This window comes from Vidua macroura, chromosome 15, assembly GCF_024509145.1.
Source record: "Vidua macroura isolate BioBank_ID:100142 chromosome 15, ASM2450914v1, whole genome shotgun sequence".
Taxonomy (NCBI): domain Eukaryota; kingdom Metazoa; phylum Chordata; class Aves; order Passeriformes; family Viduidae; genus Vidua; species Vidua macroura.
Genome location: NC_071585.1, coordinates 10,255,697 through 10,316,644, shown reverse-complemented (window position 1 = coordinate 10,316,644; position 60,948 = coordinate 10,255,697). Strand labels below are relative to the sequence as shown.

At 41.8% G+C, this 60,948-nt stretch overlaps 2 protein-coding genes across 3 annotated transcripts; one reads left to right on the top strand and one right to left on the bottom strand.

Annotated features, from left to right (window-relative positions):
* The first annotated feature begins 3,076 nt into the window (after positions 1-3,076).
* Positions 3,077-5,566, top strand: SMIM32 (small integral membrane protein 32). The gene is made up of 2 exons (XM_053991195.1): positions 3,077-3,296; positions 3,405-5,566. The coding sequence occupies exon 2, from the start codon at positions 3,526-3,528 to the stop codon at positions 3,844-3,846; it is 321 nt and encodes a 106-aa protein (XP_053847170.1). The 5' UTR covers positions 3,077-3,296; positions 3,405-3,525; the 3' UTR covers positions 3,847-5,566.
* Positions 5,567-9,994: 4,428 nt separating this feature from the next.
* Positions 9,995-32,034, bottom strand: SMAD5 (SMAD family member 5). Of its 2 annotated transcripts, none has more exons than XM_053991165.1 (7): positions 31,933-32,034; positions 21,931-22,535; positions 20,461-20,712; positions 19,165-19,284; positions 18,310-18,531; positions 15,735-15,991; positions 9,995-14,813 (listed from the first exon to the last, which is right to left on the bottom strand). In XM_053991165.1, exons 2-7 carry the CDS (start codon positions 22,331-22,333, stop codon positions 14,670-14,672), a joined length of 1,398 nt encoding a protein of 465 aa, XP_053847140.1. In that variant the 5' UTR covers positions 22,334-22,535; positions 31,933-32,034; the 3' UTR covers positions 9,995-14,669. The 2 variants fall into 2 exon arrangements, with proteins under 2 accessions (XP_053847140.1, XP_053847141.1); XM_053991166.1 differs by having other exon boundaries at positions 21,931-22,453.
* Positions 32,035-60,948: the final 28,914 nt, after the last annotated feature.

The following is a 60,948-nucleotide window of genomic DNA, read 5'->3' as shown; positions in this document are numbered from 1 at the left end:
AAAATGTCTTGCTCTTGAATGCAGCTGAGGGCAGACAAACCCAGAGATGGGGGTGACACAGGAGGAGGCAGAAGCCTTTCCAGCCCCAGGATTGTCCCCGTGATGCCACCGGGGCCAGCGATGCTGACCCAGTTTCTAAACGGGACAGGAAGTTGCAACACTCTGAAGTTTATTATCATTAAACTCTAGCCAGGGTCAGAGGCTCTGTGTTTGTCCTTGCAGTGCTACTGCCAGTGCACATAAAAACTAACAAAATCAGCCACTAAATGCTGGCAGCCTTGGGAAAGAATTTTTTTTAAAATCCCAAAAACCAAGAAACAAACCCAGTGAAACTACTAAATAAGGAATAAGTTAATGAGGAAAAATTAAAAGGAACTGAATATACTTTAAATACTCTTCCAAATTAAGGAGAACAAAGAGAAAGGATCAGCTCTTATTTTTGCAATTAAGGTGTTATTTATGGCAATTTGGCTGTTTTAAGATTAAGCTTGGATACAGTGCCATGGAAAATACATCTTATTTACTCCCAAGGTTTCTCATCAGTTTCTAGATGAGCACCAGCCATCCAGTGAAAAAGCAAGAGCAATTCTGAACTCCCTGTGAGCACTGAAAACACCCCAAGGACTGATCCCCACGCTGGGCAGCTGCACTGTGACCACTGGAAACAACCACAGCACTGGCACCAGATCTGAGCTACGGCACCTTCAGGGCAGGAATCTTCCAAGAATGGGAGAGAACTTTGTGTAGGAGCAAAAGGGAAAAAATATTCTGCTTCTGTGTCTATGTGCAACCTGCATGAGAAGAGGGGTGGAAAGAGGGTGCTCAGGGGGGCACCCTGTGTGTGCAGGGCAGGGATGCAGCCCCACAAGGACGTCTGGGGGCATTTACCAGGCAGAGCAAACTGCCCTGTCCCAGCAGTGAGGGAACCATCCCGTCCCGGGACTGTGCCATCCTCCCCAGGGACACAGCCAGGGGAACGCCCCCACGGGCTCAGGGGAGGGAGGGATGGAGGTGAAAGATGCCAAGGAGCCCCTGGCAGAGCCCTTTCTTCTGCACCACACTTGCAGGGAGGAAACACATCAATGACCATGACATCCCTATGCATCTTTTGTTGCATTTTCCTCCTGTTACAGAGTTGGAAACATTTGCAGAGAACTTGTATGTAAAACATTAAGACTGTGCACACTTTGTAGGATTCAGCCCCAACACCTTCTTGTTTTTCCTGCATATTAATAAAAACAATAAAGGAAATAAATAAAAAAGGATGTAAAGCTTTGTTAAACTCAAAAAACAGTTCAGAGAGGAGAGAGCTGAAGATGGGATGATGCTGGGAAGACATTCAGCCTTGCCATGCTGCTGCTCATAGAGTCCCCTCTTTGAAGGAGGCATGAAAGGAGACATTGCAACATGAGAGTTCAAACTCTGTGGCTCTGTTGATTTTTCCAGCCCCCACGGCCGCCTGCCTCGGCATCCTGTTCTTTGAACCGGCAGAGTAAATAGGTGTAGCTCCCGTGGCTCTGCGGGCAGGAGATGTGCTCCCAGGAGGAGCACTGGGGGCAGGCAGGGAAAGCTCCTGCTACCATCCTGGAGAGCAGCATGAGGCACTCAGAGCACTTGGGCTGAAAAGCGGGGGGAAGAGAGAGAGAGGGAGGAACAAAAGAAAACCTTCCATAGAGGGAGACCTCCTTGTGAATGACAGGGTCCCCAGGACTTGTAAGTAAACACACAGCTCTTCTGAGGATGGATGCAGGAGGATGTGAGCAGGAATGTGACAGAGATGTGTCAGCTTTATACCACCCCAGCAGAGCTGCTGGCAGCACAAGGGGTTTAACTGGAGCACCTGGAGATTCCAGGAGATGAGGAACATGCTGACCAGGGCCTCAGAGGGTGTTGATTTGATTTGATTTGATTTGATTCAAATCTAACTGACCAGAAGATTTCTCTTCTCTTCATTCGCCCTCTCTCAGCACAAACATTTACTATGCTAAGTGAAATGTTTAACCACTGGCACTGTTGGCTGCAACAGCTCATCATAAGCAGCTTTAGCATTTGCTGGGATCAGCACCCTGGGGCTGGAGGTGGTGTCTTCCTCTGCCCATTTACTCTTCCTCGCTCCTCTCGTCTCCCCTGCCCATTTTTCAAGTTGCAATGCGTTAAAATAAAAGTATTAACGGCGCTTATCTGATGCATGGGAGATTGTGAGAGCAAGCTGGCGAGCAGCCAGGAGCTAATAGCAGCATAAAGCAATTTGCTGAAAAAAAGAATTAACATGCTAATTGTCAGGCTGGAGAGGGTGCTGCGGATCACAGAGAAGTAAAACAAAAAAAAAAAAAAAAAGGACATTGATTAATCTAGATTTAAACAATAAAGGGCTGAGGAAGAAAGAAGGGTTTTAAGGCAATTTTCTTCTTTTTTGTCCCGTTCTCTGCTACCCTCCCCCAGCTCAAAACCTCCAGCCAGAGCCTCAGGCACTCACGGGAATTTATCCGAAGATCTCTTCCTTTTTAGCATCGTGTCAGTGCCAGCTGCACCGCGGGCTGCGGAGCCGGTGGGCAGCACCGCGCAGCGCTGCCCTTCGCACGGAGCGAGCGGCGCTGCCCCGGGGCTGCGGCTGCTGCCGGGGCACAGCCGGCTCTGGCACAGCCCGCACAGCCCCAGCCCGCAGCGGGGAGCCTGCCAAAGAACTGACCCTCGCCCATTCCCAGGGAAGCTTTTTCGGTGTTTCTTTCTCGGACAAATGGACATCGCTCTCTTTATTTTTTTTTTTAATTTTTATTTTTTAAAGTTATTTCTCTCAAAGCAATGAAAGGAGTGCCTGGAAAGCTGAAGCAGAAAGCTCAGCCGCCTAACTCTGGCTCCACAGAGCGCCGTTAACTGGGATTAAGAAAGTCAACTAATGCTTCCCAGCACCAGGATTTCAGCAGCACGGAGCCTCCCGAGGCGGAGAACCGCGACGGCAAATCCAGCAGGATCTCCAGGCAGCAGCTGCCTCTCCGTGCAGACGCCGTTTAACCCCGGATTTATGTGCATCCCACTTCTGCAAAGCAGCTGGAAGCCCACCGTGCCTGCCCGTGAGGGACGGTGAGCGCTGCCGGCCCGAGCCGCGGCCGCTCCGCGCCCGGCGGCAGCCCCGGCGCCGCGGAGGCTCGGCTCCCCCTCAGCCCATGCGGGTGCAGCCGTGCCACGGGGCTCGCAGCGCGCCCCCAGCGCTCCCCGCACATCCCGGCTGACCAGCGGAGGAGCCAGCGCCTTTCCCCAGACGAGGCGTGCTGGGGGAACAAGGGCCAGGACACGAGGTACCTGTATCATTTTTTATTAATATTTGTGGATAAATGCTGTAAATATGAGCCAAGAAGGTTTAAAAGAAAGTCACTGAGCCATGCAAGTGAATTAATTTGTTTCAGACAACATGCGGCTGGGTTGCATCCTTTTACAAGCAGGAACATTATTTCTTTCCTATGCCAAAGACTGACTGCGTTTGCCCTCCTGTTTTACTTCTGCTGTGGAAGAAATTTAAGCAAGAACATGTATAGTGAATTGCTGAATTCAACCAGTGCCACTGAAGCTCACCTAATGATTCAGACCAACACGCCCTACCTGAGCAGCACTCCGAGACCCGTGAGCTCCTCTGCTCTTTACATGTCGACAGCCAGGGTGTTAAAAGAAGGGGAAATAAATAAGCCAGACTTGGTGACTTACATAATTCTATTTTTCTTTCTGTTCTTGACTGTGACATTCATTGTGTTCTTCATAAACTGCCAGCTGAAAAATTCTTTTTTTGCTACTCTTCCTTACGACAGATCGCTCAGGGAGGCGAGGAACCCGTGGAGGACACAAGCTGTCTGACACTTCTCATTCCAGCAGGAGCAGGCACCACAAACCCTGTGCAATAAGGAGTTAGTGCCATGTGCCAGTGCGTGGATGTGACCCCCTTTAGAGTAGGGGGCAGAAGGAGATTGCTCAAAATTATGCTGTATGCCAATCTGAGTAGCTGTAAATAAAAAGCTCTATTACGAACTGAAGAGAATGCTTTAGCAAATTTATACAGTTTTTGCAAAAAAATCGCCCCATGATTCCAGATTAAGCTCTGTGTGTATGCAAATGTCATCATCCACCCATTCAGTGTCCATACAAGGATAATTGTATTAACAACAGTCTCTGATTTGGGCATCTGGTGGAGCTTGTTCCCCCATGTTTATGAAACCAAACATCAAATGTAAAAAACCAGTGTATTTACCTAACAGCTCCACAGAGATGAGTTTACTTTCCTGACCCGTTTCTCCCAACTGCTGCTGGAACTGCGTGGTGATGCTGTGGGAGGCCTGCCAGGCAGGAGGAGAAAATGAAAAATGTTTATTTAGGCTTTTGATTGTCATTCTGTTAAGAGTGTTTTTGATGTTTGAATGTATCATTGATCAAGTCTTAAGTTACTACTTATGTGAAACACTTACCACCTAAGGAATTTATTTTCACCTTTCATACCCTGCAAAGGAAATTATTTGCCACAGCATGAAACCAAAATAATCAGGATGGGGAGAAGTGGCGAAAGAAAATTAATATATTTAATATTATGCAAACTAATGAAAAGTGTGAGCAGAGTGCTCCAAGTTTCATACACAAAGTGGGAAAAATTCAGAAAGCCATAAAACACAGCTTTATAGGAACAGTAGCTTTACTTTACCACTCCTTGCTCTTCATCTAAACCCAGCCCAATTAGAAGCATGAATTATCAATATGACAACAGCTTGATTCAACACTGGTCACTGGCAACCCCTATCATTTCAAATTACTATCTGATTTAGTTCTATAATGAGAGCAAAAAAAGCTTCTGCTTAACACAGGTAGGTGACAATCTATTTTGTAGATGCTGATTTCTTGTAAACTTGCAGTTACAGCACAATTCCAGATCAAGCTGCATGAACCTGGGAAGAGTGTCCATAATTCCCAACAGTGGGAACACAAACAGCAGGCAAAGCTTTTTTTATTTATTTATTTTTAGTATCAAATGGTTCAACATACAGGAGAAATCAGCTATCCAGAAACATCCAGTCCTAAATCCTGTTTTAGCTGCAGTTTTGGATATTGGATCATCTGAAATGGAGTTCAAAGTGGTGTCAGATGCTGCTCCTAACCCTGTTCTTGACCTGCAGAGTACTCCAGAGGAGCTGTGTGTATATATGTGTAGGTAACTTATTTCATCCAAAGGAGGAGATTTTACAATGCAATTACACACACATACAGGCTTGCACTCAAGAACACAGACAAAATGTGTGTATATGGAAGTCTGTTTGCAAGCTTCTTCTTTTTTAACACAAAAATTGCACAGTTGATAATACTTCCGTGTCACTGTCTTTGTTACCATGTTTTATTTTGCTTCAATAAGCTAAACTACTACATAACAGATTTCAATATTTTATTCCTTGATATGTGGCCAATATTTCCTCTGAACCAAATTGAACTGGTGTAATTCCAATTAATGCAGAAAGCAACAATAAATGAAAGTGTATTTCTCTCAGCTCTTTTTGAATAAATCAAGTTTTATCAAATCAGGTATTTCTTATTTATTTTTAAGTAATGACAGCTTGTTTTCAGCTACCAGCCATAATGAGTTTGGTCTAAGAATTTCTGCTGGCAAAAGCCTCAGAACCTGACAGAGCACACGTTGCTTTGCACTCTTTATTTAAACATTCAAGAATAGCTCCAGAATAATCCTGTTTTTCTCCACAGCCCGGTTGGAATAATACTACAGAAGAACCTGTCATGCTGAGAGCATGAACTGATTTTCTGGGAATGCTTTTATCCCCGCCCTGTGCTGCTCTCATCAATATCCAGGATCATTTCTATTGCAGAAGAAAGTTTCATTAATGATATTCAGAATCATAGAATCCCAGAACAGTCTGAGTTGGAAAGGACCTTAAGGATTATCCAGTACCAATTCTCCTGCCATTTTCCAATGCCAAATTGCTCCAAGCCCCTTCTAATCTGGCTTTGAGCATTTCCAGGGATGGGGCACCACCATAATTTTAGCCAATGCACAAAACATATGTGTAGAAAACATTCTATTTAACCAGGCTCTGGATTCAAGCTGACCAAAAAATCCACTTTCCAAACACAAGCACACCATGGAGGGACTGACAGGCATTGCTTCACTTGCCGGAACTGTTTTATTAGATGTATGACATGTGTGGGGTCCCACATGGATTCTCCATCCCTTTCACCCTCTGCCAGTCACAGTCCTGTCCCTGACACAAACACATCGTTCCCTGTGTCTTTTTTATATCCCATTTTCTCAATGTGCCTTTTAAGAGGCTCTGAACACAGCCCTGCAGCAGCCTCCCCCTCCTGATGGCTTTTCCTCAAGGCAGACTGGAGGTCAATACACTGCAACACGAAAGAGGAGTTCCTCTGGTGTTCCTGGAACACCAGGAATCTGGGCCACGAGGCTGTGAGAAGCAGAGTGCTCCCCATTCAGAGAAATTCTCACTATTACAGGCTTTGCTTTCAAAAGATGAGCAGCCCCTGTAACACTTTGAGGAGCATTCATATACTTCACATCCATGGCTAAGTGCTCTGCTGAGTCAGGACCTGGGAATTAAAGAGGGTTCTAACTCTCCCTCTGGGCCAGGGAAACAACTCATCACTTCCACCTTTGAAGCTGATGCCACCCTTTCAATGGATTATTATTATTATTATTATTATTGTAGTATTTCATTCTGTTGTAATATTTCATCCTGTTTGAATGCACAGGCAGTGCCCATGGGGAGTTTGCCACAGCACTGTCCTGAGTAACCAGGGAGAAACCACCAGCCCTGTGCTCCTCTGGGAGAGCATTCCATAACTCATCCCATTGCTCTGCCTGAACACTGGGTTTGTTAACATTTTGGGGCCCCAGCAGGACCCATCTTTCTTCTCACATTTCCTGCTCCAGGTGGGCTTCCCCATGAGCATTGGTCCTCCTGCACTTTCCCCTAACAAAAGTCAGGAGCTGAGGGTTTTCTTACCCCATGCCACATGGCTATGACAGTTTCTGCTGGAAAGAGCTCACCTGTAGGACTCACAAGTCAGTGAAACTGCACAGGAAGACAAAAGGCAGAGAATAAATCCTAAGAGCTAAATATTCCATGTCTGCCTGGGGTGTCAGCCTGGAACCAAGCCAGTGCTGCACAGCAAGGCTGCGTTGCAGGATCACGCTCTCCAAACCTGTATCAAACCACTGGGGCCACTGCAATTTGTAACTCACTGGCTTTAAGGAGATTCTTCTAGCAGGTTCAAGTCCTGATTTCCTGGGGACAAGCAGCTGCCCCACTGCCACAGAGCAGAGTGTGGCCAGAGCTGACCCCAGCAGATCAAAGGGTGCAGATCAGCTCTGCCAAGGCAGTGTCCCCACTGAACACTGCTCTGTCCAAGGTCCTTGCTCTCCTACACATTTTGAGAGCCAGCAGCTTTACCTATCTGATATTTGAAGCATTTAAAACAATGGAAGATATATCAGACTGAGATGGTGAAAGGAAGACCTGGATTGTGCTCACACACATTTGTATTTAGGAGGTTCTTTCTTCCAGAAACCACATGTATAAGCAGAGAAGTTTGCTCTAAATCCATTAATGCATACAGAAAGTCTCCCAGGCAACAAGGTACACAGTCACATCTTTTCAAATTTTGTTTCCCTCTTCTTGGCCTCCCTTTTGCCCTCCTGGTATCATCAAATCAGTCCCTGCAGGGCTGAGAATCTGCACAGAGCACCACTGGTGAATTCTATTAATGGACACAACCTGGTCACTCCTAAGTTTGTACTTTTAAGTTTAATATACTGGACTTAACCTCAATTTCTTAGAAAAAAACTTAAGAATTCCTTCTATTAAAATCTTTTAGTGACACTGCTCACCAGGGACCTGAAATCTTAGAAAAAATAGTCTCCATTTGGCTCTTACAGAAAAGAGCCCATTTTGTCTGTTTTGTGTCTGAAGTCAAAGTCACACACACAGCTCAAAGCTGTCTCAAGTGGCTCCTCAGTTTGCCATCAGCAGTTTCTCTAAGACTTCAGAAAATCAGGATTTGCAGGAGTGACTGGGTTACACAGCACTTATAACTTAGTCCTGGAAATAAATTCTATTATTGCAAACAGCAAAGTTATTTCGCAAAAAGAGAAAGGGAAGAAAAATTTACAAACAACAAAATAAAACTGGCCTTAGAAAAGAAAAGCTGCTAATTTAAAAGATGTGGAGTTTTTCTTCCAATGCCTTATGGCATGGTCCCTGTCTGTGCAAACCCCGCCTGCAGGGCAGCAGCTCAGTCTCTGCTAACTCAGAGCATCCCTTTGGGGTCAGCCAAACCAGCTCCAGCCTGAGGTGGGGGCTCCAGGGGATGACAGTGACAGAGCTGCCCGTGACACCTCGGGATGTGCTGCCCACTGCTTCTGTCCTGCTGCTCCTCCCTCCAGCAGAGCATGGGCAGAGCACATCCAACAGCAGCAGAGTTCAGCAATTGAATATGAAACTGAGCTGGCAGAAACCTGCTCTGTACCCCAGGACAAGAAAGATCTCTCCTGTCACAGGGTATGGGACACCCAGTGTTTAATTACTTGAAATGACTGTGAAGGATTTGCTTTTCACACAGCAGTGAACAGAAGCAGCCTCTGACATTTAGCACACAGCGTAGGCTGGAAAGGGGGTGGAAGAGGGCTGTTTCACCCAAAACTTTTTTTCCATCTGTAAAAATCCCACGAATAAAGAATTTCAGAGGTTTCTTTGGTTACCTACTCCCAGAGTTGCTACTGTACCTCCAAATTCCCCAGAAAGACCAGTAAGATTAAAAAAAAAAAAAAAAAACAACCTCTTCATTTCTACATTATTTAAAACTTTTAATAATCAAGGTATTTTGTTTGCTTGCTTTTTACTTAAAAAACTATTCATAAGAATCCACATAAAGCTTCTGGAAAGCCAATAAGCCACTGAAACTTCATCTGAGATCTTGCTCAAAAATTAAGCTGTATAAACTGTGTAAGATGACTACAGAATCTTCTGGGGATTTTCATGACAATCATTGTTTTGAAAGCAAACCTATGAAAATAGTACAGTATCAAGAGTTTAATTAAAAAATACATTTTTACCTGAGTGACTGGATTCTCATCCAGAGAAAAAAGCTCTTATTATTGAGAAAATGTCAGAATTTCAGAGTATTACTGCAGGTGGCAGTCTGCTGGTAAAATTAAATCCCAAAGCAGGAAGCCGAGACAAGATAAAGTTGTATCAACATTTTCATTTCAGTTTTATACTAAAAAAATCATCTGTCATTGTGGAATTGGAATTCAGTATTTTTGTACTCATCCTGCCCAAAAAAGATTTAATATATGCACACCACTTTTCACCCTCTATTTCTGCAGTATCTTGGTAAACAAGGGAAGAGTTTTCTTCCACTCAATCTTTAAAAACAAGCTAATATACAGTTCACTAAAGTTCTAAATGTACATTTTATTGCAGCAGTATTTAGTTACAAGAGCTATCTGAGCAGCCTTAATTCACTGAAAGGCTGTGGGTCAGCAGTTCAAAGCTTGACACATTCAGGCAGGGTGAGTTGTTTCAAGCAGGATGAGTTGTTTCAAAATGTTACCGTTGGCCACAGTAGGAAAAAAAAACCCCAACCACCCCCAACAGTCATCAGATTGCTGAGGTCTTACAGAAATACTTCAGTTGGTAGTACAAAAAATAGTTATATAAGTACTATCAAAATTATACCATTTTGGCTGGCTGCATTCTACAAGAGAAAAGAACTCTTTAAAATGAAGTTATGAAATAATTTAAGTCTCTACTTCTGAGAGCACAGCAGCTTTTACATTACCAAAAGCTACAAAAAAGTATTTTTTAAATGACAGGATCACCTTTGTGTGAGGAGGAATATGGACATGGAGAGGCATCAGCAGCAATTTACACATGATAAATTAACCCTTGTAAACAAATACTTGAGACACAGAGTTAAAGGAAATCAGAAGAATATGTGGGGTTTTTGTTTTGTTTATTGAAATATGAGCAGCAGTATGCAAAAAATATCTTTAAAAACATAACATAGCAAAACCTAGTAATTTTAAAATTAACAAAATAAAAAGATGTTTAGAGTTAAATGAAAAAAACCTCATTGCTAGAACTGTGTTTTCTACAATGTAAACAAAAGCATAAAGGTTATGCTTGCAACAAACACAGAAGCAGATTTATGGAGCAGCACAAGAAAGCAACATTATATTGTAATCTGATGGTTTGGTCTATTGATCTGAATTCAGAATGGGAAACCCTCCTCAACAGAAACTTCACAACTCCAGAAGAAAGTTAGTCACATGTTTGTCATTTGAAGCAAAACATTTAGAAAATTGTTTGGTTTTGGTTTTTGTTTCTTTGCCTTTCCAGAAACCATCACCAGCAACACTTTGAGCAAGTAAAATAATATCCTGAAAAAGTTACTATTTCAGACTAGGTGAGGAAGCCTGACACATTTTAATGTCCTCTAGAGTTATACTGCAAGAATACAAGTTAATCTTAGACCCAAGAATTGACAACTTTCACACTGTAATACTGTGGGGAAAAAAAATCATTGCTTCAAGCAAAACTAAAAAAAATTCCAACATTTTAAACAATTCTATCCTGAATCGTAGCACCTGGGCTATTTCATCATTCTTCTGCCTGCTGGGCTGTGCTGTCAGATTTGTCTCTCACTGGTCAGTCGTGCTAGAAGGTTTTATTTTGGTCCTGTAGATTCGATAACCCAGTGTCAGCCCTTCATGCCTAATGCAGTTAGTAAGTGTGATACACAAGGCACTGCCTGACTGCCAGCTAGGCCCAGGTGTGTAAGGAGCAACAGCCAAGCTGCTGTCTTATCTCAGGGACTATAAAAGCACTCCCAGGAAAGCCTCCAGGATAAGCCTGCTCCAGGCTCTCTGCTGGTATTGCCAAAGCTGTCAGTCAGTGCTGGGGCTGGTGCAAAGCAGGAAGATGCCCAGAAAGAAGAAAATACACTACAGGATCCAAATCAGTTTTTACTGAGGAGTAACAATCAGTCTAAGCTGGGCTACACTGGAAAGGCTCCATCTGCCACTACCACACCACTGGCTGAGTCAATCTCCTCATCCTTCTCTCTAAGTCAAGGGGTGATTTCTGCACAATGTGCTGTACCAGGAGCAGCACTTCCTGCTCTCATGACACTTTACACATTGTTGGCACCAAACAACTTTCTATCCAATCTATCCATGCATCCATATCTGAATTTTTTTATCAGCAGCACAGATGAACAAAACAGGCTTAGCAACACCATGAACCAGTAGCACACAAGATCTGCCAACCGGAAAGCTCCCAAAAAGCCCTACCAGGAAGGAACAGAGGAGTAGAACACAGACAAATCTGACTGGGTTGGCTCCTGCAAGCCTGCCCAACCAGCAGTCACAAGCATATCCCAGCACTGCAGCTCTTACAGTTCCAGAATACGTACACAACAGAGAAATGCCAGAGCACTTCAGTACTTAATGACAGCATCAGAAGTGGGTTAACTGGGTATTATTGCAGAAATTATGGTTCAGTGCATGGGTAGCCAATCTAACCACAATACTAGCACTAAACACCAGCTCTGGCTCACAACACCCACTGCAGCACCCATTCTTGAGTCATTCAGTTGGCCACATATAAGCACACAAGTGAACAAACAGAGATGAAGCCAGGTGAAAAACATTTTGGATAAAGTAAAATCTTGTACCTACAACTGCAATCTTTCCTTAATTCAATGTGCCATGTCGTTTATTATATAAGCTAGTCAAGAAATAAAATATTCTGTAGTGTTAAATATACATATTCAGCAACTTGACAAATGTCAGGCCCCAAAAAGAAAATAGAAGCAGGATCCTGTGGCCAACTGACTTGGCATCTTATTCAATCAAAAGAACTGTCTGTGGGTTGCAGCTCCAAAGAATGAAAGGGAAGAAACCAAAGGTAAGTGGCAAATAATGTTACTCCCCTTCTCCTGAAGATGTACTCATCTGTTTTCAAACATACTTGAGAAACTGTTTAAAAAAACAAAACACAAAAAACCAAAACAGTAATACAGAAATTCCTGTACAAGAGAACATTAGGGTTCTGCAGAAGTGTTACAGTTTATTCCTTTAAGGCAATTCATAAAAAACATTTTAATGACATGTAAACAATTTTAATCCTCTAAGGTCATTTGTTACTTAGGTACCATACAATGCATGATTTCCATATTCGAGGAGAAACTGTCATTCAACAGAAGACACAAGAACTTGTTTAAAAAATAATTTTCTCAGGATTGCAGTAATTAACTGCAACACATCTTTTAATAAGTATTTGCATATTAGTTTTCAGCCTCTCCCCCAAACATTGAACCCTTTTTTGAAGAGGTGTTCAGGAAACAGAAAAAGCAAGGCGAGTTTAGAAACTATAACAGGGTCTTTCTGCATGCCAAAATTTTGTATATAGTTCACTTCTAATTCTCTTAACATGTTTCTCTCAGCCTCTTTTTTATGATATAAAGGATGGAAATATGCATATGTTATGTAATTGATTTTAGTGTTCAGTCCAGTGTTTAAATTCTCTACTTTGCCAAATGCAAACATCATTAAGTTCAACCAAGCCAAGTGGAAGGTCCCAGCTCGGTCCCAGCAATCCCAGACACACCTACAGGCTGGACAGAGAAGTGACTGAGAGCAGCCCTGCAGAGAACAACTTGGGGGTGATGGCTGATGAAAAGCTCACCATGAACTGGCACTGAGCACTCACAGCCCAGAAAACCAACAGAATCCTGGACTGCATCCCAAGGAATGTGGGCAGCAAGGTGAGGGAGGGCACTGCCCCCTCTGCTCTGCCCTTGTGAGAGCCCACCTGCAGTGCTGAGCACAGCTCTGGGGCCCCCAGCATAAGGACATGGAACTGCTGGAGCAAGTCCCAAGGTCACAATTCTGGTAAGAGGACTGGAGCACCTCCCCTGCAAAGAGGCTGAAAAAGTTGACGCTGTTCAGCCTGGAGAAGGAAGGCTGAGTGGAGACCTCATGAGAACCTTCCATGATCTGAAGGGGCTACAGGGAAGCTGGAGAGGGAGTCTTTGTCTGGAACTGTAGTGACAGGACAAGGAGTTAACAGGTCCCAACTGAAAGAGGGCAAATTTAGCTTAGACATACAGAAGAAATTCTTTACTGTGAGGCTGGTAAGGCACTGGCACAGGCTGCCCAGAGAGGCTGTGGATGCCCCAATCCTGGTAGTGTTCAAAGCCAGGTTGGAGAAGGGCTGGAGCAACCTGGTCTGGGGGGAGGTGTCCCTGCCCATGGAAAGCGGGGTTGGCACTGGGAGACCTTTACGGTCCCTTCCAACCCTTAACATTCTGTGATTCTTTAGATGTGAGACAGAAATTCCATTGTCATATTAACACAGTCCTTCAATACCATAACAACGCCAACCACAGCTACAAGTCTTCTGATTGAAGCCTGGCCATCAGGGGCAGGATCAAGAGCACTGTTTCATGCAGGCTACAAAGAAGTGATTACTTTTGGTCATTACCAACAGGTCTGAATTAAATTACATGATCTGGAAGTAAAAGCTTCTGCATTCAGTTACTCATTTGCTAAGCCACTCACAGTCTTCAAAGAGACTCAAACTCATACTTGAAAGTGAATTAAATACAGTGTAATCACTAATACTGCATAATGTCTACTGAGAGACTAAAAAGGCCTAACACAGATCAATTCCAGACAGGTAAAATAAACAGCTAGAACACCAAAAAGAAAACAAAAAACTTATTCCTTCCAAAAAGTATTAAGCACTGCCATTTACAAATAGTAGTGTTTATGTTAAAATAGAGACAGGTACCTAAAAAGAAATAGCCTTGGCAACCAAATCCAAATGGCATGAGTGTAAATCAAAGCAAAACAAGAATCACTACTCCAGAACCGTGCAGGATGTTTACCTTGGATCAATTACTACTTTAAATGGTGGTTAAAAGAGATATTACAAAACCGAAGTGGGAAAAGGATAAGAACTGCTATTCTGCATTAATATACAATGTGTTTATGACAGCATTTTCCAATAGAAAATACAAGTGTTTTTACACCACTCCAATATTTGTAAAAAGTATATTTCATGTGTACATTAAAAAAAAAAATCACATTGTTCAATCTGAGGCAAATTAGCCATAATAAAGTCTAATTTTGCTTATAACAGATGTCAACCTTAAGATATTAAAACACTAAGCTAAAAATACAGCTTGCAAGCTGGAGCTGCACATGTTCAAACAGTTTCATTAAAACACATTAAAAAATCCCAAATTATGATATGTATTTATTTTCTGAAGTCAGTCTTCATTAATTCTTGTCCCTACAGGACAAAAAGGTTTTCCAGTTAAGACATTTGTCTGTTTAAGTTTTAAGGGGAAGAAGGGGAAAAGTGTTCTGAATTTTTCAATAGACTATTTTTTCCCTTAGGGCTCAACTGTCACTTAAGCATCACAAGAACAATTTGAAATGTAAAACTGATTAGCTATACACAATGGAATTGGTCACAAAGGGATCTAAAAAAAAAAGTTAAATCATAAGATCCATTCTCCATATAGCTCACAGTATCCACTGGAAGTTTCTCTAGAATTAGAATAAGTTCACTAAAAATAAGGCTGAAGATGGAATTTCAGCACTATGAAACAGATGAGATGGGATTAAGAGGAGAACCCATTTGTGTAAGTACTTTATCCAGCCACTGGAGGGGCCCATGAAGATGAATTTCTATCCAGCACGGGGTGCTCGTGACGTCCTGCCGGTGATATTCAGCTCCCCAGCCCTAGAAAATGAACAAAATGGTACTGATCAATTTGAGGACATGCTTGTCTTTTAAAATAACTACTAACAAGAAACAAGAAATGATGTTCTCCAGATACTTATCTGAAGGTAATTTACAATCTAGTCACACTGACCTACAGGAACAAACCCGAGGCTGGGAAGGAGCAGGAGGGAAGCTGCACCTGGAAGCGTGAATGAAGTCTTGCGTGCCACAGCCTCCTGTGGAGCTCACTGCTGCCTTGAGGATGACTCCTGGCCATGGCCACATCTCTCTTCCCTTTCAACCTCCTGCTCCCTCTCCTCCACACCTTCCAACTGAGCAGTATTTGTCATAACTGACAAAACCAATGAGACATCTTTTGGACAAGATGCAAACAAAACCCCTGGAAAGCCCAAGTTTGGACTCTACACTAAACTTGAGACAGACAACATCTTGATTAAATAATGCTCAGGAAACACTCCTGTGAGAATAACAGCACAGCTTGACTTCAGAAACTTAAATCACTTCTTTTTTCCATAACCAGGGATTTTTTTAAACTAATAATCAATTTGAAGAAGCTGAAAATTTTCTTCAATAATTATGCTCCTTTCTACTCAAATTCTTTTAGTGGACTTGTTATTCACTTTAATCCTTGAAATTCAGACCATGTACTTAAATCTCCTTTAATAAAATTACACCAACCATAATGAATAAATTCCTGTCCTGAATACTAAAGTAACTGAATACACAGCCAACATTCAATATAGAATCTGTGCTTTTCCTTTCTTGCATTGATTTCCTTCTCCCTCAGTTAACCACTTTAAATATACTTATAATTGAAAAGAGCCACATCAGGCCAGAACAGCTTTGCTATAGTGCTAATGGAATTACTGCTAAATACCCAAATCCAGAATAAACTTAAATACTCTCAGAATAATTTACCTTTACAAAACTCATTCGAATGGTGCACATTTTGGTGAGCTCATATACTGCTTCAAATCCATGATTGACAGACTGAGCTAAAAGCTGAGCAAACTCCTGATTGTTAAAAATTTTCAGACTGCATCCACTGGGAATCTTGCATACAGTTGTTGGATGAAAGCCATGGTGGTAGTTGCAGTTCCTGCTCTGTACAAATATGCTGCTATCACTTAAACACTCGGCATAGACTTCTCCACCAACATAGTAGAGATGAACTCCTTGAAAACAAAGATAGGAACATTTCAAATTACTTTGTTGTCTCTGATTTTGAGATAGTTATCATAAACTCTATTTTATTGGGAAGAAAAAGGTAAATTTCTGCCTGAGGGGCTTTTCATAAAAGCTTCTGCTTGCACTGCAACACAGTGTTTCATTTCAACACATCAGGCTCATGATACACCAGCCACTAGATGTCCTTCTCTGACCAATTACAGAATAGAATGAAAAAATTACTGCCACATTTCAACTGTTACTTCAAGCTATTTTTCTAGAGAATTTATGTGGATTTTAAAACCTCAGTTTTATACACCTGGCAGCTTCTGCCTATGCCAAGTAGAACAGAAATAGGTGTGTCATGGGAGAAGGGTCAGTGATGGACATGAATGAGAAAGAATATCCACAGTCTGCTCTGATTTTCAGTACATTTTATCAAGCTGAAGGACAGGTAAGTCCAAATAGTTGCTCCACTTAATTACCAAAAGGGTTTACAAACCTTAACATCAACAAAGCCCCCAGATTTATCACATCTGTCTGAATTCAGCTATGCACATATTTTCAAGTACATACAACATTATTACTGGCTAAAAATTAATATACAAAAGCTGCCCATCCCTTCAGCACTCAAACTCAGGTGTTCCCTGCTGCTTCACTGAAACACCTGCTTTCCCTCCCCTACCCCAGTTTTACATGGTTGGGATCTGGCTCCGTTTAAGTCGTCCCTGCAATACCCTGAGAACCCACCATGGACCATCCCGTGATGTGCCAGAGGAGGCTGCAGCAAGTCAATGGATGCAAGTTAATCTCTCAGACAGCAGCCACTGTTGTGAACATTGCTAGACCCACTTGGGACTAAGGTAGGATGCAGATTACAGAGGAACTGCTGGCTTCAACAACTACAAGCAGCTGTCAGAGAATCTGGGCAAGACTGAATTTTCACAACACAACCCTATTAATTTAAAAAAGCAGTGACCACTACTTGCCAGTTAGAGTAAAAAAACCTTAGCACATAGGATTGGGTGGTTCTAAGGAGGCAAAACCTCAAGACCTTTCAAGCAAAAGCCATAAATAAACAATATTTTATCTCTAAACAACCTTAATTGTTGTCAGAACAGTTACCATAAAGCAAAGTTTAAGTTCAATAATTACTATTAGAGATGCAGACATTTTAAAGCTCATCACTATTCTACAATATGATGATGGGTCCTGGTTACACTTTTGACCTTAGGCAGATGCACAAGATTTCCCTGCCAATACCACTAAAAGGGGTGAGACAAAACAAAAGAGCCTGACAAACCACCCACGCCCCACAAATTACTTGTTCCCATTTATAATGTTATTTTATTTATAAATTTTTTTGGACAACTGCATTGCAGAGCCAAGTATCTAACAGACACAAATAGAATTTCTGGTCTCCAAATTATCTGCAAAATTTTGTCAGATTTATAGTAGTTTCTAATTAAAAGAATGTTATGGGACAGGGTGAATTTTCATCAACCAAAACTCAAGACCAACTTTACCAAATGCTAGGTGGTAAAAAGACTTCTAAACATGTGCAAGAGAAACAAGGTTCTCATCTCAGGACTGAGATAATCACAAAAAAAAATATTCAGAAAAAGTGTCCTACAATTTAAGATAATCCAGGCAACATTCCATCAAGGATGAAAACTGTGCATCTCTATGTACTATCAGCCAAAACAGTACAGGAAAACTAGAAGATCTTGCAAAACCTGCTGTCTCCAGGAATCCCTCCCACACACATCCACGCCCCATGGATTCACTCAGACAAATGAGCCCTTGCAGTTTTGCATTAGCACTTCAAAGTCCTGCTGCCAACTCACCAAGATATTTGAACATACTGTAGACAGAAGGTAATACCTTAAAACAACAAAACAAAAAAAAATCTCTGCCATACTGCAAAGGTGTATGCAGAATTTAAGTAGCTACAATGTGGAGTATCATGGCATATCCTTTAATGTTTCTTGGTGCTAAAGCACAGACCACTACATTTAGCCTAACAAGCAAGCTTCAATGGCAATCTATTTTGGTGAGGAAGGGGTAATATTTATCAATATTAGGGGTAATATTTAGGGGTAATATTTAATATATAGTAATTTTTAATTAATGACAAAGAAAAATGCATTAAATTCCTGACTAATTAGAATCAAACCATGCCTAACTAAGTTGTTTTCTGATACTGGAGACGTAGATAATGTATCATATCTCAGATCACCTCTAGCATTCTCATCTGAGAATTATCACTGCTGCAGTATAGAGCAATAAAACCAAGGACTTGGTTCGTGAGACAACTCAGTTTTACCTTTGCCAATGTGCCGTCGAGTGTTCTCGATCGTTGAGTTGCGATTGACGTTGGAGAGCAAACCTAAGCAGAACCTGTTCTTGTTATTGGAGGGATCTGTAAACCCATCTACTAAGACACTTGTGGAAGATGCATGGAAAGCCTCCCCAACACGGTTATTTAACTCATAATACACAATGGAGCACCAGTGTTTGGGTTCTTCATAGGCAACGGGCTGAACATCTGAAAAGCAAATGGAAGTAACAGTTTAGGTAAGAGTTAAAAAACTAAAGCTACAACTGTCAAGCAGACCTTCCAAAACACCAACAGCTAAGTAAAATCTGAGTAAACAATTATGATGGGCAAAAAGTGTCTCGATTATAACCTTGAAGATTTTGACCTTTGTGCATTTTAGCTGGCCTGTTCATTTGGCTGTTTTTGCCAATTTTAAGCTTGATATTAAACAAAAATAACATTACACACACAAAAAAGATTATGTGATAGCAGGTGAAACATAACTTTTCTGATCACTTCAAAAAAAATCTCTTATAACTGGTATTTTGGGACTCAATTTTCAGAGCCTTCATGCAAATGTTATTCCAGCAACAGACAAAGGTAGCAGAAAAGAAATAAAAAAAGTTCAACTCACTGGAAGCCACATTTTGCACCTGAGGCTTTGAAAAGAAAAGATGAAAATAAAAATAAGCAAGGTAAGTTTTATTTCTCAATTATGTCTCTTACAGCCTCAGTTTGCCTAGGAGGATTGCTTCCACCAACCAGCAAGATTTACTGGCCTATTTAAAGTTATTCATTCAGTTTGGTCATGAGATGCAAGACACCAAACTATGTAATTTTACACCAGACTACACAACTTACCTCTGGTAGATATATTTGGCATGATCTGAGGGATCATAGTATTGCTTGTGTCCATAGACTGTGAATTATCCTGTCCCATTTGTTCATCAGGGGGCATATATGCAGGAGGTGGAGTATCAGCTACAAACATGAAAAAAATAAGAATAAATTTCAACAATTTAGAGTATTTATTTATACATTCTACAGTTGTAAAAACACAAAAATATTCCCCAACAAGATGTTAAAAAATTTGGCTTCATTTTCAAAGAAATCTGAACACAGCCAGCTGTCTTTACAGAAAACTCCTTCAGCAGCTGAAATTTTACCTATGGAACCAATAACAAGATTGGAAGCTTGAAAAAAATAAGAGATGCACTTTTTTCTTTCTGCATTTTTTTTCTTTAATACCTGTACTCTTGCATTTGGGCTTGATGACTCTGCTTCCCCCTTTCTGTCACACAAACATGAGCTTTCTTGCCTACCCTCTTCTCGGTGTTCAAAAACAAAGCAGTAGAAGAAATAACTATTTGCTTAGTATAAAAAAGACCTAGAAAAGTTTGGGGGTTTTTGCTGTTCCTGCAGGCTGAGTTAATTACAGAAGTGTGGATCTGTTTTCTTCCATCAGCACAGCACTCAGTGTGGTAACACCCCATAAATGTGTGCCCCATAAATGCATCCACCCCAGTGATCCCAGTACTTGGCCAACACAGATACCCACTGACTGGGACACTTCTGGGGAACTGAGCAACCAGACTACAAAGATTAGGCCACTGAGCTAGTGGAAAAATAAAATCCTTACTCTACAGAATTCCTGGCTTTATAAACCACACCAATAATCAGAATCAATAAAACTTCTTTCCTTTGTCCCTATCAATTGTTTTTCCTGTGTTTTACTGCTCAGTTAAACAAAATCAGTTTACTCCAATCTGTTCCCAAAAAAAATGTTACTTTTTTTCCAGTTAAACACTATATTTTAAGTGTTTTTATTCAGTGAAAGACATCAATAAACTTCCTGTTCAGCATCCTGCATTTGCTTTCTTTTCATTGGTATTTCTTCTTCTAAAGTATGGATTAGTCATTCTGTAGTGAAGCTGTGCAAAAACAACACACTAGTATTACAGCCATGACAAAAAACAGTTGGAAAAATAAAACTCCAACAATTAACTCCAACCAGTGACAAAACTAGGAAGAAATTCCCATGAAATGCAAAAGAAAAAGCCATTTATGGCAAACATCATGAATTCCTGGGGTCACGGGTCACAACAACATGCGACATTTCAGTGATTTTTATGAAACTGCCATTCAGGCTGTACTCACCTGGCAGCTGAAAGGGACTGGATGGCCCAGAGCTGGCTGGGGAGCTCGGGTAAGTGCTGCTGGCTGGAGAAGGGGGGTAGGGGCTGTTTGGCGAGATGGAGAATGGAGTGCTGTTGGGCTGCTGGAAGGAGTCCGGAAACGTCGCGTTGTGTGGCATGTGGGGCTCGTTGTGGCTGAGGTTCCTGAACTGAACTAGCAGACTGTGCTGGGGGTTGAATTCACTATGTCTAGGCACTAACACTGGAGGTAGAACTGCAAAAAACAAACAAATCCCAGATACATTTAGATTAAAACCTGAGATATAAGATAAGAGATACAAATAATGTGCTATTCTGCTCATTGTGATCATTTCAACTCTATCTGGGGTGGAAAGAGGAGCAGGGGATTAATCTGGCATGCCTTTACCCCATCCTCTCCTTCACTTTTTACATCATTCTTAATGGAAGATTCAAACTTTACTCTTGCAAGAATCACAAAAACATACACATATCTCACACAACCCGAAGATGATCTTTTTTTAAATAAAATAAACCAAACCAGGCTGTATGTGGCACATACTGAAATACTGATGCAGAAGTGCAAAACTTATGTCTGTGTACATTATCAAATCAGAAAAAATGGGAACACAGTCTCTATTACTGCAGTCAAACTATATAGTTACATATTGTCCTTTCCACTGAAAAGAAACAAAATCTGTACTGCCATACATTTTAACTTCAGGACTGCTGCAGTCTCGAATTCCAGTGCTGCAGCAGTGCACTTGAGCACTACAGTCAATGCAGTAGAGTTACAACCACTTTGGGGAGCAAGGGAAGCAACTTCTCACCACACTGTCCAGAGCAACATTCTTCATCTCTCCCACTGCAACCCCAATCCTCCTCACCTTTCCCACAGCACCTTTTAACAGCAGGCTCCTTACCTGACACACACCTTCCTCTAACTGATCACATCTCTGAGTTCTATTCATCTCTGCTGTCTCCTAACTGGAAGTCATGTGGGGAACTCTACCACCCTAGAATTTTATTAATTTTATTTTTCATCTTCTCAGTTCATGTCACACATTGATTAAATCGCAAGCACCTGAAAGGCAGCCACCAGCCTCCTTCCAAGGACTAAGATTTTGAAACAAGTTTCTCAAAGAAACTGAACCTGAAAGAACACATCACTGTTTTCTATTTCACGACAAAGGAGAACTTTGCTACTAACTTTAAGGGCAGCAGGCTTAAGAAGTCTGTGGGAAAAAGGTGATTAATCCCAAAGAAAACAGCTCAGACCATTAGTACAGAATGGACCACACATCTCTCCAAAACCCCACCAGTAATGTACACTTTGAACATTCCTCTCCCAAACTGCCTCATACACCACTTTCAATTGGTTGTACAGTACCAGAGGAGGAGGAAGATGGAGTGAATAGTTAAGTGGTTACCAAAGATTCAGTTCAGTTTTTAGGACAATAACTTTCAAACATACCTGGGCTCTCCACCCTCTTGTAGTGGTATGGATTGATGCAGACTTCCTTTTGTTTGGATCCAAAAGGAAATTCACAAATATCCAATGGCTTCAGCTCGTGATGGCTCTGTAGATCCGGCCAGCGCCACACACGACAGTAGATCACGTGGGGAAGGCCTTTTCTGTGAGAAACCTGCAGCCGTCCATCTAAAGAGCGGGGAATGGTAACACACTTGCTGGGCTGCCCTGGACTGCTCAAGGCTTTCTCCAGTTCTTCCATAGCACCCTTTTTCTTTTTCAGCTTTTTTACCAAAGCATCAACAGCTTTTTCTGCCCATTTTTCCTCTTCATCTCCTTGTTTCCAGCCCAACAGACGCTTTACAGCTGGGCTAGTAAAGGAGAACAAACTGGCCATTGACGTCATTTGACACAAGTCTTCAAAAAGTTTGTTGGGTTTTGTCTGTTGGGTTTTTTATTTTTTTTTTCAAATAAATGTCAGTGAACACCCAAAGCAATTATTGCAACTGATGAGCCGTATTATTTCCTGGAGGACGAGAAATGAACATAGAGATGTCAATGATGAAGCCTTCACATCAAAAATGATGATCGATTCCTCCAATTTAGTTCTAGTAAAAAGATAATTTAACAAGGAATTAGCAAACAAGTAAAAGCTGTGGTAAAACAAAAAGGCAGATACAAAAAGACTTCCTGTTTCAACCCTAGCATTGTACCTGATTTTGTTTGAAAACAATATCCCAGAAGTACTACGACCCCACTCCAAAAAAGTGATCAGTCCCCAAAGCTTGCCCTACTGATTAGTGGGAAAAAGGACCATCAAGAGATGATGGTCAGTAGGGACAGCACAGTTCCATTAACACTCCTTAAATTGATTACTTTCTCTCAGAAGATAGGCTTGAGGAACATGCTTTAAAACTAGTAATATATCCCCGTCATGGTGCTGCATTAGAAGACTAAACTTGCTATGAAGAAACAGGGAAGAGGCAGGGTGGAACCACCAGTACCAAGGCCAATACTTCACAGAAATACTCAGCTTCTCAAATGGATCTTTATTTCCAAAAAGGAAAAAAATCCTAAAGCATCTGCTTTTTCTTGAGCTCTAACTGGCTACCCCATGTTTTTGAGAGTACTAAAAGAAATTAGGAAGAAACTGTAGATGAAGAAAACAAAGCACAATTAAAAGAAAAACCCAATAAAAAGCACAAACCAAACCTTCTTCAGCCACCCAGAAAGGTGGTCAACCTTTTTTTAGCTACAGCTAATTTTATGCTGCACTTCCTTATATCTTTTAAGAAGAGTATTTGAAGAGCTGGATATTTTTAGCCTTGGCAAAAAAAAATTGTTTTCTCCTCCTCAAAAAAAAAGAAGGGGGGAAAAAGACATGGTGGAGTAAGCATTAGAAATGTGACCTTTACTACAAAGTGCCTCGGAAAGGAGAAGAGCAGAACAACTGGCTCATGAATGGTGTTTTACCACTCACCAGCCCTAATGCAAATCCTCCCCCCAGCAATTTAAGGAGTACCGATGACAAGAGGAAATGATGTGCTGTGGCAACGAACTGATAAGAACTTGTAAAATCCCTTGTGAATACTAAATAAGCAAGTATAGACAATGAGCAGCTGGCAAAAAGCAAGAGCAGAGCTAAGAGAAAGGATGTCAATAACAAAAGATGCTTCCTCTCTTGCTACAGAGACTGCCAAACAACATTGTCTCTCCACTTTTGATAAACCAGGGTGAATTAGAACATCTACCCCAGCCCGAGACACCAAATCTGCACATAAGAGAAAAAAGGGGTGGGGGGGAGCTAAATGTTAAATATGTCTGTGCTGGTTCTCTTAGACTGCTACCTTTAATCAAGAAGATCTTTTTTTCCTCCCATCTTTGATAAACTAAAACTCATCTGATAAGGCTTTTTAAGTGTCTGGTTACATTTACAGGCTCACTCAGGCACTTGGACAGATCCTTCTATATAACAAAACCGTGTACTAAGCACCAGCAGCCAAAGCTACAGCAAACATCCCTAGGGAAGGCATTTATGTCCCAAGTGTAACCATCCTGTATTTTCTATTATGGAGTTAGAGGGTGAGGAAAACAGGGAACAAACCCAAGGACACTTGGTGTTCCTTTACAGGAAAAAAATCCATTTATTTCATGCAGTAGCTTAATCCCATTGGTACTTCTTTGATTATTCAACTTTGTTTCAGTAATATGGAAAAAAAAATCGGAAAAGCGAAACAAACAGAAAAACTGTTTGAAGGTCTTTCTTCCTAGAGCTTTCATAAAAAAAAAACAAAATGAAAAAAAAAAAAAAAAGAGAGAATAGAAGTCTCTCACTACTTCAGTAACTCCCTAGAAGAAGGTATTGAGAAAAAACTAAAGGAAAAAACTCAAATAAATACATCACCTGTTTTCTTCAGAAATATCACTATGTCTGCACTTTCAGACTGATTTAGTTCCCTCAGACTATTACACATGAGAATCTTTGCACCCTTCAAAGTAACAGGAAATACATAAAGGGAAATAAACTTGGCCAGGAACTCAGACTGAATTTTTTATTTTTCTGAGGATAAAAGTTTACTGTTTCAAAAAGTAAAAGCTGTTTACAGTTGCAACTAACTTACTTTTAAGTCTAGCATACATTCAATAGCTGCAAGATCAGCAACTGCTCACACCCCTAGAAAAGGAAATGAACCCACCTAGAATCTCAGACCAGAAGACAATTAAAATGTTCTATTTTTGCTTTCAGCTATGCTTTCAAAGAATCTTAAGCATCATCAAGGCAGAATATGCACTGGAAATTCCTCTAGTTAAGTTTAGCTCAAAGGAGATTTTAACAAACATCCCCTGATCTATCCCATCTGTATTAAGAAACCTAATTTAAAGATCTACAGTTCTATGCTGTGATCATGTAAAATTCTGGTTTTTATTATTTTGAACATAATAGATCAACCAGGAAAGATATTTTATTTGTTTTATATAATTTCAACATCATTTACCCACAAGTATGCTCATGGAATAAACAAGCTCACTAAAAGGAAAGGAAGTTGGAACAGTTCTACTAAGATGATATTTGCAGTAATTAGTATTTGTAGGGCAAGTGGCAAGGGAATTATGATAAATGACTGTCCTACAAACTATCACTTTAGAAATAATCTGCTTGCAGTAAGTAACATAATTAACTCTAAAAAGTTTACATTCGAGGGCCCATCAACAAAAGCAAAGCCTGGTAAAAGAAGTATTTCAGAAGCATCAGAAAAGATTTGATCAAAACTGCTTCAACTTCTTCAAAAAAAGTTTCCACATACATGCTTGTAACTCTAACCACTGAAAAATGAGACTGTTGAGGTCCTTAATACCATTCACTGTAACTCCATTCTGGCCACTTACGAGGCTTTCAAGACTTTTCTGTAGAAGTGTATTTGAACCTGTTGAAGAAAATCAAGGCCAAGAAAGAAAATGCAACAAAATACTAATAGGGTTTGAGAAGTAAAAAACGACACTGAATTTATCCCATTGCACACCTGCCCGAAGTTCATTTTGGATGGCAAAACACTGAAGGCTTACAGCTTTTGCCTTTCTTAAGAAAACAAAGCAGAATTAAAAAGGTTCATGAATCATGAGCTGGCTTCATGAGCTATTTAAGGCCACAAAGCCGTAGGTTCAGGTATTTATGTAGAAACCAAACATTTCCATGTAGAAACTGCAATTCATGTAGGGTTTTTAGACTTCTGAATGTGTGGCATAAACCACATTTGGAACATTTACTTGCATTTGCTGTAATTTCAGCATCTAATTTGTGAAAGGTTTCTAAGTAATCCTGACATCTGCCAGGAACAGCTTCCCCAGATCATTGTACTTACAATCAATTTCTTCTGAAGCTTAAAAGCAAAGTTATGAGCTGTGATTGCAGTACCACAGAGCATCACTGAGCTCTGAATACAGAAACAAATGCCTTAAAGAGTCACATTTTCATTCAGTGGTGCACAAATTACTCCTATTGCTGCACCTCTAGAAACAGCTGGTAACAACTTTTATGGGGAAAAAAGCTGGCTTAAATTTCCTTAAGAGGCAGAGGGTCTATTAGGCATTAACTCCTTTTATTAAATAACTTTTCAGCTGAACTATAAGAGAACATCAACTGAAAACCACACTATTACATTAAAAAAAAAAAAGCTACAAACACTCTTTAAGGAGCAAGGGTAATGAATTACATGGAGTAGCATGAGGGGGCTTTTAAAGGGCAAGTATAAAAGGAAGTAATCGTTGTATCAAAATTAGACTTTGGGGCATGCATTATTTATACTTTAAAAGTTCTTGTTAATGACCACAGCAAATGGAAGGAAACTAGTTGGGTGAACAGGTCCATTGTTTGAACCCCCTCCTTAATACTTCATCCAGCCAGACAGATATAAACAAAGCTGGCCAAGAACAGAACTTATATTTCATTTATGCAGATGGGAGAACTCTACCACCTTCCATCTGCCATCACAAATACTGAGCAACTTGACTTCCCTTTAGCAGTTCTTGTGAAATTTTCTTAGCCTACTCCATTAAACTGGCAAGTTCAGTAGGTTCACTTGATGTCATACCAAGGAATCTCCTTCTGGCTAAAAGGACCTGAGCAAGAGTCACTGCAGAACAGAAAATGTAACATTACGTATGGTGTACCTATTTTCATGAGATGCATTTTGTATGTAACGTGTTCTCCCATTGATTCCAAACTAATTTCCCACCTGCAAAATCTAGGTTTGAAGTACCATTAACCAAACAAACCATCATCCCAAGCAGCAGGACAATGAATGATGCTTTCACAAGCACAAGAATAAAATGGGTAAAACCATTTTAAAATGTGTAAAGTCAGTGACCCTCATCCCTACCTACTGCCAGTACTAAGGCCATGTTCAAATGTACAAGGACTACTCTCTTCCCATTAATTTACTTGTTTGCAAATTCAGGAAGCCTCCTGTAGCATCATACCCAATCTGAAACAAGGAACTTCACTGCTGATGATTAGAAGCTGTTTTGAGACTCAACTTCATACAATAAACAAAGTACCACTTATAACCAGCAGCACAACTGGGAGTTCATTAGAGCTGCTGCAGATCTGCAGTTAAAGCTGTTCTGCAGTCAGCTCTTGTGCTTAACTTTATTGCCCTTCAAACTCAGAAATGCTCAAGTATTTTGACTCCATACACACTAACATACATATTCATACAGAAAGCTGAGAAACTCAACTGCAGTATATTATAGTGTGTTATGCTATATACACAGATCAATACTTTCTTTAAAACTACAACCTCACACTTCATTTCACTTGGTGTTATTAAAATCCTTCTTTCCTTATAAATTTCCTGACAGGAACTGTGCAGGATTGTGCTTGGGTTTTATTATCATTTTCCCAAGCTTACATTGTAGCCCAGCACACAGTCCCATGCAAAGGCACATATTAGTGCCTTTTCTTGAAAACAAACACAGGAGAAATGTTAGCATACACATCAAGCGTAGAACAAATCCTAAGATGACACTGTGGTTAAAAAACTTGTTCAATGAACTTGAAGGGCCTGCATCCTTCAAACCACTGCCACAGCCTCTCCACAGAAAAGATTTCTCTTCAATTACCCTGTGCAATATCTCAGCCACAAGGAATACCAGCAATGAAAAAACTTCTTTTGCCTCTTATCCCCATAAGTTTAAGTAAAAGATGAAAGAGATTTTAAAAATTATATCAAAAAGGAACTTGTGGTATTTTCATGTAAAGTGGCATCCAGCTGACCAAAATCTATGGTAAGTGCTTTTACCCTAGCACTAGATTTCTTGCTTCAAACATGCCTTGTAAGGCAATATAATCTAACCGATAATATATGTAAACAAGAAGAGAAAAGAACTGTCTGGTATCTTCAAAACTTTTACTAACCGTGACTGCCCTGCAAACAGAAAAGTCTACTGACAATTGCTGACAGGGCTTTCTCACACAATACTTTTGCTTTTAATTTCCACATCTGTACACCATCTAACACAGCATAAAAAAAAAATGCTGAAGCATTTAGCTCTGTCAGCTGAGAAGTATTTAACCAGCACTCTCTTATAAAAAACCTAACAAATTCTGAGGCCAAGCACAAGCAGCAAGTAAAACAATGTACATGGAAGATATAACTCAGATAGCAAAGTGATGCTTCTGTTTCTTCTTAATAGTTTTCTCAAAAACGATTGTAAAAAAATAGTACCACTGATAATGATTTATACCACAAAAGAGGTCTGGGCAAAGAGATCACTAAGAGAGTTCCACTGCATTTCCAAAGCATCTTCACTTCCATCTGATGTCAATAAAAGCTCAGAAAAATTATAACAGTTTTGAATTTGTTCTGCATCATGGCAAGACTTGAGTTTAACTCTGATACAGGGGAAGGGAGAGGGAGGGAGAAAACACCAAGACCTGCTATGCCTAAAATGTTCTATTTCTTAAAGCATCCACACTTACCAAAAAAAAAAAAAAAATCCAATGCTCCCATGGCCCTGGTGTCTGCAGCTGCTCTAATTACTGAGCAATTAGCTTTTGTAGAAATTGTCAGAACTATAATTTCCATCTTAGAACCAAAACCTGTCTTCCTTAAGTGTTTTATCTGAACTGTACATTTTCTCACTTTTCTATTTCAGCTAACTGGCAGTTTCCAGCAGAAGCATTATGCTGGAAAATGCCATCATCAACAGTAGACAGCCCTGAAACTGCCTCATGTTTTTAAGGTTATTTAAGATCTACTCTAACCAAAACAGATAACTACAACTTAGAATCCATGTCTTAATTAAAATTCCAGAGAAAAGCACTGCTACATTTCACTAAACATGGAAACAAAGGCCTATGCCTCCATTGGTAGGTTGGACATGGACAAGCAAGTGGGTGATTAGGAATGACCTCAGTACTACACTTGGAGACAAAAATGGGAAAATAAAGGGCATCTTGTACTTTTCACAAACCCTGAAGTATGCTAAAAAATTAACAAGCTGGACAAAGCCTTCTGAAATCGTAGATGGTAATGTGCAAGACCTTCATTAAAGTCCAAGATTCTAAATACTATGAGTTGGCTATAAAAAGTATAACGTGGGAAATGGGACAGCCAAAAAGCTTTAAAAGAAGAAAAATAAAGATGTATATGTGTCTGTGTGTTTGTATACACTTCACTCCAACTGAATTGCGTTAAGCCTGTGACAAGTTTACAAAAGCTACAGGATTGGAGGGAACACTGACAATAGTAATTCAGCAAGTTGTTTTTTTTTTTCCCCTTGCACAGAATGAATGAATGGCAAAGTATTCTAAATTTGTCAGTTTGTGACATCCACTGACCCAGAATTCAGAGACACTACTTCATAGTTGGTGTATCAGTAGCAGGACTCTGACAAAGATCCTCTGTCAAGGATGACAGTGCTGGCAGGCTCAACCTTGGTGGTAGGTCAGTGGGGATACGGACTTGGCAGGCAGCATCCTGCACCTTGCCAACCCACGCTGGTCAAGCGCGCTCCAGTGCCAGCCAAACTTTTCTACGTGGTCACAGGAACACGGCTAAAAAGGCTTCCAGAAAACAGTGCAGGAACTTGCACTGTGACTAATGATAAAGGCAAAAGTGTTAGATTACTGCTCAACTTGCTTTTAATGAGCTGTTTATCGTTAGCCATGAAGATATCTCAAGTGCGCTCAGCTCACACAAGAACAAATCTCATTTTGAATACGAGCTCCTTACCTGCTATTAAAAAAAAAATCAGTAAAGATCTTTAAAGAAACATTGACAGATTAAAATAAAATTAATTCCACCAAATCTAAGAGAGACATTTGAAAAAACTCATACTTTTAATTAAAAAAAACCAAACAAACATGAATATAACCAGCAAGGCCTTAACGGGAAGGAAGGGAAGACACAGGGACTTGCACAGAATTGCCACAGGAGTATTTCTGCAGGTCTGTAATTCAGCCAAGAGCAATTAAAAGAGTTCCTAGCACTTTCCTTAGACATCTATAAAGAAAACAGAAGACAGTTTTCTGCAATTAAATATGTCCTCCAAAGCATTAAAGATCACAACATAATTTACAAAGAACATTCAAATAAGCCCAAAAAGTTCCTTAACTGAGCATGAGCACTCCATCTTGGGAGTCATTTTTTTCCAGCTCAAATAATATTCTGTGACCATAAAAACTGCACAGATCACCCACTCCAGGTGCAAGATTAAAAATCTGACTTCCTGAAAAGTACAAAATATTACAGGGTCAACAATTACAGTTGTTCCTTCAAGTTCCATTACAGGTTAAAACTACAAACCTCAAAAAAACCCAAAAAAACCACCCACCACAGCTGTACACAGCAGCACACCCTGTTGTGATCTTTTGTCATCAATAAAAGAAATGCAGAGGAAGCCTCTCTTCCTTCTTTTCCATTTGTCAGCCCCATCTTGATTGTCCATCTGGGCTTCCACCAGGAAAGTCCTCTTCAGAAAAAGAGAAAATTCCTATCTCAAATGTACGTCTTCCACATTTGAAAGGAAAAGAAAGGTTTGAAAAAGGTAGGTATCTCAGTAAGCACATGGTTTGTTGGGGTTTTATTTTGCAGAAATAAGTGGCATTAGTCACTAAGCAGCAATTTCAAGGCCAAGTGAACAAAATTTTAATATCAGAGGTAAGAGTAAACCACTATCAAACGGCAGGGATTAAGACATTAAATCCAACACAGACAGGGCACTCTCAAAAGTTACAACACACTAATTATGAAACATCTTCAATTAAGTTATTTGCTGCTTCTATTAACTTCCACTACCACTAGCTGCCAACTTCATAAAGCATTACAGGTTTTGATGAGCACAGGCACATGCCTGCAAGTGTTTGCACCTTTTTCTTTACTCCAGTCAAACTGTGATTCCTCAAAATACCAGGAAGATATTCTGTGCAGAACTTCTGTAACTGACACATGCAATGAACTATGCTCATTTCAGTTTTCGTTATTTTAAAGCCACCCGTGGAAGGCTAATTATCTGAAATTAACGAAGGAATGAAAACAGCATGAGATTCCATCTAAACCCATCATATACTGACAATCTAATTTCCCATGACAGACAAAACTTTGCTGATGCAAATTCTGACAGTTATTCCTTGGAGGTTTTGTTAAAGCAGCAAGTCCAAGTGATTCACTGCATGGAATTTCTAAATCCCTACCTATTCTACCATGAGACTCAACAACTATTACCGAACCTATTCAATAATACATTGAACACTACTGCTGAATCAGTTCTTCCCTGTCTCATTTTCCTGCGAAATATCACTCAATTACCTTAAGGTCACATCAGAAACCCCACAACTGGAACAAAGCACAGATCATTTGATTTCCAGTCTTGTGCTTTTAACCGCAAGAGCCTATTTCCTCTATTAAATTTACAACCCGCAGAAGACAAAAATTGCCATTCTAAATCACCGAAGCTGTGCATCTGTTGTCAGGCAGCTGTCAGGGCTGGACGCACCGAGAAAGGCCAAGGTGGACAAGTGTGTGTTTGTGAGAGCTGTGTGTGTGTGTGAGCCCGCACATCGCCTCCCGCCTCTTTACCAGCGGCTGCAAACGTGTTTGTTCCTCTCCCCTCGCTCGGTCAGGCCTGACTCCAGTTAAGAGAGTCCTCGTCTTATAAAAGAAACCCGAAAAATCACAAACAGCAAAAAACAAGAGACAACCCTCTCGAGCCTCCGCCGAGCACGGCGATGTCCGCTCCTGTACCGGCACCACGCGTGTCCGAGCAGCCCCGCGGGCGGCCCCGCGCTCTCCCCTCCCTCCCCGGGCTGCTCCTTCCCCTCCAGGCCTCTCCCCGTCCCCTCCCGCCCCGCCGGGACCCCCGTGTCACCGCGGGCCCGCTCGAGGCCTCGGCCCCGTCTCCCCCCGCACCCCCACCGCCGCCCGGAACCCGACTCGCAGCGCCGCGACCCCGCGGCCCGTAACCCCCCCCCCCCCATCCCACAACCATCCCGCCGCCCCGACCCACCCGGCGCGGAGCAGGCGGCCTCCCCGGGGCGGGTGTCCGTGAGGCGCCGGCTGGGCCGCGGCCGCCGCTGCTGCTGCTGCGGCGAAACTTTGCCGGGGGAGGCGGCGGGACGGGAGCGGCGGCGGCGGCGGCGGGGCCGGCGGGGCCAGCGCCGGGACCCGGATGTGCGCGAGGGGCGGGGCCGCGCGCGCGCCACGGCGGCGGCGGGAGGAAGCGGGAAAAGGGCCGGGCCGGGCCCGGGTGCCGTGTGGGAAGGGGCCCTGCGGGGAATCGGCCGCCTCTGTGAAAGGGAGCGAAATAAATGCAAATAATGAATTAGTAAATAAGCGTGCGGGGTTCCGTCACCACAAAGTAGCGTACCGCATAACGGAGCAATACAAGAGGCCCCGAAGGTCCCGCTGCGATGGCGGGCGCTGCTGGGGCCGAGGGCCGGGGCTTTCCCGCAGCGCCGTGTGCTGCTGCCCTGCAGCGGCTGAGAGCGGCCCCGGGCACGGCCGCTGCTCTCACAGACTCACAGGCTCACCTGGGCTGGAAAAGAGCTGGACATCACTGAGCCCGACCTCTGACCAACACCAGCGGGTCAACCAGACCATGGCACTGAGGGACAGGTTCAGTCTTTCCTGAAACACTTCCAGGAACAGTGACTCCGCCACCTCCCTGGGCAGCCCCTCCCAATGTCTGAGCACCGTTTCTGCTCAGGAAGAAATTCCTCCTGATGCCCAACCTGAACCTCTCCTGGTGTAGCTTATGACTGTGTCCTCTTGTCTTGTCACTTACTGCCCAGGAGCAGAGTCCAACTCCTACCTGGCTACAACCTCCTTCCAAGGAGTTGCAGAGCGTGGGATGCTTCCCCCGAGCGGCGTCTCTTGTGGGACTGGCTGTTATCCACAATGTCTTGGGGCACTTGAGGTCCTTCGGGGGGCTGCGTCTTTGAATAAATTACTAAAATAGCAAGTAAAGCTTCATGAAAATGTGTCAGCTGTGTTAAGGATGGCTCTAGAAAGGATTGCACATATTAAGACTTTTCAACTGTGTATAATGCCACTACGGGACAGACTCATCCTGTCCTCCTTGTGTGACATGGAAGTGAGCACTGTTGCCTCAAAGCTGCTTTTGGACTGCACAGAAGAAAATTTCAGAGAGGTATTGGGCCAAAAACATGTCCAGTGTGGCACAACAATGTCTGACCTTGGTTAAGCATACTGCAGGCACAAGTGTTTCTTGTCATTTTTAACTGAGTGAATTTTTAGATGTGAGGGTATATTAAAGAAGAATTGCATTCCATGCCATGACTTGATGTCAGAAGATTTTAATTTTTTGAATTGCTCTCAATACACTACTGACTTTTGGAACTCCAAACACCTCAATTTCCACTAAAGCTAAAGAATGTGCTTTCTTCCACTGAAATCAGTTATAAAAATCAGCTGTCCATGAGAAGCCTCTCATGGCAGGGAAGGACTGGCAGCTCTTGTTTGCCTTACAAGAGATGAGGTGCTGTAGAGCAACGTGTGCAAGGCTGACCCACGCTCAGCTCTGCTCTTCAGGACCGGGTGGAACCATTCACCACAAACTATTGTTGAGGTCTGAACTCCAATGGCTTTGAAAAATTTAACTTTATATGGGCAACAGGAATGTCCACAATTAGAGGAAAGTATTTCACACTTCAGCTCACAAAGTGATTTTAAGAGGAAACTTTTGCTATGGGATAATTGCTTCATAATCCACAGGCTGCTTTCCTGAGAGGAGGCTGATCATGGCCAGCTTCAAACACACTACTGAACTAAGCTAAATCCTAGCCTGATAACTACAGAAATTCCTACAGAAGAGTTTCTTCCTCTGGTCAAAAAAAAAAATTGTGTAGGAACAGATATATGTGGCAAACCCATAATTTGTACATAAATTTGTGTCTCTGATGTAGAATATGTAACTACAGTTAGAAATCTGGCATGCCAATTGTATCTGGCATGCCAACTGAATCTTGCTATCAGATTCTTTTTGGAAAAAAAAAAACAGAAGCATGCAAATGTAATTGAAAGTGATTCTACATACATAAAAAATACATATATAATTAAGTTACAAAGAAGCCACATGGAACCCTGTGTTTTATTTGTGTAACTTAAAGGTAAAATATCTACCAAAAAGAATAAAAAATCAAGAAAAAGCAATGTAAATTTCATAGAAATAGGGAAAAATATCAAATGAGCCAAGCTGAAATTTCGATTTCAAGTATATTTGAGCTTTAAAGAAATTTTCTTTTGGTTCAAAACTGCATGGCTCTTGATTATTTTGGATGTAAACAGAAGTTCTTAAGAAGTCAATTAATAGCCCAACAGGATATCTCTACTAAAGTTCACGGCAGCAGTGAAGGAGCAAGGCTTTGGTGTAATTTAGTCCCAGAACAGAGCTAACCTTTGGGGACTCCTCTGTATCTCTGCAACAGCAATTGTTCTGCTTTGGCCAGGCAGTCCAAAATATGGGACAAAAAATAAAACAATAACTGTTGGCCTTTTTCCAAAGCTTTTGTGTAACTTAATTAATAAACCAAGTAACAAACAACAAATTGGCAGCAGGCATTTTAGGTGTTGTTCATGTGCCAACCATCATGTCTCTAGAAAACAATATGTTCTCCTCTGCTGAGGAGTTACAAAACAGTTGTATACTGCTGGGTGAATCTACATCACAGAGCTCCAATGCACTTCCTGCTGCAGAGGTCTCAGGGTTCCAGTGATGAGGGAAGCTGAAGGTGTGCATGCAAGAGTACGGGAAGACAAGGAAAACCAAGATTTCCAAAATTACGTTTTCCTAAAAATTCTCAATTTAAAACTACAGGCAATGGAGACATGTCTGCTTGCAGCACACCCTCCTCAGAAAACAGTGATTTTTAAGCACAATGCAGAGGTTGTTTTGGAGTGTGGTAGCAAGGAATATGATAATCAGTCTAAAAAGTAGGTTTCTTTTTTTCATTTGTCATGGACTAATGTTGAGTGGGCAAACCCCAAATGTCTGAATATCTCTTTGTAGTCAACAAGACCAATAAATAAAAACAAGTGACATTGGCTATCTGATGATTCAGGTCTGTGTGCCCTTAAGGCCACAGGAAAATTAACACCACTTTCACCACTGCCTATTCATACATGGTCTCCAACATTTGGATCTCTAGTGCCACATTCCAGTGGGTCCATTCTAATAACATATCAAGTTCAATAAAAGGACAACAAGGAGACTCAAAGCACCCTGAACACATTTTCCAGAAATCGTGTGATTTCACAAATTCCTGAATTTCACAACTCATGGAGCCATCGATCCTATTTTATCACTGTCAAACCCAGATTTTCCAGCACACAGACATGCAGCTGTGTTAATCCAAGGAAAAACAACTACCTAAGCTCTCCCTTACCTGAATGTTTTAATAATGAAATTATGTTAGATTCTGCAGACAACCGCACATGTTTATACTTTGGGGCCTGCCTTGTAAAGTCAGCTGAAGTCCAAGTACCTGTCTGATTCCTTTGTGCACAGGCTAATGGCAATGAGGGCAGAAAAACACCTTCCCATAAAGCTGAGTACAGCAGGTGTTTATGTCAGAGTGAGAGATAACCTCAAATTCTGATCAAAGTACAAAACAAGCAACAAAGAACTACCTACAGCTATCAGGCCTTCCGTGGTTGAGAAGTGTGAAGTTTAAGAACTACCTTAAATTCCATTATTTTCCTTTTACTCTCCAGATTTTGAATACAATTCCTATATTTCTTAATGAAATTTTTATTTGGTTAGAAGGGAATTAGTATGAAAATCAAATTGATTGTTTGAATTATAAGGAAATAGTCTTGAAAAAAAGTTGCTTTATTACAAAACTTTGGCCTTCCTGTAATTTCTTAAATGACTGTATTGTTCAATTTCATTCTCTATCAACTTTCGAAATTTCTGGGGAAAGAAGGTGGAATGTTGTTTAGAAAAGAAAAATAAATATATGTAAACAGTTGCCATGTCTCTACCCACGTTAAGCATTTGCAAATCCACTTTATGTTGAAAAAATCCCGTAGTGTGAAAGATGGCTTGGAACCAAATCTAGCTTAAAAACAGAATTGGGGAAAATGGATAGGATAGCTCAAGAAAGTTCCATTCTCACAGCTGTCAGCTGAGAAGAAATGGGGGAAGGGGGAAATACTGAGAAAGGAATTTATTTTTTCTTTTTTGGCAGTGAAGAGAGGAACATGCCATCCCTGTTTGAAAAGTTTCAGGGTGGGAAAGGCTAAGGAGGGGCTAACATACTATACATACCTTTATGTATATTTTTGAGGCAGAAAAACAGTGTTGTGTTTAAGCAGAGTTCAGCAAGTGGAGAGGGAGGTGACATTCACTCTGTCCATTTGGTTCTCTTAAATAAGCCTACAATTGACAGCAGGCTGAGAACAGACACAGGAGGTGGGAAGAGGCTGCCTCCCAAGAAGACAATACAAATGCTGTGTACCTTGCATCACATATGTAAGAAAATGGAAATAACCTTTAGTGTCTGGAGGAAAGATAGTAAAGTGTTTATCTACAAGGGCCTCAGAGGTGTAGGCTCCTGCAAAGTTACTCACTGGCTCACGGCCTTTGAATCCCCAGAGCTAATTCTCAAATTAAATACCCTGTTATTGTTACAGCCACACTTCAGGGTACCTTGCATGACAACTCACAGAGAGAAAGGGAGAGAAGAATTAGTATTGTTTCCCGAAGCTACAGAGAGAAGACATTAACATGAAATTGTAGACCAGGGGAGAGAGGGAAGGCAAGCCAAAAGTATTCTTCCAAACAAGTTTAAAGCTGCAAACTTTTCTGCCTAGACTCAAAGAAGAAATGGGCTGAGACATGTAGCTATGGGACATCTTGTAAGTTCAACTCCACTCCATAGAATAAAATTGTGAATATACTGAGATGGTATATCCAGTTCAACAGACCTGAGAGTCACTTAGGATGTAAAACTGAACACATAATTAAAGAAAAAAAAGTCTGAAAAACATATTAAAAAGGCAAAATCCTAAGAAAAGAAAAAGGACACTGCAGGAAGAGTAAGATGTGTATGAAGGCATGAAAAAAAGCATATGCTTGAGAACTGTCACAAAGTCCACATCAGAGTGGGAACATCTGTGGATAGAGTCTGGTCAGGGCAGAGTACTCCTAAATCAGATCTTCTTCTTGGAATGGGGTGAAAACCTTTCCAGAGAAATGGAAAAAATGTCCCAGCTGATGAACACAAAGTATTATAGTGCTCTCAGAGAGGAAATGATAAAGTTTGAAACAGCTTGATTCCTTTGAATATTCCTCTGGTGTTATTTTTCTGGACCATCCCCAGCTTGCCCTCACCATCACATCAGCAGCACAGAAACATGCAGTGCTCTCATTCTTCTAAATCAGTGATTTTCAACTATTTCCAGAATATGACCTCACATTACAAGAACACTTTCTGGCGTCTGACACCTGCTACTAAGCTCAGAAAAAAGTTGGCCCTTGCGTCCTCAAAGCTGTCTGCAACAACCAGACCAATTTCCTATGGACAACACAGAAGTTGGACCATGGAATGGGACAGAATATGTAGTTCAAGAATAGGATGAATCTGACATCACAGTGAACTCCTTACATGTACCATAATCCTGTGATCACTATGAGCTTTTTTCTTTGATGAAAACTTGCTTCAAATTAGCCATGAAGAAAATTGTGTCTTCCTTTCCTAAAGGTTTACTCCCTTTTCCTCCATTTGTTTTATATCCCATACCATTAGTCAAATATGGAGATTTCTGGGTGAATTCCTCAACGTTATCTCCTGCATGGTCCCAGTTTCTCATAGGGTTTTTTCATAGGGTTTTTCAGTGCAAAGCCCAAGAACTGCCTTCCAAGCATGGTCCCTTCCTTTTGGTGGTCTCTGGCATTTGGGTGGGACACATGCTCACTTCAGGACAGTGAGGAGATCTGACATGCAGCCTCACATGATCATCTCACTCAACATAATCATCTGCTGACACAGTCATGAGCTGTGTCATCCAGCAATAGAAGGACCCAACATCCACAATAACTGTGCAGTGAAAACTTGCATTTGTGGCTCCATGGCCAAAACCACAGGAAAACTATTTTTAGCACAACGGAGCTCTAAATAGTGGAAGCACTGAAAATTTAGCTCACATCATGGGCCAAATTCTTCTCCTGGTTACACCCACTCTATGGAGAAGCTTGAGTATAGTAAACAGAGACACTCTGAAACAGAATTTTTTTTTTTTTTCGAAGTGAAGTTTTGCTTCTGAGCAAAATAAGTATTTTAAACTTTAAATGAAGAAGGGTATGCATCCTCCAGCATTTCCTCTGGAAATAAATGAAAGGAGAAAGGAACGGTTTGAAATAGAAGCTCTCTATTACAGTAACTGTATCTGTTGTGATAAAGGTAATTCTTCCCACCTGTATATGTGTAAACCATACCCAGAGCTGACATCTCTCCATTCATTACACAGCCACTTTTGGCCTAGACCAGTGAAAAGAACAACGAGTTTATCTGTACCTTGAAAGAAGGCAACACAGATGAGTGTAACCTATGAGTAACAAATCAGGTTTTAATAGCTAGACCTACACTTAATTACTCACAAGCCAACTTTCTAACAGCCGTTTTATCACCTCAGGATTTCCCAACACAAAACAATTAGTGATGGCAGTGCAGAGCACTCAGGCTTTCTCATGTAGGAACTGACAGGACCTGACTTTCTCCTTCTGGGTGTAATTCCAACGGAGTCACCAAGTTACAGGGTGCTGAGCCTTTATAACTTGCATTTAAATTTTGTGGCACACTTAAGGACACAATTTTGTTTTCCAGCCTCATGACCAAATTGTTTGGTTTAATAATTTCCTCTACCATATCAAGATCTGCATATACAAGGACAATAATGTCTATTGTAAATTAAAGTGCTTTTGGGCATAGTGTAGTACAGGTTTTAGACAGTGTGTTGCAAGCTATTTGCTTTCTCTTACCAAAATTTCCACTGATTTTTTTTCCTTTTTTCTTTTTTTTTTTTTTTCTTTTTTTTTCTTTTTTTTTTGTTAGGAGAAGAGGGAGAACTGGACCATCTTCTAAACCCAAAAGTTCTTGGAAAAGCCAGTAAGATGAGAAAATCATAAAAATCATAAAAAAGTAATATAGTAATAATAATGTTATTTCTCACTCACTATCTTATTCTTGATAAGTCTTCTTGCACTCTTTAAGCACTGCCCTATGACATATGTTTTAAAAGGAAGTAGAGGAAGGAAAATCAAAAGGCAAACAACACATTTTCAAATTCGTTACATTTCTTTCTAATCCAATACAAATTAGTATTGTTGTTGTCTAAATATCTTCATATGTAATACTGTAAAGGACAAAAAATAAATTCATAAATGCTCCGGCTGCTTAGCCAGGCCCCATGTAAGGCACTGCCACTAAAATAGTTCACAACTGTAATTACAATTCGCCACATCTTGGGAATGACATTTAGGATTCTCAAGGCGCTTTTAGATAATTTTTAGACTCCGCGTAGAAGTTCAGCTGTCACAAAGTCAGTTTTATTTTGTAACAGATTTTATCCTTTGGAATGTTATGTTTGGAGTGAGCTGAAGATATGGAAAATTACATGCAATGTAGTTTGCTTACCCGACTGAAATATAACTCCTAAAACAAAGCTGAAACTTTTTTTCCCCTGAATGTTCATATTCCAGCCTGTGCTTGTCCACAGCTATTTAGATTTGGAAATGGGGGCGATAGGGGGGGCGCAGGAGAAACAACTCCCCTACTGCACTATTCCAACTCCATTAGTGGAGGCAACGAGAATTCCTGCTCTCTCTCCAGTAATTAAATAAATATTTAACATTGTGGGATTTAATTGGAATCCCAAAAGTTAACAATAGCCTGAGCTATCAGTGTCGCTATCTCAGGCGTTCTGCTTTCACAAGGGTATTTTTAGATCTCGGCCACATTGCCCACTTGCATTACGAATAGTACAACCCCTTCTCAAAAAAAAAAAAAAAAAAAAAAAAACAAACCCAAGAAGTTCGGTAAAATCTGGAAACTTTTATAAAGTGACGCCATCGCCGCGGATCTCCTTCCCTGCTGCACAACGTACTTCAAAGCGGAACAAATGCAGTGGCCGGCAGGCTCGCGAAAAAAGCCCCAAAAGAAACAAAAACGAAAACCGACCAAAAAACAAAAAAACAAAACAAAACAAAACAAAACAAAACAAGCCGTAAGGAATGAACACAGCATTACCTTGCAGCTCCATTTCCTCAGCCTGCATTTGGTCACTCCCTCCCTTGCAGGGACCCCCGTTCCCCCTCTCCCGGGGCGGCAGCGTTCGGGGCAGAGCCTGCCGAGGGTCCCGGCGCGGCGGAGCAGGGACGGCCGGTGACACCCCCGAGCTGCCGCTTTAGAAACTTTCTGCAAAACTCGTGTGTCAGGTCTTTTTTTGCTTCCTTCTTTCATCCTGCAATACCGCCCTTCGCTCCGATGCAACGCAGCCATGTTTTGTGCTGTGCCTTTCCTACAATCCCTGGATTTTGCCGGTGCAAATCCTGGCTTTGCCCCAGAGCACTCTGATCCCTTTTGGTGATTAATTTATCAAGTTTGCAAAACGGGAACTACAATCACGGTGTATTAATTCTTTGCATTAAGTCTCTCTGCACAAAAAGAATAGGCACAATCTGAGTTTTTAATGGATATAAATGTGTACATGCAGGTATAATACATACACATACATATGTATACACATATTTAAGGTATTCACATGCTATGCAACTGCTCACATCAACACACACACCTCAAAATTGGAAAGTTTAATTAGGATATTGGTGCTTTTCATGTTAAAATTATAAAGACTCTTTATACCAGGCCTATATTTGCATTTTGCTACTCTGTATGTATAAACAAGATGGCAGAAATGGAGAGTAACATTTGTAAATGAGAATACAGGTCTCCAAAAGACAGATTGTTCTCTGTGTATCTCCTGAGCTAAACACCATAAAAACTGATTAATCTTATTGACAACAGAGCTCACAGAGGTTCCAAAGTCCAGTTAACAGGAACAGTTTAACAGCTGCACCCCTTAGAAGAACCACTTAAAACAGAACATCAAATTTATGCAATTAGATGCTTGCAGAATCAAAACATTTATTATTAAAATAATGAAATTATTCTGATTATGGCTAATCATTATCCCTTGCTCTTCATGAAGATGACTAGAGCTGTGAATGACCAGCTCAACCCTCTCATACCCCAGTTTGGGAGAAACTTTGTGTCTCTCTCACACTGCAAGCTTGAGTTCCCTTGCCAGAACATCAGTGTTCTGACAAGATTTGAGCCAGCAGTGGAAAGGAAGGTTAAAACCCTCTGTGAGGTGTTGGTTTGTCAAAGTCAGACCAGATTACTGCTGGTTTTCTTTGAAGGATTCAGCCAGAGTGTGAGGAAGATAATATTCTTCTTGATCTAGTCAACCTGGATTTCTAAAAGGCTCTTGGTAACATCTCCCACTTGTCTCAGAGAAGGTTATCTGATAGGAAAGAGGGGGTAATGGTCTCCTAAAGGGTATAACCACTCAAAAGAAAGGCAGCAAAGAGTGGTGGTTTCTGGTTCCTTTCCACAGTGAAGGAAGTGGAACTTGGCAGGGAAGAGTGCCCATTGGTGCTGCTCAGTGTGTCACTGGGTGAGCTGGAGAAGGCACTGAGGTGAGCTGTGGATAACAAAGTCATGTATGAAAGTGAAGATGAGGACTTGGTGTGAAGAACTGAAGGACGAGTTTCCCATACTGAGTGGGAAATAAAAGGTAGATGAAATTCAGTCTAGATATAAATGCAAAGTAGCACATGTGGAGGTGAAGTAACATCCAAGATTACATGATCTAACATATTATCACCCACTAGCTATGTTTTATAATAGTTCAGTGCAGGTATTGGATGAATTTTTGATCATCAAGGAACGCACTGAACATCAGGAATTGCTACAAAAGCAATAGCAAAAAAGAAAAGATTGATTCCATGCTGGGAATTCCAGTGCACCTGCATCAGAGATTCCAGACAGAGGGCCAGTTCTCCATCTCAAGGAAGGAATGCTACATCTGGTAGAGGCAAGGCCAAAAGACAAGGCCAAAAGGAGTGGTCTGAAGATCAGATGGGTCCCATGCAGAGCATGCCTAAATATTCTCTTCCATCTGGAAAATAAACAGCTGAAAAGGGGTATTAAATACATCTGCACAAAGCCCAAATTGAAAAGGTGAAAGAAAAGCCTTTGTCTTCAAGTTCTGGAGAAAGAAAGCTTAGCTGCAGGCTTTTGAGGAAAAAAAGGTGGTTCTTCACTCAAAGTATAATGACAAGTTCAAATTTCTGCCACCAAACATTGTGGATACTAAAAGTTTACATGAATTCAAAAATCAAAACTGGTGACAGAGCAAATTCACAAAAGAAAAGCCCGTTAAGAGGCATTAAATACATGACAATGGTCTCTGGCTCTGGAAGTCCCGTGGTTGCAAACTGGACTCCATGGGGAGGATTCCATGCTGTTTTCCCAGCACTTACATTTTTCCTCTAGGTATCCCTGTTGTGGACAGCACACTGAGCTGGACAGGCCTTTGATCCCACCTGCAAGGGTCATACTCACGTTCTTCACATGTCAGGAGAACTGTTTTTCATTCTGGAGCTCATCTCTCACTGCAGTCATATTTTATTGTCTATAATATCACAAATTCTGGTCTGCATTTTTGTAAGTTGTGTGATACCCCAGTTCTGCCTCTTCACCATTCTACAAATATTTTACATCTACCTAAATTACACATATAAGCACACCTGTTAATAGGAATAAAAGTCTTCTATTCAAAAACTGTGAAATTGTTTTCATTTATGTACCACTCTGGCTTTCTCAATAGACTCAGAAGCAAAGATTCCAAAAAGTCAGTAATGAGTTTGCACTCTGAATTTTGAGTTTACAACTCCAAAATGCATCAATTATTCTAATCTACATTAAGAAGCTATTATTAAGAATTCCACATTAAAGGTAATTTAAATAGAAACCTCAAATTAGTGAAGCTTCAGTATGGTAGAGCATGACTATGAGGGCTCATAGCCCAGTGCAGATACTGAGTGAGTGAACCCTGATGCATCTTTGCATCCACATTTTTGTATCACTATGTACAACAATGAAAGTTTTGTTTTGAAACAGGCATCTGGTCTCTTCCAGTGATACCAGGGCTGTGTAATAATGAGAAACTTCCCTTCATACCAAACAAGAAAAAAAAAGGGATTTCTTCATTTTCTCTGAGGAGAAAATGGTAGCAGGCAGAACAATCATTTGGCATTTGAAAAATGTTGTTTGATGGAAGAAAAATCCTTTAGGAACAGTAGTGCCAGTGAGGAACATCTAATGGAAAAAGCAACTTCCAAAACTTGAGTTTTGACAATGATGAGATGGGATTGCAGCTGAACTTCTCCTTTTGTCCATTCTCCTCCTTCTCTAAACTAGCAGTAAAATACAATGTATTTCATGAGGTACTTTGACAGATTTGCATAGACCAGTGGAAGAGATGTAGGGCAGAGATCCTTTGGCCCAACTCAAAAGGATGGCAACCTACTTGAGGAATATTTGATTATTACACTTTCTAAGAGGAAAGCATTTGCATTGCTATTAGAAATACAAAGAAAATGAGGTTCAGCTAGAAAATGCCACATGTCCAAAATCAGTCAGATATATCAGTGGCAATTTCAGGGCTCAAGATTTTAATTCAGGCCCCAATATTGATTCCAAAGACTGCTCTGATGCAGAGGATTTGGGTGTATAAACACAGAACAATTATAGTTGCTCTGCAGTTTCCACTACCCCTAAATACTGACATTTTGGGGTTTTGTAGAGCAAGGAGGTTTTTCCATTCTAGATTGCCAAAGAGCTGTTTCTGAGAAAGCCACACAATTCAACTTGAAATAAGCTCTTTCCTGCCTTTCTTATACACAGCTCATCACACCCAGATTTTAATATTTCTGTTCTTGTTTCAAACCTACTCTTCTAATTTATTGTATGAGCAATGTCTTGATTTTCGTGCTGTTGAACTGATTTCTTGGAAAAATTATGGTTTTAGTGCCAGGTATTATTAGTGGGATAGTTGGAACTGCTGATAGAAGGCTATAAACTTTAGTTTTAGGAAAATACTGATTAGTGCTTACATTTAAGCATAAGAATAATCTCCCATTTATTCAGTGAAGTATTTATGGCTATGCTTTACTTTAAGCCCACGTTTAAATTCAATTAACTTCATTTTAATAATGGACTTAAGTGCTCTGCTCTCTCAGGATAATAAGACCATTGGCATTTCATTTAGCTGGCTGAGCTTGTTTTTAAGTAAATTTTGTACTCTCAAGCACAAACTGACAAACATGCAAATAAGAGTTACCTTTTTGCCTAAAGACAGAAAATGATAAACCAAGTAGTTTTCCAGTCCAAGAGGGGAAACACCTAGGCAAGGAATAGATTTTCATTTCCCTGATACTATCATATTAATTGTCTGGAAGTGAAACATTGCCTTGCAAAGAGGCTTTGTGCCATCTTTGATCTCCTTCTGTACTTGAGCAAAGAGAGACATAAGTGTTGTTTTCCATTGAAATGAAGAATGTTTGTTTGCTTGTTTTCTAGACAAAAGCAAATGTCTTTGAGACATTGTGGGCCATACCTCCGCTTGATATAAATTGGCACATCTCTTTCATTCCAGGGGAATTACACTAATTTTACACCTCAGAGTACATCTCAGAGACTTTCCACGTCATGTATAAACTTGAATAGAGAGATTCTGTATCATGAGGTGAGATCATAATATGCAAGTGTTTCACAGACATAAAACTATGAGGTCTGGGAATGCTTGACAGTAGCTAGTAAATACAGTATGGTCTAGTCATTAAGTGGGACCAATTGTTTATAAGCAGAATAAACCAGTTGGTAGGCAGAGCCAAAAAGCAGTTTTCTTTACCATGGCACTCCTAATTAACAGCTTTTCCCCACTGAAGCAATAAAATGAAAAATTATGGTTTTATTAAGTCTTATGTGGCTCAAAAAAAAAGCCCTTTCAAATGCCATTAACACTTGATCCATTCACCAGAGAAGTAACTATTTTAAAAAGAAGTAAAAGAATAATTGAAAATTTTGAGCATAAAACAGCTTACAGAACTGGTAAGGCTATTTCTGATGCAAATTGTGAACTGGCCTAAAACAATGCCAATTTTACCACCATTCAATGTTAAAGGAAATAAATTGTGTTATGTTGTCATAGTTTCTTCAATTAATGTGAAATAAAAGACTTTCAGTATTTTCTAATGCTGTTAGTGTTTATGGAACCAGACCAAAAAAGCCCAGCAAAATTGGAATTTCTGGTGTTCATACAATTACTTCTATGAATAATATTAGCAAAGGCTCAGTATGAAAAATACCTTGAACACATGTAGCACACTTCCATTTTTATATTGTGAACATTACTGCAATTATTTTTGCATACAGGAAAATGTATTCCTGGCTGAAGAGTAATACTGAACAGGTATTGGGAGAACGTCGGGCAGGAAACTTGTTACTTTCAAAACCAAGAATTTTGAGCGATTCACAGCAGTTTAGAGCAGCTCACCTCTGCAAGAACTGGCAGGTGGTTGAGGGTACAACCAGCACCTGAGCTGCCACAAACACTTGAGCATATCCATCATGTACCCCAGGGAGATGGTCCAGCCCAGAGAGGTGGAAGGAGAGTGGGCTTTCCCTCCTCCAGGCCAGTATTGCTGCAGGAAGTCCATTTGCATAAGAATGAAGTGAGACTTGGAGAAGTTGGCAGGAGCACTTAGGGGTTTTCTCTCAAATTACAGCATATTGGTGCTGCTGGTGGCTCAAAAATTTACAGACAGCCTAATGCTAGTTAGGATGGCTTCCCCATGTCCTGCCCTTCATCTGACTAATAAACACCCTTTTCTAAGTTGAAGAAATACTGGGTTTGGTTTGAAGAGGTGCCTCTGGCTGACTGCTCCCCATTGCCTGCCTTTTGTCCTTTCCACTTACTTCCACAGGCTTTGCATAATCTGCATATAAACCCTAAAGATATTGTTTAGCACTTTCTTCTAAAAGGTAAAAAAGTCTGAGGACAGAATGATTTCAGGCTCTTCAAATTCCTGACATGGAAAACCCTGTGGTTAGTCAAAAGTAATCCTGTTATTTCCACCAGTTTTACAACACTATAACCATCACTTCCCTTTGGGTGGTTTTGAAGCTACATCAATGCAAAGGGAGAACAAAGTTAAACCATCCCATCTTCTGAGTACAGAAGGGCTTTGGAACCTCCATAAAACTTCACTTCCTTGTTTTAAATGATAATAATTCAGGACAATTCTTCATAGGTTCTTTGCATTTAAACATCAAATGACACGCAGAGCTTTAGAAGCACTCACAATCTGTGCTGCGAATCAGAGGAAAAGAAAGCAGTAAGAGTTAATAACTTCTTTGGAGCAAATCATCCTTTACAGCTGGTTCACCATTGATGTGTACCTGAGCAACCACTCTGAGTTCATAAAGTTCAGTGGATTCAGTAAATTTAAATGAATTATTGTATATTAAAGGCCAAGTCATATGTGTTTTTATGCAAGCAAAAGCTTTGCTGTTTCTTTCTGAATAGGGCCTGATTAACAACAGCAGAATTCAGCTCTATGTTAATGCACCATTTAGTGCCCCACTTTTGCACACTGCAATGCTGCATCTGTGCCCATTTCATGTTCTCAGCTAAGTTAAAAGCCAAAAAGAGTAGATTGAAATGGTGCATTACAAATATCTCACGTACAGTCTTGCTTATAAGCTGAATGGCTTTTTTTGCAACCAAAAAATGGCCTCCTTTCCTGACTGGAGGCCTTTTCTAAATCTGAATCTGGCTTTTAAAATTCTTTATGCTAGCAGGGAGAAAAACCCCATAATCTGCATTGGTGTTGTGCTTACAGATTGTCCTCCTTGCATGGGGCACAAAGAGCTGCCTGACCTGTGCGTGGTTCTTCAGAATTATCCATTTTTATCACTTTCAGTTATTGTTTCCTTCCCTTGCCACAAATATTTCCCACAGTGCCACTGTTTTCCCCTGGCCTCCTTGCTCATCCAAGCTAATAGTTAGGGGCACACTGGGCATTTTGTTATGCTATTTTTTTTATGTTCTGGTAAGCATGAAAACACTCAGTAGGGATTCCATTATGCTTTAGCACTTGTGTTGAAGGGTGAAATAACTTCACAGTCTGTCAGAGGAGTGATGCATCATGAATAGTTCCTTCCTTTATTCTACATATTTTTATTTAAACATTCCTAGCCATGTTTTGTAACAAGCTGCTTTCACTGTACTAGACTGTCCGGAGGAGGAGGATCTGTTTTTACTTTCAAATGACCATGAAAGATTGGAGAGAAGAAATAAACAAGAACATCTCTGTGTTAAGTTATTAAACTTTTTGCAGGCATCTGAGGCTGGAGAGCCAAACGTTAGCAAAGAATTTTTACCTTTGTTCAAGGTTTTGCTACCCTTGTTTTCAAAAATTTGCATTGTTTTCACGTGGGTATTGATTTATTCCCAAACTGTGACAATTTTATCTCTTTTGTAATTTCTTTGAAGGCTTAATGTGTCAGAATTTAGGTGGAGAGAGCAATGGACAAACAAGTGTCAGAATCCCATTGGGCACCCTTTTTACTGGAAATCTTCAAATTTTTGTCACAAAATTATGTTTCCAACACAAGAAAATGTCAGCTTTGACATTTTTACTCTGTTGCAAGAATTCACCTCATTATCACATCCAGCTAAATAACTGCACCAAGCCTTTTATTAATGGACATCTCTGATGAGTGAAATACCCAAACCTCCTTTTGGGATATCAAATGGGTGAAGGCCATTTAGCCTCAGCGAGTGGCCCTGCCTGGAAGGGACAGTGGCACAGGTCAGGAAGAAGAGGACATTTTCCTCCCCTCAAAGGTTTTCACAGTACAGTTCAAGCCTGAAGTTAGTGAGTATTTCTGACTCCTCCTCATCTCTTTAAAACAAGTACATCAACAATGAAAGGGTTTTGTATATACACAAGTTGAAGTCAAGTCACAGAAAGGTTGCATAGTCTTCTCCACCTGAGAAATTTCCTTCTAGCTTACCCAGCTCCCTTTTGCATTTGCTTTTGGAAGTTCTCAGGGGTTGGCCAAAGCCACCAACTCTGATGGTGCATCAAACTAGGACAACACATGATCAGCACTACAGCCTTCATTATCTTGCCTTATGCACTGACCTGTGCTTGCTGTTAACATTGCTTAGTTAAGCCAAAACATTATATATTCCTCCAGATGTTCACCTTTAAAAACAGTTTCGATATAAATTATTGAATTCTAAGTTGAAAACCTAAGAGCAATATCTTCACAATACTTGAATCTGGAACATCTGTTGTCACTGTGCCCTAAACCCCACTCATGCTGAGCATGACACATGCTGCCCAGAGGCAGGCTGAGACTTAGGTCATGACTCAGAGTGCTGTTCATCTTCCTTCCTTAGGGTTTCCTTCCTCCCTGTGTCCAGGAAGTGGGTTCTACACCAGCTTTCTGCCTGGAACAAAGCATGGCCCCACGGCTGCATCTCGAGCTAACCTCTGGCAAAGGAGTTACTGCACACACAGCCCCATCAGTTCCTGTGACATCCAGGGGAGGGACAGAGCTGCCCTGCTGAGACTGCTCACTCTGGTGCCACCCCTGGTGTTAGTATCAGGAGCATCAAGAGCATGGAGCTTGTCCAGGGATGTGCTTAGCAGATCCAGACCTGGCCAGGTTTGAGCACGCTGTGTGAGTTCCTTTGTTTCACTCAGCATCCACAGGCCCAGGATGCTGGTAGCCAGCAGCTGTGAAAAGCAGGGTCATGACATGCAGAGACTGCAGACTGTGCTGGCTGTGCCTTGCTCAAAGTCACAGGGACACAGTGATGGACCTCCAGAAATCAGTGGTCTCATATCAACCCCCACACTGAAACCAGAGCTCTGTTTCCCAGCTGGTGCACGGCAGTCTGGCTGGGATAGTGGACCCCAGGGTACCTACATGCAACAACAAGCTTCCCATCTCATCTTCTGCTTCAGAAGCAAAAAAACTAGGGGGAAGGGGGGATGGCACAGTTTTTCAATCTGTCCATTACTCTTTGGAAAAAATGGCAGTGAACTTGACTTAGGCATCCTGCACAGGAACAGGAGACTGAGAAACCTCTTCCTAAATCTGTGTAGTTCTGTGCTGATTTATAAGTCCTAAAGACAAAGTTTATTAACAATATTCCACTTATGACCTGAACTGGGAAATTTCTTTTTCACCCTTGGCTAGGAATATAACCTAAGCATGGTAACACAATATTATCCTAGTGATGCAGTAGAAAAAGATTGAGAACTGATTAAAATAGATGGCTGTGTGGATTCAGTGGCACAGATGTGAAAACTAAAGGGTAGCACCAAAATAATACCAGAAAGCTTTAGAAAAACAGTTTTGGATCTATCCTCAAGCTGCATTGACATTGATTTACTATAAATGCGAAGAGTTGAAAGGAAGCTTTAGCCTCAAAACCCAAAGGAAGTAATAACGAGGTCCCTAAAATTGAATGGCAAATTTACATAAAATAAGGAGAAATTCTGGGGAAGTTCTTCACCATGAAGCCAGGCTGCTCTTTTATGAAGCCTACATAGTGGCTGGGGTTTGCAAAAGCTATTCAGTGAATTTAGCAGCATGAAGGTAAGAGTAACTTGGGGATTTTTTTAGTTCCCCAATGTTAATAACAAATCCCTTTTCTTTTTTTCAGTTTTCTGAGAATATTGAGAAAAACCTTTTTTTCCATTTTTTCAAAATAAAATCAGCTTTTCTTTTCTGATCCATTTGTTATGAGTGTAACTGTGAACAGCAGGATAAAATTGCTGGCTGCATGCAGTGTGTGCTTAAAGGACACAGACCAGACTCCAGGCTCCCTCCTGCCTCACAGACGTTTTATCAGTTGGAAGTAAATTAATAAAAACCCAGAACTGATTTGCATTTGCAAGCTCAATAAAAGAGAGGGGATGCAGAAAAAGTAATCACACAGGAATGTACAGAACATTAAAACCAGCAGCAAAAGATAGTGTATAGTCAAAGCACAGGTGCTTCATCACCATATTTTCACTCAAGTACCCCTATCCTCAAATACCCTCCACAAAAATCCCTGTAAGACTCTGGAAGATGAAGGAAACAGTCTGAGGAGAGCATGGAGCTGGCACTGAAGGATCACAGACAGCAAAAACTTTTTGAGTTAAACTTCTTCACATCAATACAAAGCTGCCCAGTCACAGGCTGGGCTCTCAGCTGGGTGACCTGCTTTCATCTTCCCAGAAGAGCAGATAGGACCTAATAAAGGAAATGGACCTTTAAGGTTTTCTTCATTGTAAATTTTACAGTTAAGTCCACATCAGGTTGAGAAGCAAACTCTTGCTGAAGAAGCGGAGTGGAGAGGGCAGGGTTGGACACCCCAGAGCTCAGCAGACATCCCACAGCTCAGCTGCCATAGCAAGTGGCATTCTTCATGCTGAGTGTGCTGAAACTAAATGACAATGCTGAAACGAAGCAGGTGCCCTAAGTGTAGAAGTGTCTGCATCGTGTCACTCTGGTCACACGCTCCTCTCATCAGGGCAAGAGCGGTGCTTGGACAGCCAGAGCCATTGAAGAGATTGCCTTGTGCACACTTTTGCCATCTCTGGGCAGAAGGAGCCCAGTTACAAACCAGGGGCCTGATCCACATCTATTGAAGTCCATTGAAAGGTTTCCATTGATGTCAGCAAGCGCTGGAGCTTCAGTGCATGCTCACAACATCGTGACTGATGTCAGCTGGAGCTTCGCTGGGTGAATGTCAGGACTGGCTCAGATGCCCCAGTTTCCTCTCCTGTCGTGATGGGTAAATGGCCAGCCTGCAAGGACAGGGCTGCAGGTTTTTAGGCTGGTTCTAAACAAGCACCAAACTTCTGCATATTGTGCAGCAGCCTTTGGCTGTGCTAAATTAATGCCATCTGCTCCTGGCCTTCCTCCCCTGGCCTCCTCCCACCTCCTCCCTCAGGGGGCTTCTGACAGTAGAGAATAGCTGGAGTACAGTCACAAGCATCACGCCTCTTCCTGTCCCTAACACACCCTTTACACCCTTTGTTTCTCTCTAAGTGTCATGGGTGGAGTAGGATCCCAGTACGCTGGCTCCAAACCAGCTGGCAGCATCTGGCCAGGCTCAGCCCCATTTCTCCCAGACTTGGAGGACCTGAAGCCGGCAGAGCCTCAGCTCTACGATCTCCAGGGGTTAATGAGGGTTGTTTTTTTTTTTTTTTTTTTCACACAGGAGAGGAGTTATTTCCAGTGACATCACTCCCAGCTGAAAGCTTATAAACTTTCCAAATTCAGAGGAGAATTGCAAATACCGTGTGAAATCTTTTCTCACCCGAGGGTGAAACCTTTGCCAAGAGCCCTGTCAAGGCAAGGATCCCACCACTAGTCTGAAAGTTCAAAAGGTAGGAGCCATTTCTCACTATCAGTGTTTGTGAAACCCAACTGAAAGGAAAGATCCTAATTACATTTGGCATTTCTAATAGTCAGTCTCCCGCTAAACAAATGACATCATTTGTGGCATTGGCAGTAAAAGAGCCCACTGTAAGGGACTGTAAACAACAGTCCATCCAATCTCATTCTACTTTAACAAAGGAAAGTGAAAGGGGGGGAATCCCGCTAAATGACTGTGATGTCCACCTTTTTTTTTTTTTTTTCTCAAGTATGTCCTGATACCTCTGCAAAATGGTTTTGAAACGGTGGATGAAGCACGTCCAGAAACTGGGACTTCTGGCAGCCCCGGGAAATCCCTGCACTCTGCAATGTGCAGCAGCTCAGGCTGGGGGCTTTCTGGGTCTGAATTTTGTGGGTCTTACAGATCTGTGAGGTTGGTTTGAACCTACCTCTGACCATGGAATGCTGTATTTGGTCTTTCCGTGGGATGCATTTACCAAAAGAGTACTTACATTCTCAATTCCTCTTGGAAAAATATGTGCTCCTTTCTCTTCACCTGCGGGGGTCACAGCTCACCCCTGTGTTCAGGGGGGAAGGGATGGTTGTGTGTAAGCCTAGAAGGAGCTCCCTCTAGAGAGGAGCTAATTAGCTCTTTTGGGGATGAACTCTGCAGGATTTTGGTGTAGAAATGAATCAGCCTGGCCTTACCAAGGAAATACCATGATGCAGGGGCTGTGCACCAAATCATAATTAAGGGAACAGACAGAAATCTCTATATATAACATGTAAGACTGCTGAATTTCAGTCTCAGGGTGTGTATTTTCTGGTTTTTCTGTGCAGCAGCCTGTCACAGGGCTGTGCATGGAATCAGGACCACGCCAGCTCAGAGTGACCCGTGCTGCCAACGCAGGAGGATTCTTCGGAGCTCTTCTTTCCTTGTAATGATCCTGCTTGACTCTGCTTAGTTTGTGATATTTGAGGGCATTGCAGCATGAGGTGGTAGGAACACAGCCCATTAATTGTAACAGGATGCGGGTAGGGGAGGTTTGATATCTACATGCCCGTAACTGTAACCCGCATCCAGCTATTTTCAGCCCTTCATGAAAATAAAAGAAACATTTGCATTCAGATTGCCCTTAGTGCATAGATGTGATGGATGATAAATTAAAAGTGCAGTGCAAGGACAATACTCATCTGTTCCATAGCAAAGAGATACTTTTTTTTTTTCCTTGCCAGGTTCTGTAGATGGATGCCTTTTGCCATATTTTTTTTAAGGCAATTGCACTTACCACCAAAAAACAACTGTTCATTTGGGCTGGGAGCTGGAGTGTTATCTTAATACTTTCCCACTACTCAGTTTTTGAAACCTTCTTCCTAGCTGCACTTCAGATAGCTTCCTTATCCTAAGGAAAAGGCTTCACTTTGGTCTTTTTTTTCATTTGCAAAAATATGGGATACATTCTTGATCCAAGCCTATGGGAAAATCCCCTCACTTATGAAAGGGGATGTGTTCATAATGTTCCTTTCTCTTATTAATTTAGTTACAAGGCGCTCTCTGAATCCTGTGCAGTATCACCATGCAAACCATGCAAACCCTTTCACGCTAGTTAGGCTTCATTCATAGGAGCACTCGCCTTGCAGAGTGTGAAAGAGGCCATTTATGCTTAATAATGATAATAACCAGCAGTTGGAGACTGGAAAAGAAAGGAAAATAAAACCCTGCAGAACTTTACAGGAAAGGACATTTAGTGTTGCCAGGAGGGTGAGGAGGTCAGACATCTGGTGGTTAGTCTCGCCCTGGATTACAGGCAGGAATGCCTGGCTGTGGAGGTGGGGCTGGGCTGGCCACCGTGGCACAGGCTCGTGGCCGATGGGGCATCGGGGTGCCCCAGTGTGCCCCCCTTTGCACCAGACCTCTGTTGTTTGGGGGTGCAGAGCACATAGAGCATATTCTGCATAGCCAAACTCCCAGGGAATTATCAGCAAGGAGAAGTTAATGTCCTGGAAAACTTTAGGAGATTAAGTTGGGGTAAATACTACCAAGGAAATACTTAGGAAATCCCACAGAAATCAAGTCATATTCATTCTTGTTAACCATGAAAATGCCCAAGATCACAGAGACCTGTGTGCCCTCACTGGGTGGTCCCAAGCTTTCTGGGCACAGAAGCCAGTGACAAACCATCCTCCCAGTTGTAGGTCTTCCCATAAGGAGCCCCAGGCATTGCTGCTTCATTCCACTCGTGTAAGGAAGAAACTCTTTGAGGGTGCTGCACCTGAGAGTATCAAACCCCTGCAGAGTGCTCCTGAGGGGACTGTGGGATGGAGAACTCCTAAGGTAGCTCTAATTTGGCCAAGGTCACCAAAATGTAAAGAGTAAAGCCTAGAATAATGCTGAGCCCACAAGTTGTATCTTAGTATCAAAGTGTAAAATCTCACTATGTTTTTCCTTTGGTGCTGCAATTTCAACCCCCCCCCCAGCATTTCATTGTAAGTTATCTCAGACATTCACTGTGTTTATGTTCATCTCCATCTATTTTTAACAAAAAATAAACTCAAATGCACATTAGAGCAAGACAGTATTTCTCTGGAGTATCATGAGACTGCTTGATCACATCTTTTCCTGGCACTTAGTCCATCAGTTTATGAATTATTTTGTTACACTGAGTACATAGTTGATAGTTTAATGGCCGGGAGTGATTGTTCTCAAAATATGGATGGAGTTGTCATGAAAATACATAGCTAGGGTTGCTAAGGCATGGTTAAATTAAGGCATGCATTGAATTCTCTGTTGTTTTAGCTGTTCTTTCCTTGCCATGTTTGGAGAACATCCTATCTAGTGCAATCCTCCAGGACATCTTACTGGATTCCCCATCAGGCTGTGACTAACCCAAATTTTGAGTCACCAATTTGCCATCCCTGGGCTCTGGCCAGGCCCGTGCAGCAGTGGAGGGGCTGTGATTGGCCTCCAGCACTGCCTGTTTTGCAATACCAGGAATTCCTTCCAGCCCCTTTGAACTAAATTCTGAACAGACTTGCACTTCAACAGAGCATTTGGCTCCATGATACACAGGAAGGTTTTCAAGAGCATGGAAAAGTTCAGACAAAAATAAGAACTGGTTTCCTAGAATTTGATTTTAAAGGGTTTTAAAAGCACTGATAGCAACAGATGGGGTCCAAGGAGATTTTCAGAAACACATATTGAAAGTGTCACCCTGGGTTTGCCTCCCACAGGCCCATGCAGCAATTTGTTCAGAGAAGGCCACCACAGCAATTCCAGTTAGAAACTCAGAAAGAAGATTTTCATTGAGTATCTCTGTACTTCTGATAGACCACAGCATTTCTGGCTTCTCTTGAGAGAGCTCAGCTGACACCATTTACATCTCTGGTCATGTGTGACCTGTCACTGGGAATATTTTAATGCAGCCTTACTGACAGACATCATGTGTGTGGGTGGGGTATGGGAAGCATAATTACCCTAAAAGTGGCTCCCCATAACCAGCCCACTTCAGCATTCTCATTAGATTTAGTCTGTGCCTCCCCATCGCAGTCTGTACATCCCCCACACACAGTGAAAAAGAATATGTACCAAATCCTCACTTTTGAGCAAATATCTGTGGGAAAAGAACATTATTGGCAATTTCATGCAAGGTCTTGAATCCATGCAGGTATTTGAAACATGAGTAAAGGGAAACCTTCAGACTGAAACTTAAGGAGAAAAAAAAAACCAAAACAACCAAAAACAACAAAAAACACAACCCAAAAGAAAATCAAAGGCCAGTCTATAAACATGTGGAAATAAAATTTTTAGATTTGCTAAGTGAAACAGAAACAGAAGCCCTATATTTATCTTGGAACATCCTATTGCTCTGGCCGAAGGAAATTCACAGCAATAAGAGCTAGCAAAGAAAATAGTTTATCATCAAATCTAGTGACACAGACTAATAACTAATCATTGCAACTGCAGTCAATACCTTTCTTGTAAATTCAGCAAATAAATATTCAATGCCCTGTAAGTGATCTTCAGCCTGCAGTGAAGATGACCCCAAGTACATCCCAAGCACATGGGAAAAGGATCAAAACAAAAAGCACATGATGGTTCTTAACAGAAGTGACATTATCCGTGGAAGGGACAAACACACATGGCCTTCAGATTGATGTAAAACAATACCAGGGCCGCAGCAGGGCTGGGACTGGGAAAAGCAGATGCTGCCCAAAGCAGGATCTGCTTGCAAAGTTTAATGTGCACAACACACATCAGGAAATCAGAGCCCTTTCATGAGAGTCAGAAGAGCTCATGGAAAGTGCATTTCCAGCAAGCATCAATGAACCAAGTGACAGAGTCAAGAGGCAGAACTCAGCCCAGGAGCCCTAGGTTCTTTTGGCCTGGTTGAGTTTGCCTGCACGTTCAGCTTCTTGGTTAAAAAGGAGCCAGCTACAGAAACAAGACCTGGCATAAGGTCAGGAGCTACTGAAAAATGTAGGAACAATTCTGCAGCATTTCCTCTTAGAGATGCTGTTATCCACAGCAAGGAGCAGAACATTTCAGCTGGTGCTCTTTCATGTAAAATTAAAAACTCACACAAAGCACAAGGGTCCATGAGACACATGGAGAGGGGGGAAATCCCCCCCAAGCCACATGTTTTTGACTCCTCCAAAGACAAATTCAGTTTAACCCTCAAATCTAGAGCTGTTTATGCAAATGTAAGAAAACCTCCAGATTTTAATATGTGCCAAATCCATTGCTTTGGCTAGAGACTCAGATTAACTTTGGGCCAGTGAAACAGACTAAATGATTTACTGAAGTCACCTTCACAGTGCCTGCCATAATTTTATAAACCAAATCCAAGATGCAAAGAGTTTTAACAGCATCCACAAGCAATATTGCCCTCCTCATACAGTGCAAAACTGTGCAGACCACATGGAAGTTACCAGCATTGTTTCTGACAACTAAAACATCTTAATTATTTTAGCATTACAGGGAGTTAGCAAAAACATCTTCATTCGTCTGCATTCAGAGTAACAGACGTGGAAAATTTAAGCCATGTTTACAACTGAGTTAGAGCTAAGACACAGTTCAACCATGAAAAAAAGACAGATAAATCTCACTAGATAAAATAGACAAATATTGGTGGTGTTTACGTTCAGGGTGTTCATGAGTATCTCCAGAAGAATTATCTCCATGAATGGTCCTGATGGAAGGCATGGAGCTTCCTCTGTGTGTGCAGTTGGGAATTCATTGTTTTCTGTGCACACAGCTTACAGATGGGAGAGAAAGAAACCTCCACACACAGCTACAGCTGCCTGTAGGAATAGGAAAAGTCCAGTCATGACATTTCAGGTCCTCCATTCCTCTCCTACACCAAGGTATTTGCAGTGACATTTTGGAGCTCTAAGGAGGCGGCAAAGCTTTTCCTCACCTGTCAAAGAGGTGATGCTCAGAGTCCCAGCAGGGAGCTGCAGACATCTGCATCCTCAGTCCTCACCACTGCAGCACTCCCAGCCTCCATGGATCTCCTGTGGGATCTTGTGCAGCCACTGCTGTGCCTTGTGAGTGGGGTCAGGTGAACGGCAAAGCTCAGGCCAGAAGTGACCTGGGAAACAGCTGGGTCCTGTGCAGGGAGGTGGCCACAGCCCCGGTGTTGCTGTTGGCTGCCCGCCTTGCCCAGGGCATTCAAAGGGCTGGGGCATCCAAAGGGCGTGCAGGGAGTGCAGGGGCTGCAGCTGCCCAAGGTTTAGGATGTGAATGAGTCTGTCAGGGCAAAGGAAAAGCAGCTTGTGTCCTAAAGCTGTTCTTTCCCTTCCTTTCTAAACAAAAAAACATCTTATTCCAAGGCCCAGAAGATTATTAAGAGCACAGGGGTGACACCTTCACTAAAAGGATTTTTAAAAGAATCTTGTGCTTTTTCAGAGTGTTATCTTAGGGAGTGTTATCCCATGAGCATCACGTGAGGCTAAAACTCCCCTCCACAGCCGGAGCGACAGCCCTCGCTCTCAGTGAGCCCAGCCCTGGCACTGGCACACGAGCTGCCAGCCAGGGAAACATGCAAAGCAGCCACTTGAAAAACAAAATTCCCCACTTTCTTGTGCATGTGGAATGAGCATGATTTATCTGGGAAGGAATTTGCCCTCAGTGTTGATCTCCTTAAAAGAGACTGTAACTAAAATAGCTACAGGCCACTTGAAAATTAACCAGTTGTTGTGTGCAGTGGCCTTCCCATTATTTCCCCTCATGCTAAACCCAAACTCTCATACCAGTATCCATGTCAGTATGTCCTTAGCCCCTCTTCCCAGCAGACAGAGCAGAGATGGGTGTCCCTGCAGGGTGATTGCTAATTTCACAGAGGAGCTGGAGCACCACTGTCACTGGCAGCTGGAGCAGAAGAGTGGTTCCCAGCCTGCCTGGGCAGAGGGCTTCCCAACAGTGGGAGAGTTATTTGGGAGGCAAGGAAGAAGCCAACTGACACAAATTGCTCACCCAGACAAACAGTCAGGATTGCAATTAGCAGGAAGCAGGATTAGAATCACAATTCGTTGGCACGGACATTATTGGCTTAATATTGTTTGTGAAACCTAAAATGAATTGACTGGGGGGAAGGAGGGGAATCAACCACTCACCAAAAAAACCTCGCAAACAAAACAGTCTGTCCTTTGTAGGTTCGTATACAAACTCTCCCACACACCCTGGGACCAAGTTTTGGATCAAGGCCTCAGCTTGGCTTTCATTTACTGGCCAAAAACAACGGAGTGGATTTACGGGGGGCAGGGCTGGCGATGCGAGGGAGGTTGTCATCTCCTTGTGTTGGCTGGGCTGGCTCATGTTTCTCTGTCTGCATCCCAGCTGTAGCAGCCTTTGCAAGGAGGAGGGAGAGGATTCCAACTCACTTTAAAAAGGTCCTCATTCCTGATGAGTGCTCAGAGCTGGGTAGGATTTCACTCCTAACACCTACAACTGTCTGTCACCAAGAAGTGATATCAAATCTGAAATGCTTGTGGTGATGGGGCACACCTTGGGCAGGAGAGCTGCTGAGGGCAGGGAATGCCTGGGGAAGCTCCAGACAATTAGGTGCTGTCCCACATTAAGGCATCATCAGGACGTTTGTTCCAGCATCATAAAGATGATGAGGTACCACCTGATACAACAGCAGGTTTACCAAGTCTTTTAACTCAGGTCATTATTCACAAAAATCTTTGGTTCAGTCTTTTGTTGAAAAAAAAAAAAGATTTTAATGACCCTTTAAAGACATGACTACAAGGACTGCTAGACTAATTTGCCAAAACAGTATTACTGAGCTCCTGGAAATTCATGGCAAGGAAATGTGGCTTTAATGTACCTCATTTAACTCCTCTTATTCAGAGGAGTCAGCAGGTGTATTTCTGGGAAGCAGCTGGATGCTAATGGAGACAGCATGCAGTCAACAGCCTGTGCCTTGCTAGAACTGGAGTTTCATAGTTGGAAGGAAAAATACTTTTTCTCTTCTACCCAGAGGTCTCCAGAGGCAAAGGGATTTTTTCAGTCTCTCAAGATCCAGGCTTTTTATTCCTCTCCACTGCTTTAGCAAGAATTTATCCCCACCTCACTGTGCACTTCACACAGTTCAGATACCCCATTCCAGCAAAATTCCCTTGATGGACCAATGCCTAAATATAGAGGCATTTATTTATGTATTCCTCTTACAGTGTCAAAGTAAATACTAAGTGATTTTCTGGAACACAGCTTGAATATCTGCCCTAAACAGGTGATTTTTGCTCTTGGAGCAAAGCAGCACAGCCTGGCTCAAGGAACAAAATCAGGAATGTCACAGGTGAGACAGGACAGATCTGTGTTTGAGGCACAGAAAACCCTCACTGTCCTGCTCACTCACCTGGGGAACTGCTTTAACACCTCACCTGAAGCACCACTGCACAGTTTCTGTACTTGTCTGAAGCTGTTGCAGTTCCCATGACCCAGCACAGCCTCTCCCATTTTCCTTCCTGCAGACCCACTCCCCAGGAGGTGCAGTCACTGCCAGCGCCACACTCACACAGCACTCAGTGCTCCAGGCTGAATTCCTATTTTTTTGCAAGAAGAAACTGAAAGCTGCCTCTTGAACTTCCCAAGAGAATGAGCACTGACAGTGACTTGTGAGCCCACTGTTTTACCCCACAGATAGAGGCTCTCAAATAATTGAAGATTCACTGATCTGAAAGCAGGATGCTATAGCACTGCGTATCCTGGCCTCAGGCAGAGTGGAAGTGGAACAATTGGTCTTTGCTTCCAAAACTGCTCCATCTGATGGTGAATTGATGTAAAACATATCCATAACCCTAGAAATGCCCTTTGCTCTAATCTTCCACCCCAAACACCAGCTCCTTTGGCAGCCTCGCAGCAGGGTGCCAGTGCTCACACCCAGCTGTTCAAACACCTCTTAGCACAGAGGCTCAAGTGCTTAGGAGGGGGATGTTATCAAAGTGCCAAGCACAGCGACCTGTGGAAGGGACCCTTCAGACCACCAACTCTATCCAGTCCAACACCCCCAGGGCAGCAGCCTGGCACCTGTGTGTGAGTTTAAAGTGAGGTGATGTCTGTCCCCTCCCCCCCAAGCCTGGCAGTGCTCCCAGATGCAGCCTGGCCCTATCAGAGATGCTGTGGTGAGTGTGCAGAGAGCAGTACCATCCCCAGATTCTGCCAAGGGACATCCTCTACTCCTGGGACTATAACAGCAAGAGTGACAGAGGGGAAGAGACAGGTCTTTATTGCTTGCCTTTGTGCTCCCTAGGCAGAGCAGTGCTGGGGACCTCTCCCTGCTGGCCAGTGCTCACTCTCCCACTTGCTGCTGGTTCCAAGTGTGCGGCAGCAAAGATCATTGCAAACAATTGCTACAGGGCTGGGTGCATCCTAACGCAAGACAGGAGACAGCTGGAAGAGATAAAAAGGGAATTTTTCTGCTATTTCCCATAACAGAAGTCTAGATTGTGCTAATGAGAGATGAGGACACCTTCTGCAAGCAGAGCAGTTTGAAGCAATGATGCTGTTTCCCTTGTTTCATTAGACCTTCCTGTCTGAAGAATACAATCCTTCCTGATGTCCTGCATCTGCTTTGCTCCATATCCATGTTCCTTTTTCTCCACTTATTTTCCTTCCCATGCAGGTATTTGTAGAGCAGTGCAGCCAGCAGCTGATGGGCATGAACTCCCCAGCCCCTCTGCCCTCCTTTTCCCTCTGTGCAGTGGGTTTCTGGAAACAATGTTGGATTGCTCCTGCTTACTATATCAGTCCTGGTTTTTACAGCACCATTTAAACTACTTCCTCAGGAAATTTCACAGGCACGCTGGCAGGCATTGATTTCAAGCAGAAAATATCCCAGCAGGAAACTTAAAAAGGAAAGATGTGCTGTAATTATATCTGTTCTGGGCTCACAAGACAGAGGAAGTCGAGATATAAACTAACACATGCACTGGAGCTATAAGGTGCAGTAATGCTGTCATTAATACAATCAAAGCACTCC

Coding starts and splice junctions, on each gene's coding strand:
- SMAD5 (XM_053991165.1), bottom strand. CDS start 22,333: ATGACGTCAATGGCCAGTTTGTTCTCCTTTACTAGCCCAGCTGTAAAG. Junction 18,532..19,164: donor GCCAAATATATCTACCAGAG/GTAAGTTGTGTA, acceptor TTTGCTTTTCAG/ATGTTCAGCCCGTTGCCTAT. Junction 15,992..18,309: donor TCGACGGCACATTGGCAAAG/GTAAAACTGAGT, acceptor TTTGTTTTCAAG/GAGTTCATCTCTACTATGTT.
- SMIM32 (XM_053991195.1), top strand. CDS start 3,526: ATGTATAGTGAATTGCTGAATTCAACCAGTGCCACTGAAGCTCACCTA.